Here is a 72,089-nt window from a genome sequence, read left to right on the forward strand (position 1 = left end):
TTTTTGCCATATTTTTTTGCTAAAAAAATACATGACTATTTTAATAAAATAAACTAATGAATAAAAGAAATCCAAAAAACAGTGATTTTAGATGCAATTCCAGCAATTGAAGTCCAGTTTAGCCAAACGTTTGAGCAAAGCATAAAAAGAAGAGAAAGAAAAACAGAACGAATATGTTTACTTAGAGCAAAGCATAAAGAAAAAGAGAGATAAAGTAAAAGAGAATGCAACAGTTGGGTCATGATGTAAATTGCAGATGTTCGCATCTATCGGCAAAAGTTTTATCCCATTTTTCAGTTTGGTATAGAGCTGTGAAGTAATGAGAATAGAAAACTTCAGTCTAAAACAAAAACCAAAAAAAAACTTTAACGGAATAATGTTGGTAGAATTGAACCTATATATAGCTTTGCTTTAGTATTATTATTTAATTGGTGCTTCCAGTTTCTACCAGACTTGAATAACATCCTTACAACTAAAACTTTTTCTGACGATAATAATAATAAATTAATATGGATGCACTAAAATATCGACTATTTTGTGTTTCATTTTATTGAGTTGTTTAGTGCGTATTTTTTTATCTATATTATACTTTTTGTTTTCATAACTTTGATTTAAATTTAGTGCTCTAATCAATTAAAACTAGGTCAATGACAGTCAAATTCATTTTAAAAGATCATCTCAAGTAAATAATAAAAGAACTATAAATTAATTATTTTTCTTATGAAAACCACTTTACATCTTTTAGATGCCTTCTGTAAAAATAAACATGTAACTTTTGGCTTGTAGTTCACTTAACAACTATTATCTAGATAACCTTGATAATCACAAAAAATTATGTTTAATTTTTTATAATCATTAAAAAATTATAAGATTTTGAGCATATGTATTTTACAATTCATCAGGTTAATTTAGTTTTTCAGCGATTCAAAATGAACAGTCTATTGATGCACAACCAAACAATTAAATTGCATTAGATTTTGTTGATACTGTGATAACTAATATTTTTAATAATAATTAATTAGTTATTAATTAAAATTACATTTTTGTAGAGAAGTTAAGTTTTTGCAATTGAGTGACTCTTTTAGTTTAAATTAAAAAAAAAACGAAACAAACAATTAATATAAATCCATATAAATTAAATTATGTTTGCACATCATATAAACTAATACAATTAAGTCCTTAGTAATGCAACCATGAAATGAGGAAATTTAAATTAGAAATATTGATTGTGGGTCTGCATGTCAGAACCCTAATTCAAGACAGGTCACATGCCCTATTTCATTCAGGAGAAATATTGCTTGGGATTATTTTAAGCGCTTAAATTGCATCATAAAGTGCAAGGAGAAACTTTTGTCTGATAATACCATATTTACTCTTATTTAATGCATGTTTTTTTTTTTGTCTTTTGTTGCTATTTTATATTTTCAACACTTGTGGGAGTTATTTCAAAAAAAGTTTTTATGGAAAACACAACAAAAATATTGGTTTATATTAATTGTTTCAATTATGGTTATTTGTTACTATTGCTTCTTCCGGTATGCATTGTTAACTGTTTCTTATCAACAGGTAACAATTGTTGTAGTTGCTGTGCCAGAAGGGCTGCCACTTGCTGTCACGTAACGTAACCAAAATAGTAGATGGATATACCTACATATTGCGCTGGAAGCTGTGACAAAGATCAGGCTCGATAACGGGCTCATCATATCATCATAACCCGAACCCAATTTCTTTGCAGATTTCATAGCGGGCACATGCATGATGCATGGTGGGGTCGGATCCGATGGGTCCATTAGCATATATAGAGAGAGAACCTTTGTAGAGAGATCGAATAGAAAGTAGACGGGAGAGGAGACAGAAACTACGCTTTATGATCTGCACCGATCTTAACTCCGATCTTACGTTTCACAGATTTGTATATATAACTTGGATTGGAATCCTAACATTATCACATTAGCTGTTTAGGAGATCATTTTTTGTTAGCATGTTTCTCAATCATAGACTTCATTTTTTTTTTTTTTTTGATGAGTAATTCTAAATTCACTTGCAATTTTATTTCTGAAAATCGGTAGTTTCAAGACCCCAAAACATATAAAGTGATTAATTATTTTTCAACATCGGATTAACTATTCAATTTTATCAAATTTAATTGTATGACAGATAAATATTTATTTTTTTACCAACAAAAATGTTTAAACAGTTGACCATACGTTCAAACTCTCCCTCACTGACCTTATTTATTTTTTATTTTTTATAATTGTACAACATCAATCATTGAATTTTTAAGGCTTTACTTTTATTTAAAATTTAAACGTGTAATGTTTGATGATGAAGTAAAAGTGAAGAAAAGTTTATCATAGAAGAAGTAAAATTTATAGAAATAAATGGAGTACAAGGTAAATAAATTAATTTGGATTAATTAATGTTGACTCGTGGGAAGAATTCAAAAACTACAGTACAAATTAATCAAAATAAAAAAATAGCTGGATAATAATCCAATATGAGGAATTAGCACAATCTTTTTGTATCTCTAAGCTACAAGTTGCACATGGCAAAAGAAAAAGAAAAAGAAAAAGAAAAAGAAAAAAGAAAAATAAAAAGAAAAAGAAAAGAAAAAGACAAAGATAAAGAAAATAATTACCTGGTCCGTTACCCCCACAAGTGATCTCCTCGAAACTCGCGATGAAAAATACAACGGGGAATGATAAAAAATGTATACAATTTTCTTTCTGATAAACAGTTATTTCGTGCCTAGCTAATAAAATAGTAAAAAAATATATTAAAAATAAAAGTTTGTTTCTACAGGCACATTTTAAACATGGAAATCATGTTGAACAATTCGGATTAACTGTTTGGACTTTAAAAATGATGATAAGAATGTGAGACATTTGAACTCTACTTTAAACACTAGGGCTGAAGCCCAGCTGATAATTAATGCACGGTCAACTTCTTCATTAATTATAATAGTTTTAAATTGAAGGATATATACTTCAACACATCAAAATAGAAAAGCAAATATGAAAGAAAAATTAATTGGCGATCATGCAACTATGTACTGATGCACAGGCAAAGAATATGCATTTCCATCAAACAAGTTACAAGTAAGAGACAATACTTGCCTTTCCGCTACTATCTATCCTCATGTCTTTTCTTTATTCCTAATTTTAGATACTATCCAAAGTATCACTCTTTGCTAAAGCGTTCACTCTTTGAATCTTCATAGTTTTAGTTTATTCTAAATATTACTAGAGGATTGTTGTTTTGAATGATTTTGAGAACCTTATTTATAACTGTCAATCTACCCCTATATATACTTCCTCTTCCCTAGTTACCCTCTCCTTCATCTCTCTTCTCCGGTCGACAACATTAGAACAAACCACCTGTCATGATAGAGCAACAGTACTAGGTAAGTGGCTGCTGCCACTTTTCTCTAGATTTCGCAAAACTATATTATGATGTACATGCTCAATTTATTGTGATCTAGACTTGTTAGGTCAGAAATTCTCCTTTCTTGCACACGACAGTAGACTCATACCCTTGAAAATGAATGACTTCTAAAAAATCCAATGACTGTTCAACTACACCTTGCATAGCCCCTGTAATGTCACGTCAGGCAACTGCCCTTTATAAATCAATAACATCTACATAATTCGGTATCTTTCTTGCACAGCCCATCTATAAAGGTGTTGTAAGTCATGATGTTAGGCTCAATTCTAATTTTAGGCTTTATCATTTTTCTGCTTTTGCGAAAAAAAAAGTTGAATTCTAATGCTGAATTTTCTTTTCCTTTGTCAGTTTAGTACCAAAGTCGCCACTAGTAGACCTCTAATTTTCAGTTGTCTACTTGAGCCTGTCTCTGCCTGTCTTTATCTGCACAGAGGTATATTACTGTTTTTTTAATTACTACTTGAGTGATAAGATATTTGTTGTTTATTAATTCAATTACTCTCAACAACAGGAATCTAGGACAAGATTTCTGCTTACATATTTCTATTTCGTGCCTTACTCTTTCTACACTTGTCGAGGTATTCCGCTCATATTTTTTTTCTTTAAAACTATATTATGAAATCTGATGTGCATGCTCAATTTATATCGCAAATCTAATGTAGATGCTCAGTTTATTATATGGATATGTATATGTATTTACATACTTTTATACCAATTTTCTGCTAATCCTGTTATGTAGTATTATTTTATTTCCATAAGTTTATAGTTAGACATTAACATCACAAATTTGCTCGCCAAGTAAATTTACGCTGATATATTACAAAAAAATTTGAGATCTTTTTGAGATGAGTGGACAATCAATTTTTGAGATCTATCTTGTACCACAAATAATGTCTTATTTTCTTTATTCAAATATTTCCTGTCATATTGGATTACACTATAGGTTGCGTTCAAAATTGATATTTGAAATTGAAATTTGAGTAAAGTCTAAAATGCAACAAGTTGTTTTGACAGCTCTTTTGTAAAAATGAAAAGTTTTTGAAAAAACGAGAAAAAAAATTTAGAATAATGTTTATTATTATATTATCTTTTAATTGAAATATTTGAAATGTGACATTATATTTTACTTTACAAAGTTCAATTTATTTTATTTTTAGTGCAGCTGAGATGTCCAAATATTCTTATTTCAATAAGAAAACAGACTCAATCTGACATATGTTTAAACATACTTTAAAAATAACGTCCTTAAAAATTCACGTATACCCCTCAAAAATTAGGGCTGAAGTCCGGTTGAGAAGAGCATGACCAGCTTAAGCTTCTTCATTAAGTCTAGGGGGGAATTTTACGTATACCCCTCAAAAAATTCAACATTACGTATTAATTCCCCCTTTAAAATTTGAAATTACGTATTCCCCCCTCTAAACTTCAAAAACTCACATATTTACCCATTTTATTGTTTTTTATATTAAAACTCATTTGAAATTTAATTATAAAATACCTATTTTACCCTTCATTAAAAGTATAAAACGCCATATCGAACTCAAATTTGAATTTGAAGGATTCATCTACCGTCCGAACTCAAATTTTGCGTGTTCGCTTCAAGATTCGTGCTAATCTAGTGTGTTTTAATATAAAAGACAATAAAATTGGTAAATATGTGAGTTTTTGAAGTTTAGAGGGGGAATATGTAATTTCAAAATTTAGAGGAAAAATATGCAATTTTAAAGTTTTTGAGGGTATATGTGAAATTCCCCCTTAATTCTAATTTATAAATATTAATTATTGGGTATATTAATATAAAAAAACGGTGTATAAATTAAGGTTAACCTTTTTATGTATGGGGTTAGTAGTAAGGTGACGTACGGCTTTGGGAAGATATATAGTATGATGGCTCTAAGGTTTATATATAGTATTTTGAATTTTGAATAGTACGACTGCTCTAAGGTGATGAATTTTGAATTTTCACTCATCATTTATAGTATTTTATTTTAACTGTTTATTTTGCATTGCAGTTACTTGGTGGAGCTTGGAGGGTATATTCTGCCCGATCAAACTAACTGTTTTAATTAACCAACCAGCAGATGGATGCCTTACTTTACATGTCTGATATGCTATCAAACACGCCAGAACTAACTCTTCCTTTCCCAAAGATAGATTGCATACATCATCTAGAGGGCCTTTGTGTATTGATGAAGAGCACAAAATTCAGGGATCTCTCTGTGGACGACCAGCAGGCTGTAATTAAGAATTTCCGACGAACAGCTGTAGAAGTTGGAAAGTTAATAGGTGAGCTTGTTGGACATGCTTCTAGAAAGCACTCCTCCAGCTCCGTGAATCATTGGTACTTCCGATATCTGGAAGATCTAGAATATATCAATAAAATCCGTCATTTACTCTTTGATATGTGGAAACATGCCCTCTATGAGTCGTCCACAGAGAGAATATATGCGATTGTTACTTCCGATAATTGTCAAAGAGTCCTCAACCACATGGATGAAATAATCATGATAACTAAAGTTGAAAACATTGAAAACATGATTCTTGAGGGGGCAGATATAATAGCACTCATGTATTGGAACGAGATCTATTCACTCTTCCATAAGAAAGCATTTCCCACTTACAATAGCATGCAGAATGATCAAGAAAGGCGCATGTCGTTCGCATATCAGTATCTCAACGAACTATTTGCTCTCCCTGGTGAGATTCACGCGACATGGGTTCGACAGCCTTTGGCTGTTGCCCTTATAGGGGGTCTCCTTTCGTTTAAACCAATGACCTACACCATCTGGAACAGGGTGTGTCAAGATGTGAACAAGATCAAAGGGCGTCATGATAATGTTACGACCGATCATATGGGGCAAATTTTTACCTACTGCTATAATGATTTACCTTGCTCTCTTCAGCCATGCTTTCTTTATTTTGCATGTTACCCTGTTGGTTCCGAGATACCTGCAACCTCTCTAACTCAGATATGGATTGCTGAAGGATTTGTCGAAGAAGAGGATAAACAGATGCCTCTAGAGACAACGGCATATAAGTACCTCGACGAACTAGTCCAAAGGTATTCTCAATATTTCTTGAAATTGACATTCAGTCTTATAATTTATAAGTTATTATTAGTTCTATAGTTTTTCCTGTTGTGGCATAAATGACATCATAATTAGTAATAGGATGGTGGTTGTTTCAAACATTATGTCGTAGTTTCCTAAAAGGGGTCATAAAAAAAATTAATTTTGACTGTTTTATTACAATAAGAGTACATATTTTCTCTAGTCTACATGATGATAAACAAAAATATTATTATTATTATTATTATTTTAATTAAACTGAGATTTTTTTTCTTTTATAAACATGAATTTTATGTTTATTTATTTTTCTTGTTGCGTGCAGATCTTTGGTTTTCGTTTCAAAGAGATCATTCGTTGGCACAATAAAAAGTTGTCGATTACCTCATTCTATTCATGAATTTGCCATCCAACAATCATACATGGAAGGGTTTTCGGTTGTCAATCCAAATCAGAAAGAAGTTGAATCCGTGATCCGCTTAGCAGTCTATCAGGATGACAAGAAACAATGCACGGAGGTGAAAAACAATCATATATATTCCTTTTTAGCTTTTAATTTTGATAGAAATGTTCTGGGAAGTGTCATGCTCCTCAGAGTGTTGGCACTGAAGAACTCTGCAGTCCCGGTAACAACATTACCGAATATGATTTACCTACGATATCTGAGCTTGAGGGGTAGTAACATATCTAAGCTTCCCGAAAACATAGGAAACATGAAAAATCTCCAAACGTTGGATGTTAGAGATACAATCATAGATACCATACCTAAATCTCTATGGAACATCAAAACACTTCGCCATGTTTCTGTGAAACCAAGCCCCCAAATTAAAGGCCCACCCTCTGAAGCACATATAGACAACCTATATACCCTGAAAACAGTTGCAGCTCATGAGTCGTGGCTAAAAAAGTTTCCTCACTTCTTAATCCACCTTAGAAAATTAGCATTTTCAAATTGGGACAATTTGGACTCGAAATATATTTCTAACCTATTGAGTCACATGGATAAACTTATCTCGTTGGCAATTATGGGCAAGATTATACCGTCGGAGGTTCCCGATCTAAGGGCCTTTCCAAACCTTCAGACGGTGATGTCAATGAGATTAGAGGGAGAATGGACTTGTAGGAAACTTATCATAGATAATGTTAAATTTTCACCAAATCTTACAAAACTCATCCTAACGAAGTCCGGTTTGAAGCAAGACCCCATGCCGACCCTAGAAAGACTACAGATGCTGAAATTTCTGAGCTTACAAGATGAAGCATTCATAGGGAAGAAAATGGTTTGCTCCGCAAAGGGGTTTCCAAAGTTACAAATCTTAGAACTAAAGAAAATGAAAAACTTGGAGAATTGGGAGGTGGAACAGGGGGCTATGGAAGAGCTTTGCAAGCTGCGTGTTAACCAATGCCGAAACCACATCGGCAACCATCCTAATCTCAACCATGTTACTGATAAAGTTATAGATTGAAATCCTCCTTTTATTCAGTTCGACTTTTATTTTTTATTTTTATTTTTGTGTGGGTGTCCCTTGTGTTTTATGTTCCAATTTCAATGTGTGCTGTGTTTTATGCATCCGGTTGTTAATTATAATGTATGTTTGTGTTACATTGAGTAAACCAACGGAATGGTGTTTCCATTTAAATCAAACGGTCTCTTTTAGTCTTTTTATATTTATTATGTATGTCTTCTTTTGATTATAGAACAGTGTCATCACCAGTACACTGACCCTCAAACACTGACTATTATAAATGTAACATTCAGTTTTGAGACTGCGTGGCAAAATCATAAATAAGTAGAACTTTAACACTTACTGTTCACTTGTAAATGAACCAACACTGACTGTTTTATTATGCGAACTAACGGTGTTGCTTATAACCTAACCGTCAGTGCAAATATTTTCTTGCCTCGCTTATGAAATCATAATTTCTTCTTGTTTTGTCATACAATTCAGCAAACTTAACCCTCCATCTTTATTTGCACAACAGTCGCATAAATTTACTGCCCAACTACAACAACCCATCAAATCAAAAATACCTAAACTGAATCAAGTTATATTCCGGAGTCAAAAACTCGATCATACACTTCTATGTAGCTTGTTTTTGCCGGGGCGGTGGGGCCCACATCGCAGAGCCATCTATAGCAGATTGGTTAGGCCATACTATAGGCAACATCTGCTGCTGGTATAGACATGGGTTGTTACCACATGACCAGAGTTTAACAAAGAACAAAGCCGTGCAGCCTTTCCCAAGGCCTTCACTCTCCAACCATATATGCCTTTCCATTAGAGTCGCAAATCTAGTAAAAAAAATAAGTTAAACTACAAGTGTCAACAAATCTTTGATATATAAGATAAAAAAATGTTCATACCTCTTACAAATGGCAAGACCTAGACTGCTTCCACTACAGCCTCGGTTGCCTCCATTTTGCGTATGAGAAAATTTTGTGAAAACATGCGGTATATCTTGTGGGCTTATCCCACAACATGCATCCTTGACCTACATAACAAAAGGCAACAGAATTCATTCTCAAAAACTTATTTTAAGTCATATTATCATTTATCAACAAGTATACCAGTACATAGTACCTCAATCATACAGGTCCCAGTCAGTCGGTATAAACTGGGAACCAACAAATGTAGTAGTTCCCCATTTAAACCTGACACTTTGGTGGAGTGTTCACTGAAACTGGTAAATTTTAACCTGACCAGACTGCCCTCCACAAACTGCACAAATACTAACCAGAAATGAAGAGATCCCATAACTAGAGGAATTAATATCACCTGAGGTAACAGAAAGTTTGAGTTTAGAGCCCAAGCATTCCCCCTTGGGCCAGATTGGCCTGGATTCTGATCGAACGGTCTGGATCAAAACTAAAATATCATGTTACCTCAGAGGATGCAGGCTGTAACTACAAAGGTGAAATCATACACAAAAGAAAACCCAAAAAATGCCTGTCATTGTTACCAATATACATATCTGTACTCTGAGGTAGAAGTGCCCGTCAGGCATCAGTTGCAACTGAATAGAAGCTGGGGAATCTGAACTTTCTCAAAGGTTCAGATCGCACAATTGAGGCCATGATTGAGATGTGCCCCTCCCTTGTGAACTTCACTGCGTTGCCAGAGATGTTGAAAATAATTTGCATCAGTCTTTTCTCGTCCCCAACTGCGAACACAGGTAAGTCGGGTGCCAGCAAGACTGATACTGATACTTTCTTCACAGCGTTTGAAGGCGCCTGTAAATCTTTTGTCAGCGTTCAGGAAGCCTTTACTGGCGCTTGGCAAAGGCCGCCCGAAATGATCTCTGCCTGGCATTTGGGTATTTTACTGGCGTTTAGAGAGTTTTACCGGCATTTGGGAGCACCACCAAAAGGCTTAGCAGTTAAAAAAAAAAAAAAAAAATTAGCCTTTCCTGGCGTTTCTGAAACGCCACCAAAAGTCATGGGTAATTAAGAAAAAATTCAAAAATTCACTATAAATCATAGAAAATTCCAAAAATGAAAATTTTTGTTCTGGGATGCTCGCGGGAGTGTTGTCTATATGCATGTGCAATGGCTTCGCTTAGTTCAACTTGGGACCAGAATTTCTATCAGAAAATAGTTTACAACTCAAGCCACTTTACCCCAACTTACAAATTTTACACTAAATAAGTTAAATAATGGTAGACTATCAACATAAAATAGTTTATAAACCTCACGAGGATCAGAATATCTCATTGTGTCAGCATGCCTTTCATCCTTGATTTCATACAACCTGAAATATTTACATGTTACTAACCTGACAATGCAATGAGCACTAGAGACATGGTATGGTAACTGATCTAATATGGCCTTCGAAACTAGAACCAAAAATGATGGTTTCATAAGGTCTAAAGATACATGTAATGAAGTCACCACCCTGATAAGTGTATGTACTAGATGGTACAGTAACCATGGGATTTTTTCTGCAAAAATTGCACTGAATATTTAAAATTGTACATGCATAGGAGACAACCCTCATATCAACAGCAAGCCACCAACCACACCGAACAGTGGAGAGTATTCCCCTTAATCAAGCCAGTTCATAGTATTTTACAAGAACCAAATAAATATAAAATCAATAGATCTTCTTAAAATGTTGGGTTTTAAGTATCAATGGTCTAACTTCCAAACAATTCAGTACTAGGTGCAAAACAACTTACAAGCAGTCAAAACTTTTTTAACTTGAATTGACCTTATTGTAACACTCAGCAGTTATGCAAGTAAACCAATAACATGTCAGAATTATACAAATTGGGAAAACATGGATGTAAACATGTAATCCACAAAATAAAATGAAAAAAAAAAGAGAAAAATCACAACAGACACACCTGATAGGTTTAAATCTCTGTCTCAACCTCATCTGCTTCAGATGCATCAGAGCATCAGAGCTGCCTGGTTCATCATCCTCATCATCCATTGCAGGTTCAAAGTGTTCTTCAATAAGAGATGAAGGATCTCTCCTGGGCTTCTGAGGACGATATTGTAGATATTCTTGTGATAGTTCATCGATTTCAAAATCCTGCTATTAGTACAAGACAGGCCTGGTTAATGAACTGAGATGTGTGAAAATGAACCAAAGAATTATATAAATGAAGAAAAAGATTGAAACTCCAGATAAACCCAATTATGTCAATTAGTCCAAGATAGTTCTAATGTCTAACAAATTCAGACATCTTTCCTTCTAAAAAGAAACAATTCTACATCTTGAAATTTCCAACATAATGCATGCATTTATAATATACACTGATGAGTGATGATCATAAATCCATACAACATTGTTAATGAGTATATACTTCAGTTATGAGAGAGAGAGGACAGTACCGGATTCTCAAACATCAGCTTAAAACAATCATATTTCAAAATATCAGAGGTTAATCCCTTGTTTTTCTTTCTCTTCATCTTCCTTATCATGTAACTGAGCTGCTAGACCGCGGTTAACCTTTGGCAGCTTCTTGATTAGCTACATAGACAAAAAAAAAGCCTATTGAAAATTGAGATAAACCATGTAATGCTGCAAATTTGACAACTTCATATTCACCCCCTCCCCCCCGTGTCAAATGCAAGACTTACAGTAATGCGACCCTGTCTCTTGGCCTCCTCTTCCTGTTGTTTTTTCCATGTGATAATCTCTTCAGGGTTCAATGGCTGGGTCAAATTTTTCGCCTAAAATATAGATAACAGAGGGAAATTACCTAGTTGTTACTTTTGGGACCAACAGATATAATAAAGTGTGTAGTAAGCAAAATTTGACAGTTTACCTTCTTATACAGGCCATAATCTACGAAGTAACCGTGCATGTATGCTTTAAGCAGATTAGTGCCAATCAAATTGGTAAGATTAAGCCTCTCAAGATCTTCCTTTGTTAGGAATTTGTAATTTTCATAGATTACAGTTTCTGCATTTTCTTCCATCTCTTCCTGAAAAGTTTACAAACATTCACACGCCATGAATACAAAGAAAAGAACAAGGGAAGTTTTCATGCACATCTGACCTCCTTAGTAGACCATATAAATATCAAATATGAACCTGCCAAATAACAAGAATTCTGTTGGCGCAAAAAAATCAAGAAAAATCTCCAAAACTCTTCCCATTTTCTGACTTTTCAAAAAGAACAACCCTTCTTTCCAGGCATTTCGTGGTATATGTTGATGATTTGCACTATATGTGACTTTTTTGGTATCACTGACTAAGAGTAACAATGACAACCAAGGTGAAGCTGATATAACATTTACAGAAGAATTGAAGATAGCTCACGCACAGTTAGGTTTTCTAGGTAGAAGCACCACTTAGGAGCTGGACCAAGTGCAGGTAAATAGTGAGCAGGAATCTGACTGTTATCCAGAGCCAATAGCATCAATCTACTATTCCTAAAGATACAAATATCGTTCATCGAGCCACCACTAGACTACTTTTGCCGTGTCAGCTCCCTGTTATTAAAGAATATAAGTAAAATTTGATTGGTACTATACATTTTCTTTGGTGTCTGTGCTGGTGTGTGCATATGTGTATCTTGTGAAGTAGGGGTGTTGTAAGATGTAATAACATACCGTATTAGGATCCCAAATCCTGACAACATGACTATCAGCACTGATGAGTTTTGGTTCAGTTGAATTCAAAGTCTGGTGCCATTTGCCATTTTATAGTGTAGCTCCCCTCATGAAATGACAAATGTGTGCTTGTAGCCTAGCGGTTAGAGTTCTATTTAGTGTTTCCGAGGTTCTTGGGTTCAAATCCCAGTGACCACACTTTTAATTTTCGCATATTATGTATTTTATAGTTTAGCCCTATCTATTCATCTTTTCTAGTTTTGCCCCTGGTTTCACATAATAAAGCTAAATGTTGGACTTGGTACCATTTTTTTAAAAGAGAAGAATTACTTGTTCAAGATTAATTCTGTAGAGATCAGGAGATGAAGCAGCACATAGCAAATCGCAAGACCAGCAATCATATGCAATCTCTTCCCATCCTAAAATGGAAAGAAGCAAAATAAAATAAAATCTCAAAACCAACAAAAGAAGAGATTTGAATCTGAGTAATTGTTTAAATTTGAAAAAAGAAAAATTATCATAAACTGTCATTGTCAAAACTAACCTCGGTATTCTCAAGCTATAATGGCTACCATACTTGGCATGTAAAACAACCGAGCAATCAGAACATAGAAATGCAAGCTTTGAATAGTCATCAGATAAGACCTAATAAGAAAATGTGATATAACAATATAAAAGACAGTAATGATGCAAATCAAGAGCATAATCTAAAGCAAATAGAAACAGGATGTGGCTTGTTTATTAATCCAATGGTAAAAATAATTAAAAAAAATTTGCTTAGATCTACCCTTTTCTTTTTCTTTTTTGAAAATAGTGGGATACCCCCAGCGGTTTCCTTTATTGAAACCAAAGCATAAGGATACTGGTACCAGCTCCTAATGTAATTACAAAAGCTGATTAACATTGCCACCCTCATAAGCTACTTGCTAAGACCCACTAAATAACACTCATAGGACTACACAGATTACTGAGAGCTACCTCAAAATTTATGATTTCAGATATGAAATGCCTTCCAAACTTTTGCGACAACTCCTTCAGCTCAAAGACCTTGACATGAGGAGGATAAATCCCTAAAATTCAGAAACATTACAAAATTGAAAACATTGTTGTAATAAAAAAGCTACAAGAAAGAACACACAAAAAAAAAAAAGTACAACATGACTCAAACAAACAAACCTGAAGTAATAACATAATCCCCATCAGGAGTCACCTTGATTTTGCCTGCAGAAGTCTCGAACCTCAAATCCTGAATTAAATCCACCCTTTGAAGGTAATCTAATCAAATTTACAATTTGATAACTTTGTCAGTAAAACAAAATTTGGCATAGTCCTGGAATAAGTACATCTATATAGTGCAATATAAAATTCGGAGTCGTGGTACTGCTTATATGCCCCAAAAAAATTGCATATATCACAGCACAAAATGCACTTATAGTCCCATATTTGGTGAATGTTCCTTCTAATAGTTGCTAGAGTTCGAGAATAGAAACTGCACAGGGACCGAAGAGCGAAGAGAATCAGCTGATAAAGAGATGAAAAGACCTTTTAACTTTTCGTAAAGTTCTTTTTTTTCTTAGGATCGAGCAAGGAGGCGGTCGAACGCTGCCCAGAGAGACAGGAATATTACCTTCAAACATCCAAAATACAACCAATGTAAACAATGTCTCAGTATCACTGACAAAACATGTCATTTACCAGCAAATGAAATTTGTGGATAAAAAACAATTAATTGGCTCTGCAAAAGTTTCCATATCAACAAAAGATAGAATTTGCGGAGGAGATTAAATGGAGGAAAAGCGTGGTACCTGATTGCGTTGAAATTAAGCGGAGCATTGTCGAGATTGGGGATCTGAGCCATCAGATCCTTCTCCTAGGGTTTTAGAATGGGGATGTGATATCTGAGTCATCAGTGGCGTTAGTGGTGCTTGGGAGTGCTCGGGTTGAGAGGGAAAGGGGGGTTTTGGGCACGGTGCTCGGTAGAGAGAGAGAGCGCGAAGAAAAGCCGAGAGGGGCTGCGTCCTTGCTCGGCTGCCTGTACAGACGGGAGGAGGGGGTGAGCACACGAGCATTTAAAACGGTGAAGAGGGAGAGGCGGGAAGGTGGGGGTTTGGGTCAGAGAGAGGCAGGGAGAGGCGGGGAGGCGGGGAGGCGGGGAGGTGGGGGTTTGGGTCGGAAATTTTAGAAGTTGCGGCCAATTTTGTAGTCTCGCGGACTGACACTGTTGCCAAGATCGTTCCCTCCAGTCTTTGCGATCCTTCTTCCTCAATTTCTATCTTCCTGGGTCCCATGGTCAGTCACAGATATAACTAAGGTTTGATTTAGTTCACAGGACCACTGTCAGTTACACTCTTTGAAATAACGGTCTGACCTTCTTTGCTAACCGCTGCTCCTCCTCCTTCCCTTTCCAATTGCGAATTTCCAGCAATAATCTCCAATTCGATTGGGCCTCGCTGCAAAGAAATGCTGGCGTTTTCTTGTAGCACCAGTTGGATAGCGCCGCCAGATGCTTATTTTGTTTTATTATAATTATTGAGAATTCAAAAAATTTATTTTTATTTTAATTTTAAATTTAATCTAATTTACAAATTAGAACTCTAGAGAGGGATAAATAAAATTCTAGAGGAACAACAAAGTTGTCCAAACCTATAAATCTCCATAAATACTCAAAATTCAGTTATAAATATAAAAATCAGTTTATGACATACTTATAATAAAGGCTGGTTCTTGTGCATAGTTATAAACTTGTAATTGATAAAGGTCTAGAGTTTGATATATTAACATCAATTTATGACATATTCGTCCCATTTTTTTGGGGTAAATATTTCTCCCATTTTAATGTAATTATATATGTAGACTATATAATTTATATACACAAAAAATAATGACATCATAAAATAAAGAAGTAGAGAGGGGGAGGGGTGTGTATATGGAAGAATTAAATATATGTCATAAAATAAGTCACTAAACAGGCAATATATATTGTTCAAATTAAGGTCCTAAAGAGAGATTATTGCATCATCACGGAAAAAGCTAAGAAAAAAAAAAAAGCTATCATGAATAGCGCATAGTTATAGCGAAAGATATCTTACATATCGTTTCTTGTTTAAAAAAAAAAAGTTATATATTTCAATTAATTATCAACATTATCTAAAGTCTCGAGCGATAAGTAACACAAAATTGATTAAGGAGTTAGAATATTCATATTTAACTAATACAAAATCTAAATTGTTATATAAAATATCCCTAATAATATCATAAACTATCTATTTTTTTTCATTCAATATAACATAAGTGTCATGGCATAAATTATATATCTTTCTTTGTTAAAAAAAATAAAACTAATCATCATGACATAAACTATCTATATTTTTCTATTTAAAAGCAAAAACAATCTGAACCTTAAAAAAAATTGATCCTTAAAATAAATTTCAATTTGAATCCTTAAATAAAAACCTATGTAATATAGCATGCATCATAGCACTTAGTGTGTAGTGCAAATAACAGACCGTTATTACTGCTATAGCAATCGTAGTTGAAATAGCGTACTTTTATTCCATAACTTAGCATTTAAGGTCCAAAAACGCTATAGTGCCGCTATTGCGTTGCTGTAGCATGCTATTTAGAACACTGGATCAAATTATCAAGAAACAACAAATAAGTCATGTCCATTTTTTTTATAAACTTGAATAAGATTATAATAGAATAAATAAATAATAAGTTCCTTAACTTTGCTACAGTCTAATATGCAGCACTAAAATGAGAAAAGAAAATTGAAAAGAGAAGAGAGAGACAAAGCATCCATCCAGTTTTGGCACTATTGGCCAATATACTATAAACAAAGTACCAAGAAATAAAATTTCCCATTTCTCCTCTCTCAAATTAAAAGCGCACCAATTCTCCGACAAATTGAAGTGAGACATTTCTTCTCTTTTCTTTTGTGATTGTATTATTTTCAGATTGAAAGGTGGAATGAACGAATGGATAAATGATAATGGCACATTTCTCGGCCCTCTCTTATTTCATTGTTTAGAATCTTTGTTAATAATATATAAAATGTGTCATGATTTGAGCAGAGACTCATTTTATATGCTGGTCTTTTCAAGCAAGTTTTCATGAAACCAAATGGATTAATGACATCATATCAGTTTTCAAAAATTAATTGTGGGTTATTGATGAACCTGTTGAGCACATATATACTTGGATTTAGTCATCGTGTCGATTTGAACTTCTTTTGGACATTTGTAATCTTAATCTCTGTTCTCCATGAAAATCTTTGGGCCTTAATGTCCAGTGTAATCAATTATTTGGGCTATTTGAACTCTTTTTTTATCCTCCTACACAACGGAGCCCATTTTAGAAAGTTATTTTATTTATTCACTTGCTGAATCTTAACAATTTTTTAAGAAACATGGCATGCATGATTGTATCATTTTATTATAATATTGTCTGAACCATTGAATTGCATGTTTTTGACATCACAATTATACGGCAGCAGAACCCTACTTAATTCATAATAGGGGAAAATTTCATGTACACCCCTCAAAAACTATGAACTTACTTACTCTGTCCTCTAAAATTTATAATAATATATTTACCTTTCTAAATTTCAAAAACACACTAATTTACCTAATTTATTGTGTTTTCCATTAAAATTATTTTTTATTATCAAATTTGATTTTTACCCTTTGTTAAAAAAAATTTAAATATGTAGCTTGTTTGAGAGATATTTTTAGTTTTCATATTTCTTGATTGTCAGAACAAACTATTTATTTACTACTTGTGATGCACATACAAATGTATGTCTATATGACACTGTGTATGCGTCACATGTAGAGAAACGAACTGTTTGTTCTTGGAAACCGACATCAAATTAAAATGTTGAACATTTTTCTTATATATATACTATATATTTTTATTTTCTAATAAAGATTAAAATGGAAATTTTATAAATTTAAAATGAATAATTTATAGAAGAAGCAATAACTTTGTTAATTATATTAGTGAGTTTTTTTAGATTTTGTTGAGGGGGAAATATGCAGTTTTGAGGTTTTTGAGGGGTATACATCAAATTCTCCCTTCCTAATAGTACAATAATGTTACGGTAGGAACCAATAAATGGTTAAAAGATTTGACTTATAGAAGTCAGCGACTCGAGATCCTATGCTAGAATTTATTTTTTAAGTTATCACTTATCAGCATGAATTCATGATTTAAAAAAAGTAGAATAGAGAAGTCTAGCTAATCTACCCTACGGGCATCTTTCATATATAAAATAAAATAATTAACCCCGCACCTCCCACCCCGCAATTAACCCCGCACAAAATGTCAAAAAACTCCAGCTGTCATTTTTTTTTCATAAGGTATTAATACTTACGTACAGAAGTATTTATCTCTAAGAACGAAAGTATTTATCTCTAAGTACGAAAGTATTTAGGGGATCATGCAAGTTTTTTTCATGGAGGGTGGGAGGAATCTCAAATCACATGGGGGACCATGCACGTTTTTAGAGGTGGGTTTTTTTTATCTCATTTCAATCTCGTCCACATTTCTCACAATCTATGAGAAATTTTGCGAATCTAAAACCACGAACGTTTTCTACGTAATTTTCTCTTTCAAATGAGATCCATGATGACATACTTTCGAGCAAGTCGTTACAAAAGTATTTATCTCTCATAGTGCAAGTATTTATATCTATACTTGAAAGTATTTTTTTGCATATAATACTTATAATACTTGATATTAATACTTTCATATGTCAGTATAAATACTTATAATACATGATATTAATACTTTCATATGTCAGTATAAATACTTATAATACTTGATATTAATACTTTCATATATCAGTATAAATACTTTTAATAATTGATAGTAATATTTTCATATGTCTGTATAGGTATAAATACTTCTGTAACGACTTGTCCGAAAGTATGTCATCATGGATCTCATTTGAAAGAGAAAATTACGTAGAAAACGTTCATGGTTTTAGATTCGCAAAATTTCTCATATATTGTGAGAAATGTGAACGAGATTGAAATGAGATAAAACTAATTTGGAGAGAGATAGAGTGGGGGGATGGTGGGGGGATGGAATGGGGGGGAGTAATATAATTGTTCAAAAAAATAATTATATGAATCCCCCACTCTCATCCCTCCATCTCTTAAACTCTTCATACACGTTTTAAAGGTGTTTTTTTTTTTCAATGTCGTTCACATTTCTCATGATCTATGAGGAATTTTGCGAATCTAAAATAACGAACGTATTCTATGCAATTTTATCTTTCAAATGATATCCATGATGAGATACTTTTGGGCTCATTGTCACACAAGTATTTATACCTCATCGTGCAAGTATTTATACCTATACTTGTAAGTATATATCTTCCCCAATCGTGTTTAACTTCCATAAACTAATTTAACTAACTAGTTTAATTAAATTTATTCAAAACAATGTGGTCTTCCAAGTTTAATTAAATTAATAGGTATAAATACTTGGAAGATAATAAATTAATACTTGCAAACTAAGATATTAATACTTACATTTCTAACTTGATGACTATATGGGGGGACCACTCAAACTACATGGGGAGAAAAATCATAGACGTTTTTAGAGATTTTTTTTTTTTTCAATGTCGTTCACATTTCTTACGATATATGAGAAATTTTGCGAATCTAAAACCACAAACGTATTCTATGCAATTTTATCTTTTAAATGAGATCCATAATGACATACTTTTGGACTCATTGTCACACAAGTATTTATATCTCATCGTACAAGTATTTATACATATACTTATAAGTATTTATCTTCCCAAATCGTGGACCCCGCATCTCCGCATCAACCTTCCCCAATTGTCCATGCGTCAACCTTTCTTTAACAAAAATAGTTGATCACATAGGTATAAATACTTCAGTGCATAGGTATAAATACTTGTAATACTTGTGTGTCGACGAGCTCGAAAGTATGTCATCATGGATCTTATTTGAAAGATAAAATTGCGTAGAAGACGTTTGTGATTTTAGATTCGCAAAATTCCTTATAGATCGGGAAAAATGTGGATGAGATTGAACAAATAAAATTGGGGAATAATGGGAGGATGAGAGTGGGGGGACAATTATCATGGCCCTTTAGAAATAGAGTTCATTGAATAGTAGTTAATACTACTACAGCCAATGGTAAATACTTTTATTCTTCAGAATAAATATTTAACGATTATTATTTTATTCACTGGTCTCCCCATAATTGTTTTTGGCAGTATGTGCGGGAATATTACGGGGATAAGCCTGCGGGGACAATTATCAACTCCCAAAATAAAAATAGAATAGAGAAATATACTTCAGTCAAGATCTCCAGAATTTTCTATTCAAGTCAACAATGAAATGCGCAAGAGGCACAAAAATCGGATCTCCATATATATATATATAGCACAGGATACTAGAGGACTTTTATATAAATTGAAGACTTTTATATAGATAAGGATCAACTTCATATAAATTGAAGACTTTTAAGTCTAATTAAATTAATTTAAAACTTTTTAAGGACCGGAAATGGTTTTAGTTGGATGATATTTGTGTAATTTACACTTGCAATAACCCATCTAGAAATAAAGAAAAAGGTGATTAACTCGTATAGTATACAACGAAACATCTAAATTTGAAACCTATGCATTGCCGCAACGTCCATTTATAACTTTTTCTTCAAAAAAAGGTATTAATTAATTAACCATATCCATTGCCCTGTGAGCTCATAATTAATTAAATGTATATACTCTACCAGCCTGATTGTGTTCATCAGGTCGGGTTGGTTTTAAACCGAACTGAGAGAGTTACTATTAAATTGTTTGATTTTTTTGATTAAATGGATCGGTTCGGTTCAGTTTAATTGCTCGGATCGGTTTAGTTTAGAAATTATTAAACTGGTTAAACTGAACATATCAAAGTTTTACAACCAATGTAATTTTCTTCCTTATAACATATATTGTCATCTAATTGAAAACAATACTATACCGGTATCATAATTTATCAGACTACCACTATCTTGATTTATGAGGTGATCTAAGCGATTACTTGGATAGAATAATTACATTAACTTGAAGTGATTACACTGAGTTTGAGAGCTTCTCAAAGTGGTTTGGAGTGACACAATGAGAACTACAGTCTCAAATTTGAGTTGTTCCCATTTTTTGAAAGATAGTTTTGTCTTTGCACTATGGTTAAATTCAGAATTATTGTCAAATAGGTAAATAAAAAAGAGAAGACAAAGTTAAAGGACATATTGAATATAGTAAAGAGTACACTTGGCAGCCTCTGCCAAGAATTTCAAAAAAAAGAATATAGTAAAGAGTAAAGGAGTAAATAAGAAATTGAAGAAATCTTGAAGGTACATGAGAAATTAACCCTTTAATTAAAGTTATAATCAATGCTTAAATTTGGTCATAACATCACTCCATACACCATGATCTGACCTCCTGTAAGTATATATACATGCAAGCACCACATGTAGAACTCGATCAGAGACTTCACCTCAACCCAATAAGAAAAAATCAAGAAAGAAACATAACATGAACAAAAGCCTATTTTCTCTTCTTCTTATTCTTCATGTTTTTTTCTTATCCTCTAGTATGGCTCGGCCATCCCCTCGCAAGTTAGTCTCCTCCTTTGGCCCATGGTTACCGATATATAATGTCTCAAATCCGGGAATCCAAGCATATGGCTCGTATGTCTCTCTCTCTATCTCTCTCTACATGCTCACATATGTTTCGTAATTCGGTAATTGTAATGGTCATTTTATCCAAAAGATAACAATTGGAGTTGTGATTTTTTTGACAAAAAATAAGGATTAAGCCCTCAATTGATATGAAATATATGATTTTTTTACACCATTTCTCTCTCTAAGAGTCAGTTACCAGTCACCACATTGTTTAAAACTGAATTATCCCCCTTAACGCTGTAATAACCTTCTATGAAAATAAATTAGGATTCAAAATTTCTCATCTTATTAGTCACTAATCATTACTTCTATTGTTGTGTGATAAAAATAATATGAACCAGAGTAACCAGTAGCTGAAACTTTTGTCATATACCCAATTAAGGGAAAATCCATTAGTTTCTTCTTTTAATTAAAAGAGTTGTTATGTCATAGTTATGTAATTTGATTATAGCTAGTATCTCTTGCAGCTATGGTGTTTCAGAGTACAACAAGAACACAACAGCACACCTCGAGTTCATAAAGGTCGTCAATGGATCATATTATTTTTCATATTACACTTATCAAAATCAAGTAAAATTGTTACTCTCGGTGGAGGCGAAGAACTGCACCAACCCCAACAGTTCTCATATGTACGAAACTCTGGTTTACGAGGATTGTATAACTCCACTTCAGGGGGATCCTAGACCCGGCTATTGCTACAAAACTTTTGTTTATCTCAAAAGCTTGGGGTAGGTTTTTGTGTTTTTCAAATAAGATGATCGACAATAATTGATTTGTTATAGTTAGTTTCTTCAGTAGCTCGAATTGTTATGTTTTGGATCACAGACTTGTTTCATGTGATGTTGCTTTGTTTCTCTATATGCAGTTGGTAAAGCTTTAGACTTTAGTTTCCAAGATTCGATCATTATTAAGGTTGGTTGCTTGATGCATCCCACACACATGCCATGGCAATTTCTTTGAAAAAGTGTATTTACAAGTTTGTAATTTCCTGGCACCTCAGATTCCTTTATATTCATATATTGCTTCTTCTGCTGTTGTGATCGCGGTATCCTCTTTTCTGTTTCTATCCTTCCATCTCCACTCTCCAGTCCTGCATAACGGAGATGACACAGTAATAATGTGGGTGGTCCCCATCCATATCCATGGTATCTGACAGGTTGGGTCCCTTTCGTCAGTATCTCTACTTCTGTTTCCATCTCTCATTCGCTCCAGACAGAAAGCCCATTTGTGATAATTAATTTGCTGTGTTTTGCTCCAAATCATAATAAAGCCCAGGGCAAAGAGCCCATATATCTCATTCGATTGGGCTTTTTCAATTCGATCATTAGAAAATGAAACCTCAACTTAGTATTTTTTTTTCATTAATTAAAAAGTTACATTAGATATGATGGATTCTTATAATGATTGAAAATCATTAAAGTAAATTTATTTAAATCACCTAGAAATTGTTAATTTCCAGTTTATTTATCTGATTGATAATTGCTTTTTACACTTGAAAAAATTATGGCAGTCCTTCGGTGCTTTAACAATTTATTTTTCTTAAAAATTGTTTGCTATGTCGAAATTGTTTAATTTGGTGTTTTGGACCAATTTAAAAAAGAGATTATATGAATGTATAAGTGTTATTTAATTCTCTATTGTTAAATAAACAAACTCGATACCCAGAAGAACAAAAAAAAAAGATTAACCTGATTATTATTTTAAGGTCAATTAATTAGATTTATATATTTATTTTTTTGGAAAATAAGAACAAATTTGGTGGTAATTATTAAGAACTTGGACTATTATTTCATAATGATAAGTTGAAGATTATTTGTAAATAAACTCTAGGTGCATCGATCGATGAAAAACTTATGATCAATCATATCGTATATCACTTTCGCTTATTCGTACCTATTTGAGCGGCAAGAGATATTCTTTTATTAAATATATATATTCAAATTTTGAACGCTTGTATATACTTAAATATTTTTAAGTATATTAGATAGATATAATTAATACTGCTGGTATGAAAACTAGTTAATTAGAGGGATTTTTTTATAAACCATAAATAGAAAAAAAAAATTTAACAAACCAATTTGATGGTTTAATTTTTTACAAAAAAGCATAAATACAGAACAAAAATTTCTTTTTTGTGCCCAACTAAGATATCGGCTCTTCGTCAAAATGTCATAGAAAATCAAAAAATTTCTTTGTACCGAGATGGGAAGTCGGCCCTCTATTTTCTCTCTTGTGCCGAAATGACAAGTCAGCCCTCTCTATCCATTTCAGCTGGTATTTCATCTCATTTTTTATTTGTGCCGAAATAGAATTTCGTCCCAACTAATGTATAAGCAAACTATGACCAATTAGAAATTTATTCATAACTCTCTCCCAAAAAAAAAAGATAATCCTATGTGCCAAATTGGGAATTCGGCACACAGGTGAAAAGCAATGAAAATGTTTTCGGCCGAGTCCCCAATTTGACACAAAGAAAAAGATAATAGAATTTAGAGGTTTCAATAAACGATTTCAATGAATGTACCGAAATGGCGAAATTTTAACAAAATACAAAAAAAAAAAAAAAAACTCTATGCCGAATTGCCAATTCGGCAGAGAGAGAGGAAAATAGTAAAACAAAAATGATTGTGCCGAATCCCCATCTTGACACAGTAAAAATAAAGTACTTACACCAAATTTAGATTACACAGTATGTTAAAAAACTGAAAACATTACTAGGCCGAGATAATATTTTGGTACACAAAAAAAAAAAAAAAAAAAGTTCAGGCCGCATTCTAATCTCGGTATTTTTTTTTTTTTTTTTAAAACGATAACCATCCATTTAGTTTGTTAATTTTATTTTTTCTATTTATGGTTCATAAAAAAATCCTAATTAGATCAAATCATGAGTTCAATACAAGTTTGCCTTTAAGTCCTCAAGAGATATAATTGGGTTCTCTGTTTCTATTGGATTGGGGCTAGGTGCGGGGTTTACCTTTGTAATTTAGGCTACAATATCATGGGAGAATGGAAGAAAATGGTTTCATTTCATTATAGATAGGTTTTATTCCATTGTCCTAAGTGCTTACGGGGTCATATCTTACTATTTGATGTTCAAACAACAAATCTAAACCGTTAGATATTCAATCTATATTAAAATGTGCCTGAAGACCAAATTTTATATTTTTTGAAATTTTTTTACTATTTATTAAGCTGGTTCGAAAACCACTGTTTTTCAATGCTGCAGAAATTTAATAAAAATAGCGGTTTTCAAACCAGCTTAATAAATAGTAAAAAATTCCAAAAAATGTAAAATTTGGTCTCCAGGCACATTTTAATATCGATTGAATATCTAATGGTTTGAATTTGTTGTTTGAATATCAAATAGTAAGATATGACCCCGTAAGCACTTAGGTTGAAGTGCTACCGGTAGCAATTTAGCCATACTCTATATATATAGAGAGAGAAGTTGGTTATTCTACTTACATAAGCATATGTGAGGATATGCTTATAAGTCATTTTTTCATTTTCAAAATTCAAAAAGTCGATTTGAACCGTTAGATGTGATCTCTATATTGAAATGTGCTTGGAGATCAAATTTTAAATTATTTTGAATAATTTTTTTACTATTTATTAAGCCACTTTGAAAATCGCTGATCTAATGATGACTTAACCGAAATAGTTGTTGAGTCAAGATTTTTTCTTTCTTTTCTAATAAGACCCTACGAGGAAAAACAGAATTTGTCAATGTTTTAAGCATAGTTAACCAAAATGAAAAGTCAACACGCGAGTAGCAGATCATCAAATTCTTAACTAATTTTGCAGAATATCTGGGCAAAACATACCTGATTTACCAGAAATCAGAACTATTACATTGAAATTTCAAAATTAAATGAAAAACAGACTTCTGATCAAATAAATTACCAGAAATTAGAACTGAAATTGTCAAAATTCCAAGGCTATTCCTGACTATTACTGACTCAAACACGGATCTCACTAAATGAAGATGACAATAGATTGGTCAGATCAACACTGTTACAATGGAGTAAGAGTAAGCGAGAGAGATGGTACCTTATGAACATAACCGTACTCGCTCTCCTTCTCAGAATTATCAAAGGTGGTCATGTGATTGCCGTATTCCATGGTTGGAAAGCAGCTTAGATGAGAACCCTAGATTAGATCTGCTACGAGAGGAGTAAGGAGAGAAGAGGAGAGTAAATGAAGAGAATGACAGAAAGAGAGAGAGGAGGAGATATTAAGGGTGCCATGAAACAAATTAAATGATAAACAGACTTCCAATCAAATCAATTACCAGAAAGCAGATTGTGTATATGCCAAGATGAAATGAAATTGTCAAAATTACAACCTACTCAGCCTAGAAGAAATTAAAAAGGAACAATAAAAAGGAAGAGATTAAATTCAAACCTTCTTCGACAATTAATGAGTCCTCCTATACAACAATGCACTGCTCTACAGTATCGTTAAGAATTGTCAGGTGGAATTGTCACTACAACAAAGTAGACACTTTTTGCGAGGGAAATAGCGCATTTATGACGGTCGTCCGTCGCAAAAATAAAAAGCTGAACAATGAGAGTAGTCCGTCGCAAAAAGTTATTTTTTTATATTTGCGAAAAGTGTTTCATTCTTGTTGTGTGTCGAGAGACTATTCTATGGTAACAGTATAGCACAATATGCACGGCAATACTTACATTCCTGTGAACTATTCAATGGTAAAAGTATAACACAATCCACTGACTGCAAACATCGCCACGCGGCAAACACATTTTTCCTGAGAAACTAACATCGCAGATACTTTCGCCTTTAACCTCGCTAAAACTATTCATTAGGGGTCCTCGTGAATAGTATCAACCACGACAGCTGATTTTCAGATGATACTTTTCTCAAGAAGCTATCATCGCAAATAGTTTTCTGAGAAGAATTAGCCTCACGGTTGCCAAATTTGTAGCCTCGAGAATACCCCTCATCTTCTTGTTGTGAATTCATTAGTGCATGCGACTATACTTGGTAATTAATAAACTAGATACAATTGAAAATCTAAATAATTTTGTACTTGTATTAGGAAATTTGGTTTGGGTTTTACTTTAGCTGGGAAATAGTAGGCAATAATATATTAAGAACATTATTAGACAAAGAGAAATACTCTAACAATTTTTTGGGTATTTAATTTTTATATAGATTGTTGGGGGCGATGTATGGTCTTTTATTAATCAAGCCTCCCTTGTGCATATGGATATGTCAAATTCAAACTAAAAAATTCATTATTTATATTATGTATTGTTTTCTTTTGTATTAATTTAATTTTTTGTACAAATAATCTTGGCCATAATATGATAAAAATACTAATATATCACTTGGCCTTGAGATGATAATTGTTAAGTTTCTTTCTAAATCAGATACACTATTCCACATAAATTATTTTCTCACCATTATTTGAAAGTTTGCTAATATGTACATGATGGGCCTGTATAAATCTTTATATACTAAGATTATATATATCCTTTCAACTTTGTTGTCGAAAGTTGAGAATTTTATAATGATAATTCGATACAAAAAAAGTCTTTGACTAGTCAAGTTAATTTTGAAAATAAATAAAACATTTGTTTTTTCAAACTCTAACAATCTCTATATAATAAAGAATACACAAGTTAGCCAGATGGAAGCTCTAGACACTAGTGGAAAAACATGAATCAGGATCGGTCTATCTGGATCGGTTATATGAAACAACCGATACTAATACCTATCTGGATCGGTTTTCTGAACAAAATCGATCCTAAAAACTAGTTAGATCGGGTTTTTTAGTCAACCGATCCTAATTTGTGAACTATTAGGATCGGTTGTTTAGAAAAACCGATCCTGATAGCTGATCCTGATACTATCAGTTGTTCTAAAAAACCGATTCCGATACAATTTTTTTTTTCAAAATTGGTTCTGCAAAAAAAAAAAAAAAAAAAAAATCAGGGTCGGTTTTTTATAAAAAACTGATCCTGATACTATGAGGATCGGTTTTTTATAAAAAAACCGACCCTGATTTTTTTTTTTTTTTTTTTTTTTGCAGAACCAACTTTGAAAAAAAAATTGTATCAGGATCGGTTTTATTGCTAAAAACCGATCCTGATGGTATCTGGATCGGTTTTTAGCAATAAAACCGATCCAGATAGTTTTTTTCTTTTATTTGGAAAATCTTTTCATATGGTTATGTTTAAATAAATATAAAAAATTACATATTAGAAATATAAGTTAATTATTTAATAGAAATTTTATTTAATTTTGAAATTCTACTTAAATAATATTAAACAGCAGATACGTACTATTTGACATTGATATTTCATTAATGTAATTTTGATGAAAATTAATGTAATTTATATTATTAAAATTTATGTGATAATATAATTAATTATTTGACATTGATATTTCATTTTGAAGTCATTTTGACTATTGAATTTTTTTATACAATCATGCATGATGCATCAATGACTTGTGCCATATAATAATATACATAGGACTTGAACCCTTGTTGTGTGGGGTTGTGAAGGAACGAATACGAACATTAGCATTTGGTCGATCGGAACCGTTAAAATGAAAGAATGTCATATTAATTTCACCATTATAAAATTTGATACAATTCGGGATTCGTTTACTAGTTCATCAAAGCAAAACAATATAGCAACATCGCACGGCAGTAAATAGTTTACGTTGGATCAAAACTTACAGTTGTCGGGCTTTCGGCACTTTTACGTTATTAACGTTCCATGTTATATCTTGATCATTTTAAAATTTAATTACAGATCCACCGTTGGATAATCATGCAGAAATGAACGGTCTGCATTCCATTTAACAATTTGATGCCATTAATAATAATAAAATTGTACAAAATTGATCATAATAAAGTTGATTTGGCCATACAAACACAAATAAATAATTTTTATATTTTTCACATTTTTCTTAATATTTATCCGTGTACATGCATTACCAAACAGAAAAGAAAATAAATGGTAGCCGTTTGATGGTTGATAGACCATCAATATGAGTGGGGTTTACCTCAGTGATTTTTCTTATATATAGTATCAGGATCGGTTTTTTATAAAAACTGATCCTGATACTAATTTTTTTTTTTCAAAATTGGTTCTGCAAAAAAAAAAAAAAAATCAGGGTCGGTTTTTTATAAAAAACCGATCCTCAAACTATTAGGATCGGTTTTTTATAAAAAACCGACCCTGATTTTTTTTTTTTTTTTTTTTTTTTTGCAGAACCAACTTTGAAAAAAAAATTGTATTAGGATCGGTTTTTTATAAAAAACTGATCCTGATACTATTTTTTTTCAAAAAAATTAGTATCAGGATTGATTTTTTTATAAAAAACCGATCCTGATACTATTAGGATCGATTTTTTATAAACAACCGATCCTGATACTATTTTTTTCAAAGTTGTAAAAAAAATAGTATCAGGATCGGTTTTTTATAAACAACCGATCCTAATGATAACTTCCTATATAACCAGCTTAGCTAGGGTTCTTCTTATTTTCATTTCGCGCCTCTCATTTTCAATTTAGCGTCTCTGTCTCTGTCTCCGTATCTCCCTCTCAAATCCTCAGTACTCTTTGTCTCTCTCTCTCTGTCTCCGTCTCTCCCTCTCCTCCGTGTCTCTCTCTCTCTTTTTCTCCGTCTCTTCCTCTCAAGCCGAGCCTCTCGCACCTCCGGCTCAAATGTGTAAGTTTTTAATTTTTTTTTGTTTCAAAAATTAATTAATGGTGTTTGTATATTGTTTTACAGTTTTGAGGACATCTCTCTCAAGTTACTTAATCATCCGGCCGATCAACTATCATGGTATTAGCTTTATCTAATTTTCTCATTATTATATTTTTAAAACATATTTTTTTGTATTTTTTATTGGAAAATGTTTTTCCATCTAATTGTTACCTTTGTTTTTGTTTTTAGGGTCTTTTTTAATCTCAAGTGATGTGATTGCAAAAGAGATAATTATTGATTTTTTTATTGTTGTGCTTTGCATTAATTGCATAAATGTGTATATTGTATAAATGTGTGTTAATTGAAGAAATAGCCCAATTAGTCACTTGTATGTTTGTTAATTAATTTTTTTTTGGATTTAAATTTTTTGTTATAATATGTAATGCTTCACAAAACTTTGTATGAAGTACATGAATTTTTTGTAATAGTTTAAGATGTGTATGATAATTAATTTAGAATGTCTATATGATATTTAATTGATTATTGCTTCTTACTGTGCAAAAAAAAAAATTTAGGATGCTGGCCAGCAAAATATATATGGAAGCTGGTCAAATAAATAAAAATATTTTTTTAGCTTCAATAAAACATCAGGATCGGTTATTTTAAACAACCGATCCAGATTACTACTATTAGGATCAGTTGTTTAAAATAACCGATCCTAATTCTAAAAAAAAAAAAAAAAAACTTTTAGGATCGGTTTTTAAATAAAAACCGATCCTAAAAGTTTTTTTTTTTTATCAGATCATAATTCCAAAAAAAAAAAAATTTTAGGATTGGTTTTTAAATAAAAACCGATCCTAAATTTTTTTTTTTTTTTTGGAATTATGATTTTTTTGAAAAAAAAAAAATTTTAGGATCGGTTTGTAAATAAAAACCGATCCTAAAAGTTTTTTTTTTTTTATTTATGATCTGAAATACTATCAAGATCAGTTTTATATAAAAACCGATCTTGATAGTACGTATCAGGATCGGTTGTTATGTAATTTAAAAAAAAAAATCGAAAATACTATCAAGATCGGTTCTTATATAAAAGCCGATCTTGATAGTACGTATCGGGATCGGTTCTTAGTCAAAAACCGATCTAGATAACAACTATTAAGATCGGTTTTATTAAAAAACCGATCCTAATAGTTTCTATTTGGATCGGTTCTTTAAAAATATAAAACCGATCTTGATAGTATCAGTATCGCCTTCATCAGGATCGGTTGGATTCCGATACTGATATGTGTATATAACCGATCCTGATTCATGTTTTTCCACTAGTGAGAATAATATAAACGTATATTCTTTCTCAAATGATGAGAGAGCACAAAAAAATATGAGCTATTCGATTATGATAAATAATGAGAAAAAAAAAAAAAATTGGATAGATGAGGATATTGATGATGTAGCATGAATGAAGAGTCTATTGATTTTCATCATGTCAGTTTCCAATTTTCAAATAAGAGGATGTAAAAGATTATATCAATATCTTCATTTCACCGAGGGAATATATGTGGATAGGAATGGATGATTGAGCACATCACCGGTATGTAATAGGCAAGTCTCTAGAGTTCAACAGTTAGGCAATAACCTATTAAACTTTTAAATTGGTGAAAATAAATTTGTAATTGAAGCTATAATTCTCACCGAATTATTGTTTGTCCAGCTTTGGCTTGATTTTACAGCCACCATAATCATTGAAAGACAAATGCAGAACGGTAGATGCACATGTATTTAAGATTCGTGCCAGGCTATGTTGCATGAATAAGGGTACGGTATTATGTCGGATACGATACGGGTACGGTAATACGGCAATTCTCAAAAATTAAGGATACGATACGCCTATTATATATATATTTTATTTTTTATTATATTAATTATATTACTAATTCAAAACATGTATTATAATAAATTCTGAATATATACGGCGATTTTTATTAATATCCCTAAAACAAATCAAAATTTTAAAAATGCCCCTGCTCTCAATTTTTTTTTAAAAATGCCCTGACCGCCTGGGGTTCGGGCGGCCCAAAAAAGCCTGTGAGGCGCCACCCCCTGGGGCGGCCCAAAGCACAAGTGAGGCGCCACACAGCAGGGCGCCTCATGTGTGTGTGTTTTTTTTTTTTTTTTTTTTTTTAGAGAAATCTTAGTATTTTGATTTGAATAATTTTGTGAAAAAAGTTTAGGGTTTATGTATATGTGTATGTCAAAAAATAAAATATTATGAGTATGTCAAAAAATGTAAAATTTGGTCTCCAAGCATATTTTATAATAGATTGAACATCTAACGGTTTTAATTATATTGTTACGCTTTTAATTATATTGTTCAACTTTAATTGTATTATTAAACTGTGTTACAATAACGAAATGTAAAGTGCAAACAACATAAAATATGCGCGCCAATGTAATACAGCGGTCCCATAGTAAAAATACTACAATCAGAAATATATTACAATAAACAAAAAAGTTCACACAAGCAAAATAGCAAGTTTATCTGCCCCTACCACGACGTCTCAATAAACCTAACAAACGACTAGTTGTACTGGTATGAGCTGCAGGTGCGGCATTACTTATAGAGGCTTGGCTACTAGATGATTGGCTCGGAGGAGGGGGGGGGTTGTGTTCTACCAGTTGCTTCAGCAACAACTCTAGCATTTTCTCTTTCGTTGTGCGTGTTTATGGCATCTGAAAATAAGAATACAATTCAGTTAGTAATATAATAAAATCATAAATGAATTCTGAAAAATGCTACATACCTGTGTTGCGCCTGTCAGAAACGGAACGGCGAGCCTGATTTCCCGATGGCCTCCTACCACCCATCTCGTCCATGGTCATTATAGCACGTTTGTGTCTCCTCCTCCCCTTCCTTATCCATCCTTCTGAAGGCAGTATTCTATCACCGACATATGCAGGCCACTCGTGCTGATCGGGATAAGAATGGAAAGATCCACCCCAAGTGGAAGCAAGGTAATCGGTACGGTACATGTCAGCAATATAGTGATCCTCGCAGTAGTTCCTCACTCGGCATACCGCCATCACGTGACTGCATGGTATGTGACTTAGTTGGGGTCCCTGGCATGTACAGGTTACCGCCCTGGCATCTCCGAATTTAACCACGTACTTGCAAGCCCTCTTGACAAACGCCATAGTGCCGTCTGGTTTACGGCTGGTAGGAACGTACTCATTTGGATTTTGCACTTCGAATTCTGTTCCATCATTACCCATCGGGATCACGGTCATAGTTGCACCTTTGTCCCTGTGTCGTCTTAGTTTCTCCTCCACCCTTGTTGAAAATGACTGGTTCATCCTTATTAATTCTGCGGCCTTAGCACGTCGTTCCTGAAACCAGACATTTAACTTGTAGAATGTGTCATCTACAACTGCAGCCACAGGCAACATCTGGCTCTGCTTGAATACTGCATTCAGCGACTCGGACCCGTTGGTGGTCATAATTCCCCAACGCCAACCTCCATCACGGGATTGATATATTTTCTCGTATGCTGGATCTTCGTTGACATCTTGGGGATTATTTTTGCCCACCTTCATTAAGTAGAGATTTGCCTTTGGCATGTACTACATAAAAAATAAGGAAATAGAATAATGTAAGTAAACAATTGTACTAAAAAAAATTGTTTTCTTAAAGTACAATAATATATGTAAACAATTGAAATACATGTACCTTTGCAAAACTGCTAGTCATCTCTACCACCCTTCTCGGCTTTTTCTTTCTGCAATTCCATCTAAATGTATCAGTAACCCACTTGTCGCCCCCGGTTGCCTTGGAAAGGTTCTCCGCAACGTGTTGCATACACAACCTGTGCACACACTGGCCAGTACGTGTTGACCAACCGTAATCTTCACGATCAAAAACATATTTTATTCCTTTGTGCTGGTCTGATATCACGCAGAAAAACTTCCCTTCCCCAATCACCCGTCTTCTTAAAAACTGCATAAAGAATCCCCAGTTCTCGCCGTCCTCTTTATGAACAATTGCAAACGCCAAAGGCAACAGCTGGTTCTCAGCATCATATGCGCATGCTATCAGTAGCCTCCCCTCGTAACGGCCAGACATGAAGCATGCATCAATGCTGATAACGGGTCTGATGTATGGCACAGCCTGGATACAAGCACCGAAAGCCCATGCTATGCCCTTGAATTGTTGAGCTCCCTCTATTAGTACTCCGTCTTTATCAAAAAAAAGGCCATGCCATCGCTCATATACGGTGCCGACATTTGTACTTGCCATGGCCTGGAGCAATGGTGCCAGATAGCCATACGAATCCTTCCAACTACCGAATATCCTGCAGATAGCAAGTTCACGACCTCTCCACAGCCTGTTGTATTTTGGGATTACATATTTGTATTTGTGTCTGACGGTCATAGCCACCGCCTTGATGCTCATTGATGGATCCAACTTAATGTCCTCCTCAATTGCATCGGCAATTAGTGATGTCGTCAGCTGCGCATGGTCTGTCCTTGTGGATGCAGACTTGCATGTATGAGGTGGTTCACACTTCTTAATCATCCATGCTTCCCCTGAACCCACAGGGGTTGCAAAAAGGCGGAACTCGCAGCGCGGGTGAGTTTTACACAGCACAACTAACCTTGTTCGGTCCCTTTTGTGTAGTATACATTCCCAGTTGTCGTGAACATGAGTCTCATTTATTTTCTTTACAAGTTCGTCTATGTTGGTATAAACTTGCCCTGCGGCAAGTTCTTTATTGTATTCAACACGAGGACCGAAGAAACTAATGTCTGCCTCTTCGAAAGCTGTGGTGTCGTTGAATGTGGCGACCGGATGCTTACTTCCCCGACCTGTAATCGGGAATTTTTCTGCCCTGGATAAACCTGGTACATTTGCATCACCATCTGATAAGTCATCAGCTTCCCAAACCCCTTGGTATTCGTCCCCCGTTTCCATTTCCCTTTCTGGTATGGCATCAATAGCATCAACATCAATATCAATATCATTTCGATTAACGGGTACCGGTCCTGACTCTGGCATAGTTGGAAATCTAGGGATTATGGGTGTCTGTCTGGGTGGTGGTGGTAACTCTTCAGTATTTTCTGGGGAGTTGTGGTACCCCTGGTTGTCATAACCGGGGCTGTGGTACCTCTGGCTGTCATAAGGGGACTGCTGGTGATATTCCTGGTTGTCATAAGGGGATTGCTGGTGGTACTCCTGGTGGTCATAAGGGGAGTGCTGGTGGTACCTTTGGTTGTCATAAAGGGAGTGCTGGTGGTACCCCTGGTTGTCATAACCCGAATTGTCATAACCTGAAGGTCCCGCCCCAGCCGAACTTGAAGGTCCAGCCCTCGTCCGGGGAACCCTCTTCGAATATATGTCCATCACCGGGACCCCACAAGCCACAAATTGAGTATACACAACTCTCCACAAATTGGCATCTGTTATTGGAAACTTAACAAAGTAAGGTCTACCCCCCACACGTGAGTTGTCAATCCGTGTAGCCAATTCTATTTCATACCTGTTGGGGTTTACATATGTCTTTTCGTATATTAGCTCCTTCAGTTCCTCAAATGTGGTATTTTCATTAATCTCGAAGCCAAATGCGACTTCTTTCGTGTAATGCACGCCATCTTCATCCCTTTCTAGCTTGCCGCCGACATACAGTGCAACTAACATCTCTTCTTTAACAAACTACATTTTAAAAAAAAAATTACAAGTATTACATGACATAATAATGGGTACAATAATAAATGACTAATTGAAAAATAAATGACTAATTGAAAAATAATTAAAAAAAATTACAATGTTGCTACAGTACGTGTACAGCAATTGCTACAGTAAATATACGGTACGCTACAGTGCTTGTACAACTAAATTGCTACCCTAAACATACAGTACGCTACAGACAATGTACAGTAGGCAACAGTAAATGTACAGTAGGCAACAATAAATGTACAGTACACAACAGTAAATGTACAGTACGCAACAGTAATTACAACAGTAAAAAATAACTACAGTAATGACTAATTATTATAATTAAAAAACATACCTATTCACTCAGTTTCTCGCCTCGAGCGAAATTCTCAAATCGAGAAGTGACAGAGGCAGAAAACGGGGTTTAAATCAACACACACATGAGGCGCCCTGCTGTGTGGCGCCTCACTTGTGCTATGGGCCGCCCCATAGGGTGGCGCCTCACAGGGAATATTGGGCCGCCCTGGGCCCAGGCGGTCAGGACATTTTTAAAAAAAAATTGGGAACAGGGGCATTTTTAAAATTTTGATTTGTTTCAGGGATATTAATAAAAATCTTCAGAATATATATGACAGCTGAAGTTTATATTGAATACCTTAGCTACTCCCTTATAAAAACAAACTTAATGTAGAGCAGTGGTTGAGTTGCTTGCATTGATACCAAAGAACCTGGGTTCGATTCCGTGTTGGCGTTAAAAAAAAAAAAAAAAAAAAAAAAAAAAAAAAAAAAATTGGCTTGGTCATTAATATGGTAGGTGAAATACGTACAAGGGATTAAATAAGGAGCAGTGTGGATGGACCCACGTGATCAGTGGCACATTACTATGGTAGGTGAAAGATGTACGAGGGACTAAAAAAGGAGCAATGAAGACGGAACCTTGGCCTACAAGCAAACATTAATATTAACTCCATTTTATTTTGTCAATATCAATACACAAATTAAGGCGACTAGTAAACAATAGAGAAAAAAATACGTTGAGAATTTAATTTAACAACTAAATGTAAAATCTTGAAAGTATATTATAGATCAGTTACCCGCAGCTAAATGTAAAATTTTGAAAGTATATCATAAATCAGTTATCGCTTCATGCAATCTTTTTCAGCACAAAATTGTCCTTCTATGTCCATTATGGTACAAATTTGAGAATAAGCAAAAAAAACAACTTAAAGGATCCAAATTTGAGATTTTATATATTTGAAACAAATTTATTAATTTTTGATAATTTTTCATTTACTGATTATTCTTTAAAGTTGATTTCCTCTATTATTTCACGGAGCTAAATTATGCTGGGAAATTTATTTTAAAATGATATCTCTAAATTTAATTTAATTGGTCTGTATATTACAATAAAAGAACTTTTATTTGATTTCAAGAATATGTTCGTCGGCTGAGAAAATGGTTATTAAAAACATTATATACATGAATTTATTCTTATATCATCTATAAAATATATATTAATTGCTATGAAACGCATATCACAGGTAAGAAATACAATTCATAATTTCATATGAACTACTTGAGTATCATATCATGCGTTTGTTGTGCAAATTTGCATTCAATAAATGTGAAAGATAACAAGTAAAAAAAAATAAAATACTAACAAATACAAAAGTTTCATAATGACAAATACAAAAGTTTCTTAATAATCTCATTATGTTTAATTATATAAGTATATTTTTTTTAAATTTCAATCGAATCTCATAATCTACTTGAAAAGACCTCATACGTACCGTGTGCACAGCTCTGGAAAATGTGATTAATTAATTAAATTGATCAAAAAGGAAGAATAAATTAATTTCCCAATTTTATTGTAAAGGAGCTATAATTTGGTTGACAGAATACATAATTTTCTAATTGGGTTGTAAATTATTATACTCTAATGTCTTATTTTAGTACAAATAATAAAATACATTTGATACATGCCCAAATTGCATATCAGCGTGCTATTAGAAAGCGAACTCTAGAAGATGTGAAATCAATCCACCACACTATTTAGGTCAATCATGCAACTTGAAAACAGAACCCGATTTTAATTAAGCCACCAAATATACTGTAGATGACTCTACACACTATTTAGGAGATGTGAGATAGGTCAATCATGCAACTTGAAAACATAATACGATATTAATTAAGCCACCAAATATACTATAGATGACTATATACAGTAAAAGTAAAATAAAATATAAAGGGGGAATTTCATGTATTTACCTAAAAAACTTCAATATTACATATTTTCCCTCAAAAGTTTTTAATATCATGTTTGCCCTCTAAAATTGCTAAAACTCACATATTAACCCATTCTAACTCTTCAATAAATTACATATATCTGAAACTAAGTAAATAACACTATAATAGTATTTAAGACTCTAACATTAACTTCAAACCATTATATTGGTAAATAACTGTATATATGTAAATTCAGATCAAGGGTTATTATTAAATGATTTTCATTTCCATTAGTTATAATGGTTGTAATGAATGAATTTATACTTTATTTGTCTAATGTATTTGTAAATGTTGTTTATATTAGTAAATGCAGTGTTTTGGTATGAATTCAGTCTAGAGTAACTATATAATCGCTGTTACAACTTAATCATTGAGCCTACATTCTTTTATAAAAAAAACACAGAACTTGATAATTAGAAAGAAATTGAAAACAGCGAACTTGATAATTGCTTTCTTGATTGTACTGCTGTTGTTTTTGTCGTGCCTAGTCATTGCAATTTATGTTAAACATTATAATATGTAATATGTAATCCTTTTTATGATACTGTCATTGTAGTTGAATTAATAAACGATAATCATCTTTGTCTGCTCCGAAGTACTGCTATCAGAAAGTACTGTACAAGAATGAAATCATTAAGCCACCAAATAGAGTTGGGCTTAATTAAAATTGGGTTTTCTTTTCATGTTGCTTGATTGATTTCTCATCTTCTACAGTTCGCTTTCTAATAGCACGCTTATATAAATGATCATTTATTAATTCAACCAAAATGACACAGGAACCCCGGCCCATCCTGTATTCGTGTTACTGGCTTGTATATATATATATATATATATATATGTATATGTATATGTATATGTATATGTATATGTATATGTATATGTACATGTACATGTACATGTATGTGTATGTCAGGTGAAGTTTCAACAATTCTTGTATAGTTTTTCACCGTTTGTTGCAATTTCGGTTAATTTTTGTTTAATTTAGAACATTAGACAGCACTGCATCTACACCCACAGACCCACATCGTTTTCTTTTCCTCAAAAGTTTCATACGGTACTTCATTGTTTGATTACATAATGCTAATTATTTGACTAACTTTTGTTTAATTTAGATGGGCTATGGTGAGTTACAAAGTAAGGATCTTGTTTTAGTTGACGCTCATATCTCCGCTTTCAAAGATCAAATAGTCGATTCAAACCGCTCAATCACGCAACTTGAAAACATAATCTGATTTTAAGCCACCAAAAACACAATAAAAGTAAACTAAAAAATGAAGGAGGAATTTCATGTATTCACACAAGAAACTTCAATATTATGTATTTTCCCTTCAAAAGTTTTCACTGTCATGTTTGCCCTCCAAAATTGTGAAAACTCACATATTAACCCATTATAACTCTACAATATATTATATAGAGGAGGGTTCAAAAGCCTCCATTTTTTGTGCCTCTATTTTTAAAAACTTTCATAGTTCAAAATCTAATACTTAAAAAGTCAAAATAAAACCGTTGGATATGGTCTATGTTATTTATTTCTCTGTGTGGTCATAAAAAATTAACACATTTCAATTTTGTTGTTATGTGAATCAATAAGTTGAAAAATCAATATCTCTAAATTATCCATATTAGTACATTTTTACAAACTCTTGATGACAACTAAAATAAAGTTGGAATGACATAATTATTTACACGTGCATAGATAAAATGATGTAGATCATATTTAATGGTTTTATTTGGACTCTTAAGTTTTAGATTTTGAGTTATTAAAGCTTTTAAAATTGAAGGCATGATAGAGGCACTAAGAATGGAGGTATTTGAACCCTCCTCTATTAAATATATCGAAACCTAAATAAATAACAGATTTAAGACTCTAACATTCACTTCAGGCCATTATATTGGCAAAATAACTCTATATATGTAATGTCCGATATAGGTTTTTTTATTGGATTTCTATTTCTTTTACTTAGAATGGTTGTAATGAATGAATTTATACTTTATTTGTGTAGTTTAACTGTGAATGTTGTTTATATTGGTAAATGTGGTGTTTTTGGTATGTGTTCAGTTCAAATTTATAAATTTTTAAAATATAGAATATAGTGTTTTGATATAATTGCAAATGTGGTGCTTTTGTATGAACTAAGATCGAGGGTAACCATATTTAAAAAAAAAAATATGAATTACACATGGTTTTTTAAATTAAAACTGTGCTTGAATGTTATTTTCGTACACGGTTTTAATTTGGAGAAATGTATATGATTCTGAACCGTGTATGAATGTATGTGGTTTTCATACATGGTGGCATTGTACACTTTCATAATCGCCTATTCTTTAGTAGTGTATATATTATACGTTCTTTGGGTGGGCCTTAATATATATATATATATATATATTTTTAATATGGCGCATAACAGTACAGGCTTAAAGTTTGCATGATTCATGACCCAAGTAGTTGGTGAGTTCACATCATCTACAGTATTCTCAAATAACAGTACTTCGGAGCATATCTACAGTAAATGATCTTTATTAATTCAACTACCATAACAAGAACTGAACATGTTACTGGCGTGTACGACGTGGCCAGAGCACACCAGCTTTATTCATACATACACATGCAAATATGTATATTTAAACATACACATGCGCATGCATATTTATTAAAAAAATATTTAAATTTAATACATGAAACTAACTTATAAAATAACTTATGAAACTTCATCTTTTTGACTGCTTGGGTTGATATTAAATAAATTATAAATTTTCAAAATTTTGTATATACACGCATCACTCATGAAGTATACTTACCAAAAGTTCTTGGTGAGCACATCATATGCTAGATTTACTCTATGTATATGTATATTATATGTATATGCATATGTATATCATGAGGGGAGCTAGAAAATCTCGATAGAGAGGCTGAAATTTAAAATACACAATGTGGTAGGTGGAAGTGAAGCCAAGTCACCTCAACCACAAAATAGAGCTCTAACCAATAGACTACAAGTAAACGTTTGATATTTTACGAGGGACTAGACTATATAAAATGTTCTAAAAAAATAAAATTTAATTAAATTTCAATATATATGATTAAAATTTTAAAATCATTAATGTGGCTTAGCCACCCAAACAATGAACCCAGATCTACCTTGTGTGTATATATAAATAATCGGCCCGAGTAGTATATATATAGCTAAGTGCAGTTCAGGGCCTCCCATATATTGGCAAGCACTACGCCTAATTAATCTATTGTCCGAGGAGCGATCCTCTTTAACAAGGTTAGACAATATTAGCTTAGTTAAATCTTTCATTTTTTTTAAGAATTAGTTAATAATGGACTATCTCCAATAACAGATCCAGAGAAGTCAACAACAGATATTTTAGCCAAACCGAATTAGTTACCTAAGATAGTTTGTTAGGCAAGATAGTTAGAGTAACCATATCTGTAACAAACTCTATTAGCTGTGATTAGATTAGTGAGCTATCACTGCCCTGTCTATATAAAGGATACAGTATCCATTGTAAACGTTGATCAAGAAATAAATGAAAATTCTTGCATACAAAATCCTTTTTACCTTTGTTTCATGGTATCAGAGCAACGATGGTATTTGATCCCTCTTCTTCTTCTCAAATTAATCCCCTCCCCAATTCAGCTTCCGCAACTCTTTCTTCTTCCTCCACCCCTGATCGACTGGTGGTTCTCAACATCCCGATTTCCACCAAGTTGACTCGCAGCAACTTCTTGACTTGGCGCTGTCAGGTTGAGCCTGCCTTACATGGCTATGGTCTGTTCCGTTTTCTTACTGAGGATCCTCCTTCCATCACTCTCACTACTGACGGTGTTCAGTCCACCAACCCAGCATACTCTCACTGGTACCAGCAAGATCAATTACTCCTTACCTGGCTTCGTTCTTCTCTCTCTGAGATGATCCTCAACCAGACTGTATCTTCTGCTACCTCTGCTCAGCTTTGGCGCCTGCTTCAGCAGTCATTCTCCGCCACCTCTCGAGCTAGACGCACTGAGCTCCGTCGAGCCTTGCAAACCACCACCAAAGGCGGGTCCACTTGCTTAGAATTCTGTCAGCGATTGAGGTCGATTGCTGATGAATTGGCCTTCATTGGGTCCCCTGTGTCAGACGATGATCTCGTCATTCAAGTTCTCACCGGTCTTGGATCGGATTTCAACTCCGTCATTGCAGCGGCCAATGCCAAGGAGCACCTCGGTTTTGCTGAACTTCAGGCTATGCTGCTCAGCCATGAAGCTCTTCTCTCCTCTCAGCTCGGCGGTAGCACTGCCGGAGCCTCCTTCTCTCTCTCCTCTGATTCCGGTCCTGCCGCTCTCTATTCCCACGCCAGACCTAACTCGCGTGGCTCACGCTCTGGGAGAGGATACCGCTCACGGGGCGGGTCTAGTGGATCTGTTTCTCAGACCCGACAACAACCCCTTTTACCTACTCCTTCCCCTAGGCCTGTTTATTATGGGCCGAATTCTTCTAGCAGATCCTCCTCTTCTCAGGTTAGACCTGTTCACATTCGGACTGACCCAGGATTTAACCCTGATAAAGACACTGTATGCCAGATTTGTTCCAAGAGAGGTCACAGTGCCAGAATCTGCTGGTACCGCACTGATTTTGCCAATTATTCCGATCAGTCCCAACCTAGTATGCAGGCAAATCTGATCCAGTCCAGCTTTCAAGCTAACAATGCCCAAACCGTCCCCTCCTCTACCGGTCCCGAGTGGTATTTAGACTCGGGTGCCACCCACCACGTCACCAATGATCTCAACAACCTTGCCGCCTATTTGCCATACGAGGGAATGGATTGTCTCCACATTGGTGACGGTCATGGTATGAATATTTCTCATATAGGCTCTTCCACCTTATTCTTCTCTTCTTTCCATCTTTCTTTAAAGGATGTTTTACATGTACCTTCCTTCACCAAAAATCTTTTGAGCTTGTCTAAGCTTTCTCTTGACAATTCAATTCTAATTGAATTTTGTTCTTCTCATTGTGTCATTAAGGATCGGCACACGTTGAAGGAGCTACTCCAAGTCAAGCTCATTAGTGGCCTTTATATTCTTCCTCCACAAATAAAATCTTCTCCCCAAGCCCTTTATGGTGCAAGAGTCTCCGCTAACATGTGGCATCTTCGACTTGGACATCCCTCATCCGTTACCACACAAAAACTTTTAGATTTGCTAGATTTACCTTGTTCTAATAAAAGAATGGATTTATGTTATGCACTTATGCTTGTTGTATGGCTAAATCGCATAGACTACCCTTTACTTCTAGCACTTCTTGTACTTCTTTCCCTCTTGAAATAATTCATTCGGACTTATGAAGTCAACCCGACTTCGAATGGCCTTCATCTTTCTCAAACCAAGTATGTGCGTGAGATTCTAACCCGTGCCAACATGCACCACTCCAACCCTCTCCCTTCCCCTATGGCTCACAACACTTCTCTCTCTCGCTATGAAGGGGATCCTTTCGATGACCCTCATCTTTACCGGTCCATAGTGGGTGCCCTTCAATATGCCACCCTTACACGTCCCGATATCTCGTTTGCGGTTAATCGAGTGTCACAATTCATGCAATCACCCACTACTCTTCACTGGGCAGCCGTCAAGAGAATCCTTCGTTATCTCAATGGCACTTTGTCTCATGGTCTCTCTTTTCAACCGGCCTCTTCTCTTTCCCTCAATGCATATTGTGATGCGGATTGGGCCGGTTCTCTTGACGACCGTAAATCCACCTCCGGCTTTTGTATATTTCTTGGCAATAATCTCATATCTTGGAGTTCCAAAAAACAACCTACGGTGGCCCGCTCTAGCACGGAGGCCGAATACAAATCTCTTGCCATTGCAAGCTCCGAACTCGTTTGGTTGCAATATCTCTTGACCGAACTACACACCTCTCTCTCTTCTCCCCCTATCTTGTGGTGTGACAATATTGGAGCAACCTTCTTGGCCTCCAATCCGATCATTCATGCCCGCACGAAACATGTAGAGATTGACTACCATTTTGTGAGGGAAAAAGTGGCCGCTAAAACTCTCCAAATTCGCTATATCTCTACTCATGATCAGCTGGCCGATATCTTTACCAAGCCCCTTACTTCTCCTCGCTATCTTCTTCTCTCTTCCAAGCTCACCGTTCCTTCCCCCGGCTTCGCTTGCGGGGCTAATGGACTATCTCCAATAACAGATCCAGAGAAGTCAACAACAGATATTTTAGCCAAACCGAATTAGTTACCTAAGATAGTTTGTTAGGCAAGATAGTTAGAGTAACCATATCTGTAACAAACTCTATTAGCTGTGATTAGATTAGTGAGCTATCACTGCCCTGTCTATATAAAGGATACAGTATCCATTGTAAACGTTGATCAAGAAATAAATGAAAATTCTTGCATACAAAATCCTTTTTACCTTTGTTTCAGTTAAGATGCAATTAAGGGTGATGCAACCCAAATACGCTTTTAAATATGTCTTGGTCTTTGGGTTTGGAAAGGGAACTATTCCAAAATGGCAATATATATATGAAGTATATATGCATGCACTTTTTTTACTCCTTGAACGACATCTAGAAAACAGCATGAAATTTGGTTTGTTGATTGTTTGATTGCTTAAGTTATTTAACTAGTATATATCTTGAAAATCAAATTTCATTAAAGGAGAGATCTACTGCCAAAACCTCTACTGCAAAATTGATATATATATATATATATATATATATATATATATATATATATATAGATAAATAAAATCTTAAATAACAATATTTTTAACTTTTCAACAAGCTAAAATAATTGGTTCATTATTATCTACATATAATATACACAATATATATATTGTATACGCACACAAAAATATTCCATCATGTTTTATATATGGATTTACAAAGATGGTCCTTGGTGCAGAATAGGTACGTACGTACAAGATGTGGAAGCTTAAAATTGGAGAAGGTGGGCCCTGGGTGAAAACTTGTAGCAGATATCTTGGAAGAGCAATATGGGAGTTTGATGAACGACTCGGCTCCAGTGAAGATCGAGCTGTAGTAGAAAGGGAACGAAGAGAGTTTCACATAAATAGGCATTACAAGAAGACAAATTCTGATCAACTTGTGAGGATGCAGGTTTGAATTCATCTATATATATCATTGGCAAAATATTTCAAATCTATGATTCACTCAAACATTTCGTTTGAGTAGTATATCAGAAATCTGAAAAATTAATTCATCTTATTTACTTAATTTGCTTTACTTTCTTTTATAAACAATCCTCATCTTAAACACCTGCTAACCCGTTCAGTATGTTATAATAATTCGGGTGAGGCTATGGCAATATGCATACTACATATCAATTTTTATTTTCAAAATCTTAACAGTTGATCTGAACCGTACAACATGGTGATCATATGAATATATATATACTTGTAAATTTTCAGTTGATTTTCTACCCATCTAAAAAAATAGTAAAAAAAGTTCTAAAAAATGTAAAAATTTAGTTTACAAGGACATATTCATATAGTGAACATGTTTGAGGAAAATACGTAATATTTGAGAGAAGTAATAATTAAATTATTTCAAAGTTAATTACAGTCAAACAAATAATCTAAAAATCAATTTGACTGAAATAAAATGTATAATTTCATTTTGTAATTTCTGAAATATTTAGAAACCTCTCAAATTGATGATTGTAGTAGTCACGGCACGGCACGTCACGTCACGGGATGTCACTTGTAAAACTTATAATATTGTAGTAGTCATGGGACAGTATGTGACCCAAGACACGGTGTAACTAGTCATGGCACGTCACGTTTTTTGTACTCTAATGGGAGTTGACTCAAAATTTTGAGTTTAGATCTGAACTGTTAATGGGAGTTGACTCAAAATTTTGAGTTTAGATCTGAACTGTGCATTTTACTTTGGTTCAGATTGATCCAGATTCTACAGACGGTTATGATCTAAACTTAAATTTGAGTTCCATTCTCACAAGTGACAACCAAAGTAAAATGAAAATAATATTCTTTATTTATTCCACCTGCAGCTAGCAAAAGAGAATAACTTTGATTATTTCAAAAGAGCATGCCCTGAAGAAAAAACAGCTTCAGCAGCTGTGCATAGAGCAATTTGTTTTTTCTCAGCGATTCAGGCAAAGGATGGGCATTGTTGGAATTTTCTGGAAGAACAAAAACAGAGACAAAGAATTTCTGTTGAAATTCACTACTTCATTACTTCTTTTTCTGCATAACGTGATTACAAGATTTCAGAATTTAAAGTATTACAACATCTAAATTTAGAACCAACTACTCCCACTACAGACAGCTATATTTAGAACCTACTAATCCCAAAATAACGCTGCTATAACTAGCCTATAACCAACCCACTACATGACAAACTAAATATAGAAATTAACTACCCTTTCCTGCACACGTCTAAACAGAGAACGTGGCTGCCTATAATTAACAACCTGGTTACAACTGATTCTTAACAGAAATAGACCTATAACTAAAAACGTAGCTTCTAGAAACTGCAGTTCTTATGCACCTTGCTGACTTGGCTGCTGACTTGGATTACATTCAACACTCCCCCTTAATCCAAAGTCATCTACATCCATCATTCTTCGACACCAAACAAACTTCTCTCTTGCAAGAGCCTTGGTCATGATATTTGTATTAACATACTCCAATTCGATTTCCTTTTGTTCAGACTTGCCTAGTGATAATGCCTTGGTAAATATGCATGCGTTCTGCTCTTCAGAATTTTTCCGCTTGAGCTTCACTGTTTTTGCTGCGATCAATTCTTCTCTCTTTGCTTGATGCCATTCTTCATTTTCTGCTGCTTCTTCATTGGTTGCTGTGTCTACAAAAAATAATGCTTGTGTTGTTTCGTACAATTCCTGCACAGATTTCATCTTTCTTACAGGTGTTTCTGGAACAATGTGACGCCTGCTGTACACTCTTATTGTTGGTGTATTTGGGTCAGGGTTTCGGCTTCTGTCAGGACTGTCTGGAGATAAATCAGCATCAGAACTGCTGCTGTTCAGATCTGAACTTCGTGAGTTGCTTGGCTGTTGAAGTATTTCATCTTCCACATCATCTAAATCTGCAAATTCAACAATCTCCACTCCTTGCTTTTCTTCATTCCATTTCCAATTTGAATTTTCTTCAAACATTACATTTCTGCTCACCATGACTTTACCACTTTCTGGACTATATAGCCGATACCCTTTTGATTGTGTACAATACCCGATGAAAATACATTTTTCAGATTTTTCATCAAGTTTGGTTCTCTTTTGTGGATTGACAAATGCATAGGCTATACATCCAAATACTCTTAGATGACTTACCCCTGGTTTCCTCTCAAACCATGCCTCAAATGGAGTTTTATTCATCACGGCTTTTGTTGGTGAAATGTTCAGCACATACACCGCAGTTGCAACTGCCTCAGCCCAGAATTTGTTTGGTAATCCTTTTGCTTTCAACATGCTTCTTGCTAATTCTACCACAGTTCTATTCTTTCTCTCAGCAACCCCATTTTGCTCAGGTGTATAGGGTGTGGTTAGCTCACGGTGTATCCCTTCATTTTCACAGAAATTAATGAATTCTTTTGAGAGGAACTCACCACCTCGGTCTGTTCTTAATGTCTTCAACTTCTTTTCAGATTGCTTCTCTACAAAAGCTTTAAACACCTTGAAACTTCTGAATGCCTCTCCTTTGCTTTGTAGGAAATACACCCAACTCATCCTACTATAATCATCTGTGAAAAGCAGAAAATATTTGCTGCCTCCAAGAGATTCGGTTTGCATTGGACCACACAAATCCGCATGAACCAACTCAAGCACTTGAGTTGCTCTCTTGGCTTGGCCTTTTGGGAATGGAAACTTGGCTTGTTTACCGAATATACACCCTTCACAAACACCTATTTGGTTGATTTCGGGTAGGCCATAAACAATTTGTTTTTGGTTCAACAATTTCAGACCATTGATATTCAAATGACCATATCTAAGATGCCATAACTCAGATTGGTTCAAATCTTTTGCAACCATTGCTTTTTCCTTTACATTTGAAACCTCCAAGGGAAACAATTTATTGGTTTCCATGTTCACTTCTACCAATACCTGGTTTTTGGATTTTATTACACAAGTTTTTCTTTCAAACACAATTGAATAACCACAATCCATCAACTGCCCGACACTCAACAGATTTTGAGTCAAGTCCGGAATGTAATACACATTATGCAAGATTTTCTTACCGTTTTCTTTGGTGTGCACTGCAATTGTGCCCTTGCCTTCTACCTGAATATGCTTGTCATCGCCAAGTTTAACCTTCAATTTGTATGTTTCATCCAAATCTTCAAACAACTGCTTGAATCCGGGCATGTGATTTGAACATCCGCTATCGAGAAACCAGATGCTGCTTGCCTCAATTTTGTCAATCGCGCTGCTGGCCATGAAGAGAATGGTTTCGGTGCCTTTCTCCTCTACAACATTGGCTTGATCTTCCTCACGCTTCTTCTTGTAGCAATCAGCCTGCACATGGCCGATTCTGTGACAATAGTGGCATTCAATGCCTTGCTTACCTTGTCCGTCTTCCCTCTTCTTCTTGTAGCAATCTGCCTTGACATGACCAAACTTGTGGCAATAATAGCACTCGATATCCTTTTTTGTTGTTTGTTGTTGTTGACGGTTGTCTCCGCTGCTCGTGCCTCTTCCACAACCTCTACCGTTGCGACCTCTTCCTCTACTTGAGTTGCCTCTGGTGAGGAACGCCTTAGAATCGTCCTTCTCTTCAGATCTGAGAAGTCGTACTTCATGGACTTGCAGCGAACCCATCAACTCGTCGAAAGAGTATGTGGACAGGTCCTTGGACTCTTCGATTGCTGCCACGACATGGTCGAATTTTGAGGTAAGGCTGCGGAGCACCTTCATAACCACGATCTTTTCAGCAAGATCTTCGCCACAACTCTTGATTTGGTTGACGGTGGATGTGACTCTTGTGAGAAATGCTTGAACAGATTCGCCTTGATTCATGTTCAGCGTCTCAAACTCTCTTCTCAAGCCTTGTAGTTTTATCTCGCAGACTTTCGAACATCCCTGGAATGCAGTTTTCAGGGTTGTCCATGCCTCCTTTGCTGATGCCGCTGCTGCGATTTTTATGAACACCGTGTCAACAACGGCTTGTTGAATGAAGAACAACGCCTTCGCATCTCGCTTTGCTCTTTCTGCTGGTGTGGGATCTGCGGTCGGTGCTCCCGTCTCCACCAATTCCCATAGACCTTGCGACTTGAGCAAAGTTCGTATCTTGATGCTCCAGAACTCGTAGTTGTCTCCCTTGAACAGCGGAATCGACGGATTCGAAATGCTCATGTTCTCTGCCATGGTCGGATCTGCCCTGATCTCTAACCTTCGGCTCTGATACCAATTTGTTGGAATTTTCTGGAAGAACAAAAACAGAGACAAAGAATTTCTGTTGAAATTCACTACTTCATTACTTCTTTTTCTGCATAACGTGATTACAAGATTTCAGAATTTAAAGTATTACAACATCTAAATTTAGAACCAACTACTCCCACTACAGACAGCTATATTTAGAACCTACTAATCCCAAAATAACGCTGCTATAACTAGCCTATAACCAACCCACTACATGACAAACTAAATATAGAAATTAACTACCCTTTCCTGCACACGTCTAAACAGAGAACGTGGCTGCCTATAATTAACAACATGGTTACAACTGATTCTTAACAGAAATAGACCTATAACTAAAAACGTAGCTTCTAGAAACTGCAGTTCTTATGCACCTTGCTGACTTGGCTGCTGACTTGGATTACATTCAACAGGCATTGGCCTGGAGATTTTGACGGAGTCATATCCGTGACACCAATTCTGGTACTAATTTATTAGTTTAATTCTAGTTTCTAATTTTTTCGTATAATGTAGTGAATGCTCTTCTAATTTTGTGTTTATTTTTGACATATTTTTTTGTCACTTTATCAGATTATTGTCCTTTATGTAATGGGAATGTTACATATACTATCATATGAGCATCAAAAGGAATTGCGCCGTTACATGTACAACCATCAAGTAAGAACAGTACCTATATATTACACTATTTTTGTCTGATGCACTGCACCATCCAAGACTTGATACTAGAGAACTTATTTAATACAAAATTAATTTTATAAAAACAAAATACATCCGTATGCATGCAGAATTGTAAAAGAAGCTGATCGACATATCTAATCTTAGACGGTAGCTCTGGCAAATTTCCAGCAAAACTCTGGTTAATGATTTGAACCGAATAATAAAGTATGCAAACTAAATGCTGTAACATTTTAACTGAATAATAAAACACCCATACTGAATAATAAAACATCTCAACTGATCATAATAAAGCACGTTGATTGGACACTATAACATTTAAACTAAATAATAAAGCAAACATGCTGAGTAAGTGTGGAGCTTTGACATAGGTCTGTATTTGCCAATTTAAAGTAATTAAATTGAAAAATAAAGCATTAAAGTCATGATTATAAACCTGATCTAACCTGATCCAATTAGATCCAAATTTTATCCCGATTAAGTTACTAAATTAGAGTTAATTCACATTCGATTAGATTGGAATCTGAATTAATTTTTGACATTATAGTTGATCTGCTAAGCACAACTATAACTTAATTTGATGTGAAATATATTCAAATGCTATAAAAAAATATAGACAAAATTCTCAAATGACAGAATGAAGACGGAGGTTGGGGTTTACATGATGAGGCACCCAGTTGCATGCTTTGCACTGCTCTATTCTACACTGCTTTAAGGCTACTCGGAGAAGAGGCCAGTAGTAAAGAAGATTATGAGGCAATGTATCTCGCAAGAAAATGGATCCATCACCATGGCGGAATTACCATGATGCCATCATGGGGAAAGCTTATTCTATCGGTAAAAAATATATAGTATCTTGATTTGTTTCATTAGATGCCTGAACCAAAACTTGTATTATTTAATGCAATACAAATATGATAGAATAAAATTTATGAATTACTAAATTTACTGACAGGTCCTTGGAGTATATGAATGGTCGGGTTTAAACCCGATGCCGCCGGAGCTTTTTCTTCTCCCTTCCTGTTTACCTATTCATCCAGGTAATCTTTATTATATATTATTGGATATATATGTACTGACTAGTATTTTAATGTGTCATTTGTTTGAAATTCAGGTAAATTTTGGTGCATTATAAGATTGAACTTTTTGGCCATGTCATATTTATATGGAAAGAGGTTCGTCGGTCCGATTACAGACACGATACTATCATTGAGAGAGGAGTTGCACATTCAAAAGTACGATACAATTGATTGGAATCAAGCACGCAAAACATTCTCTGAGGTACTAGCGCTCTAGTACTAAACAATCAATCTTTTATAAGAACAAATTCAAAAATCGTTTCTGATTATCTGATCAATTAAGGATATATTGAATATATAGAGTAAGGCTTGGGTGCTATGGATAGCATAGAGGGCTACAGTGCTACGGCACAATATTCAAGTTTTCAAAATTCTAACAGTCGATCCAAACTGTTCATCTTGTTTTCCATATTAATATGTGTTTGGAGACCAAATTTTTCATTTTTTGAAAATTTTATACTATTTTTTTAGCTAGGTAGAAAATCACTTGATCTAAAAAATTCTGCACCATTCAGATATTTGATTTTCTACCTAGCTAAAAAAATAGTATAAAATTTCCAAAAAATGTAAAATTTGGTCTCCAAACACATATTAATATGGAGAACAAGATGAACGGTTCGGATTGACCGTTAGAATTTTGAAAACTCGAATATTGAGCCGTAGCACCGTAGCCCTCTATGCTATCCATAGCACCCAAGCCTTACTCGAATATATATATACTATTGTGGTTCATGAAGTAAATGATGTGTTTTATTTCACATTTATATCTTCATTCCTAAAGGCCAAAAAGTCGATCCGGAGCATTTAACATGATCTCCTTAATAAAATGTACTTGGAGACCAAATTTTACATTTTTTGAAATTTTTTTTATTTTTTTAATTAAATAACAAACCTGAATCAATGTAGGAAAATTGTGGAACTACAAAATCGAGATTTCGTGAATTCCTGAAGGATTGCCTATATAAATTTGAATATCCTCTTACAATTTGGCCGTGTTCATTCTTGAGAAAAATAGCACTAGATAGAGTGGAGAAGTATATCAAATATGAAGATGCAAGTGTGAGATACATACATCTGGGAGCACAGGAAAAGGCAAGTATATATTGCTTCAAGAATTGTACTAATATCTTATTAGTTAATTTGAGGTAATTAAGCTGATTTCTAAAATCCAGCAGTACAATCTTCTTATGTGATCTTGATTGACAAATCCAATACTCCATGCTAGCGGTAGTTCACATCATGTAAACCATGCATTGAAATGAGCTTAAACCACAATGGAAAAATGAAATTCAATTGAGCAAATGCAACCAAAATATACTGGGCAGAGGCAGAATATTATTGTTGGAATGTTAAATATTAGTAATTTGGGCAAGAGGCATATCCTTATCCTAGTAATAGTAATTTTGATTACGCGGTAGATATCATAAAATATAAGAGCTTTGGAAGTATTTCCATGAATAAGTAAACTGAATTAAAAGTTAATCTAACAGTCGACGCGAATGCTCTGTTCTTTCGTGAGGGATCCAAATTGCGAGGACTTGAAGTGCCATCTTGGAAGAATACCTGATTTTCTTTGGATCAGTGAAGATGGCATGAGAATGAAGGTGAATATCTTCAAATTTATAATTTTTCCTAAAGAATTTGATTCACACACACACAAAGAAAAACCTTTTGGAATCCATCCTTACAATGTACATAGGTATGTTTCTTTGGATCTATCATGAAAGTTATGAAAACCAAAGCATCAAGGGTGGAATAAAATCAACAAGAGCTTTCTTGTCATTTTTCTTGTCCAATTCACGAGGCATGACATGATGAAGTACATAGCACTGTTTCTGTATTAAATATCCACCATTAGGGTCATGTTAAATAGGAAGCAAGGGGCAGAGTATAAATTTGGTGCTACATTACACAAGTTAGGCTAGCATTTTCTAGGTGTTCATGAGCTCCAAAATTATTATAGAAGCACCAAATTGGTGTTCTTAGTGTTTAATTACATAGTACTTGCCAAATTGGTGTTCTCAGTACTAGAATACAATGTAAACAATTTTTTTTTCCTTTTTTATGGTTAGACATATATATGTAGTATGGCGTGGGATACAGCTTTAGCTATCCAAGCCATTTTGGCCTGTGATTTTGCAAAGGAGCATGCAAGTACACTAAGAAAAGCACATGACTTTCTGAAAGCCTCACAGGTAACTAATTATATTCTTCTATTGAAGTATTGGCCTTGATTTTGGTCAATATCATTTGTTTTTTTGAGGAAAATGGAGGTCTAGCCTCTATTTGATTCAAGAATGAAGAGTTACATGAGTCATGTTACAATCATTTCTTGAGAGATAAATAACAGAAAAGTAAAAACAAACGGATTGCTCAAGATGAGCTCTCCCTATCATCAAATCATTGATGTAAAGCAGTAATCATTTGTTATTAGATTAAATTTGCAAGCCCTAGCAACAAAAACTTTAATCAGTATTAGCATTAAAAAGTTGACCACTAAGCACTTGAAAAAGCTAAGTAATCAAGTGACCCATACAATGTATATACTTCAAATTTCAAGGAGTTGGTAAATGAAATTTCTAAAATTGAAAAGGAAACTTACAAATGAAAAGTTCCTTGCTATTTCTAATACCTTGTTTAATTTCTTCAGATCATGGACAATCCTCCGGGTGACTTTAAATCACATTTTCGTAGTTTCACCAAAGGTGGTTGGGGCTTCTCAACTGCTGATGAGGGATGGTGTGTGTCAGACTGCACAGCAGAGGCTCTGAAGGTCACTTCATATACATATAAAGAAAACCATTGCTTGTTCAAGCTGTGACAATTATGTAGATAGGTCATATTAGGTGGTGGAAGTAAATGTTATCCTATTGATTTTTCTTTATTGTAGGCATTGCTACTTTTGTCAAGCATATCACCGGATATTGTTGGTGATCATGCACCGAGCGGAAGAATTTATGAAGCTGTTAATTTCATGCTATCTTTACAGGTTTTTTATTTATATTTTATTCTTTATTTTTTTATTTTTCTTCCATTCAACTCCCAAACTAGTGTGAGAAATTATTTTGCTGAGACGGAAACCAATGAGTAATTTGTGGTGCAGAATCCTGATGGTGGTTTCTCAGGTTGGGAATTGACACGATCATATCCATGGGTTGAGGTATATTTTTCAGAAACACTTCTCTTTCTTTTATTGTTTCTGCAGGGATGCTTGCAAGTTTATGTTAGCTATTTGAGAAATCAAAAGAAAATAATTAAATCTAAGCAATTCAAGGGATTTGATATCTATCATGTTTATAACTCAAAGCTTATATGAATTTGTTTCCATTATATGAAAATCATATTATTATTTTTGCTTCATAATTTTATTACTATTATTTTGTATCCCCTTGAAGTTGTGAATTCATTTCTCTTCTTAATTTAATGTTAGGTCTTTAACATAACAGAGGTGTATGAGGACGTCATGCTGGATTACTCGTAAGAAGTCCAAACTCCATATCAAGTTTGTGATAACATTAATTATTCAAAACAATGTGAATAATAAATAAAAATACATAATTGCAGGTGCGTCGAATGCACATCATCTGTAATCCAGGCATTGATGCTGTTTAAAGAGAGATATGATAGGCATCGCACGAAAGACATAAAGCAACGCATCATAGCGGGTAAAGAATACATCAAGAAAACACAAAATGATGATGGCTCATGGTCAGAATATATTCTTCCATTCCGTTGTATTAAATATGTTTAGAATCCCATTGTGTTCATATATAGTTTGTTTATTATCATTTTATCCCATTTCTTTGCCGTTTAGCTGGAGGTGATGGTTTATGCTGCTTGTATTAATTCAAGCAGAAGTGAATTATAATAATATTTCAATATAATTTGTAACATTGCACTTAATTTATGAATGCACAGGTTTGGGTCATGGGGAATATGTTACATATATGGCACATTTTTTGGCATTCAAGGTCTCTTAGCGACTGGAGAAACATATGCAAACTGCGAGGCCATTCGTAAAGCTTGTGCTTTCCTCCTTTCAAAACAGCTCAGTGATGGTGGCTGGGGAGAAAGTTACCTTTCTTCCACCACAAAGGCTAGCAAGATTCTACTTATATTGAATTAACATTATATTAATAGAGTTTGATCGGCTCTAAGCTAGTTAAAGCATTTTTTAATCATGATATTTTTGGTTTTCCACTTCTTCAACAGATTTCTGAACTTGTGCCAGTCATGGCCAATTAATTAGAGAACATCCATGATACTTAAATATGGCATAATTTTACTCTAATTAAGAACTCTGATAAAAGCTGTGAGTATTTATCTGGCCAATATTGAGTTATATATATATATTCATTTTCCAACAGGTATATACAAATCTACCAGGAAATAAATCGAATGTTGTACAAACAGCATGGTCAATGCTTGCACTTCTTAAGGCTGGCCAGGTAACTTCTTAGTGCAATGGATGACCGATTTATCCCATGTATCTTTTTTTCTTAAATTAACATCAAACATTGTACTTGCCTAAATCTCCAGATTGAAAGGGATCCAGCTCCTGTGGATCGTGCGGCTAGAAACCTAATTGACATGCAGTTAGACAATGGAGATTTCCCACAACAGGTACTGAGTTGAAACCAACACCCTTCTAGTACATATAGGTCAACATAGTAGTTAAGAGATACAGAACAGTTGGGCATTCAAAACTAACACAACCTGAAATGAATTTAATTTAGGAAATGACCGGGAGCTTTCGGACAAGTGGATTACTCAACTATGTGATGTATCGTAATATCTTCCCGATTTGGGCTCTTGGAGAATATCAGAAAAGAGAAGCCTTCTTCAAAACAAATATTTGAATGATTGCATGCATTACATTACCACTATATATAATGTTTTCAAAATTAAGTAAATTCAGCTGTATAAGGTTGTAAAAAGAACTGAAACAGAGGATTCTCTGTGTAAGTAATTATTATAATAGGAATAAATTTGTTATCGCTAGAGAAATTTCATCTTATGTGTAACATTATAGTTTTGAAAAACGTGGAGAATTATTTAATTTGAAAGGAAGTATTTTTTTTTAATAGCAATTTTGATTTCCATGTCAAGAAATTGTAGCATCCTAGTTTTTGAATACTTACAAAATTTAATTTTACTCGAAGTAAAGCTCATAATTGGAGAAATATTTGAAACGTAGCCATAATATTATTATATTGAGATTATCTTGAATTTTTGTTAATTAATATGAACAATTATTTTGCAGTTATTTGATTGTACAGTTACAAGTAAATAGATAGGTTTCATTTTAGTCTAGAAATGTCTTAAAATTTATATAACAATATATTCATTGGTAACTTTGTAATTTATAAGTCAAAGTTATATTCTTTAAACAAATATAATTTTCGGCATGTCACTAGTCAATATATAAATTAACATCATTTTGTATCAAATTCTCATGGTAACACCTGTCTAGCACTTTTCTACCTAACTCCACTATTAATTCCATGGCTGAAATTTCTCTTAAAAGAAGGGGAAATAAAATATAAAAATCACAATGAAATAAATACAACCGCTCTTCTATTATTTTGGGGACTCTCTCCTTCATCCAACAGAGGGCCATAGCTAGAAAAGAAAAGAAAAAAAAAAAAACAAACAAACAAGGGAAGTGGTGAGGGAAATAAATGAATTAAGGGGGAAGAAAAGGAACGGAGATGGTGAGAAGTTGTTGCCGTCAGAACTACGTACATGGCCTGACACGGCCCGTGAGATGCAGAAGATTGATTTGCTTGGTTGATTGTTTACGTCTGAGGGGCTGTTTTTTGAACATCTCGATCGACTTGATTCTGGACTGTGAACCGACTTTGAGCCTTGTCATGCCCAACGTTAACAAGTGTGGGTTTCGAGTTATTCCTAGCTCCTTCCAACTAATTTTGTTGATTTTTGATTGCTAGATTATAATTGTTGATTTAGTTTACTTGATTGTCAATTGCTTGCTTATAATGATTGAATTGGTTTGCCTGATTGTTATAGAGTGAGTATTGATCAATTTTTGGGTAATGGTTCATGTTTGCAAGGCATGCATATAAAGGGAATGCACTGAAATTGATATAAATGCCAAAATTAGTAGACCTCATAATAACATCCCCGCTACTATATATGTTAACCAAATCGGTTGGTATGGTGACAAACTATAGAGATGAAAGCAGTGTAAGTTTAAATGAGCATGCATGAATCTCAAGTCCGGTATTGTAAGATTTCTCTATGTACTCTTCAGACCATGGCATGTCATGAATTTAATTGTTTGGTTTAACAATAGTTGAAAAATGACTTGGCTTGCTTGATTGCTATTTTTCTTGAATATTGCTTGTTGTTCATATGTTTGTTTGTCATATTATATTTGAATGCTTGTTATGGATTTGAAACTGCATGTTTTGAATGCTTATTTGTTTTTGGGACATGATTATATTTTTCATAAGCTGGGTATAACATGGTACAAAGAAACTTAGCTGAAGCATGAGTTTGATTTAAATGAACCTTAGGAAGATATGGATGCATAGTAATTATCATAAATGCATGACATGAATGCATAACTTTACATGTTAGGCATATTCTATTTTCCGAAAATAAGAATGACTTGATCTGAAGTACTTGGTCTGCAACATAAGTTAGAGTTAAATTATATTATGCATTGTATTTATTAGTTGAGTCAAAAGCATGCATGCATGAGCATATTTTTATAAAGCATATTTTGAAACTAAAAGATGACATGAATTGGAAAAAAATGATTTGTAACATGATACTGTGAACTGTGCTAAATAACCAGATGTCTGAAACCTAACGATCATGTAGGTGCTCTATTCGGGGTAACCATGTAATTTATGTTATGTAGGCGCTAAACTTGTAGCGCATAACATAAATTGCATAGGCGCCATATTCGGGGTAAGCGTGTAATTTCTGTTATGTAGATGCTGAACTTGTAGCGCATAACAGAAATTGCATAGGCGCCATATTCGAGGTAAGCGTATAATTTCTGTTATGTAGGTGCTGAACTTGTAGCACATAACTTTAGTCATGTAGGCACCCTATTCAGGGTAAGCACATAATTTCAAAGTATGGCCATAACAAAAATTGTATAGGAACATATTCGTGGTAGCACAAGATCGGAGTCTTGTATGAATCTTGACAGTCATGTAGGCGCTAAACTTGTAGTGTATGACCAGAGTCATATAGGCGCTGTACTTGTAACGCATGACCGAGTACTGTTAATACCAAAATGATTACCTAATATAATGATAATTTATTCTATGATAAATAGTTGTGAATAAAGCATGACATATTGAAGTTTTATTTGAGAACTGAGATGAATTTCTTAACAATTCTGCACATGAACATTTGAGCATTTGATATGATACTTGAGCATTTCATGTTGTAACGTAATGATGGTACTCGAATTTTCAATTTAGGACATTTGTTCACTAGCCATATTACATGGAAGTTTTATATATGAACTTATTTTTAGGTTAGTTGGCTGGTTAGTCATTTGATATATTTATACTAGTTGATAATTATAGTGCTGAATTGTTTATTGGGAACATTGATTCTTTCATTGTCTTCATTGTTTGTGCTTGGTGCTATTTTAGAATTTATGATCATGTTAAGACAATGTGACAATTGCATTTTTCTTTACGATCAATTTATTTGCGTCTTGGTCAATTTCAGTTTTCTTAAGTTGTTCCTGAATTTCAATTATCGATGTTGTCTTTTTATATTTGAACTCAGTGTGGTTTGATTTAGTTGGTTGAATCTAAGAATAACTCGATTGGAACTGAATACCGCACTGGGAGATTTTCAATCTCTCACATATTTCCACTTCGGTGGGTTCCAGGTACAAAGCGCAACACACGAAAGCGAGATGTTGAACTACCTAGAGGACTACGAGACATGCCACAAAGTTTTTACAGGTATCGTGGCTCTTGTTTATGTCATTGGTAGTGTATGTATATATTTATAAGATTGTGCATGATAATAAAATCGCCTTGCGCTGACAGCGCGGTGGGTTGTCGGCCCCATTGTCGGGGTGTGACATTATGCTCACCAACCCGAAGTTTTATTGATAACATATAAGAAAAAGGAATTAAAAACACACCCTCTGCCTAGTGGTGAGGCTAGAATTTGAGCTAGGGGTAGGCAAAAATCAGATTCGGATTCGAATAAATTAATGGGTCCAGATTCAAGACACAATTCAAAAAAATAACTTAAAATATATTAATGCAAGAAATCCAAACCTATTCGGCTATTCAATCAATTTATCGAAGTCCCCTAAAGTTTCAAGTTTCAATCAATCTGGGCAGGTTGGTAACAAGCAGGCACAGACTGACAGACGCACAGTGGTGGGCACCGTTCAAACAACTTTCTTCTTCTCATGACTGGCGGGACCGGGGCGGGCACAGACCCACAGTTCAAACCATAGTAGGAATTATCGGCCGATACCGATCCGGATCAGCCGATATGGATCGGTATCAGCTTACCCCGATCTTCACGTAGCAAATCATAAAAAAAGGAAAAAACTCTGATCCTGAGCTGATCCCGATACCAATCCCGATCCCGATACCGATAATTCCTACTATTTTTCAAACCCCTTTCTTCTTCTAGCGACTCGTGTAAAATCCTCTGGCTCTAGTGTACCTTTTTTATTTTGATTCAATGCCATGCGCATCACGTAGAGAAGAATCAACTAGAGGCTGGGGCTTGGGCTTTGGGTTATGGGCTTCGGTAACCACTTCCAATGTGGGCTAGCGGCGTCATTGTTTTTAGTTCATAATATAAGCCCAGTACAATTTGAGCTCTGGCTGGGGTAGGCAAGCAAATATCACAGGGGTAGGCAACCAGTCAAATAAGTCCGGTCCTATTACAAAAAAAAAAAAAAAAATTCAGGGGTAGGTACTTGCCTACCCCCGTGATAACGCCAATTTATATAGCAAAAATCAAGTACTTATACATAGCATATCAAATATTTATACATAATATATCAAACATTTATATCTAACAAGTATTTATACATAGCAAATTGAGTCTACAAATACTTAAATATGGATCTCATTTGATAAAAAAAATAGCATACAAGACATTCGTAGTTTCAGATTTATAAATTTTTCCACCGATCGTCAGAAATATTCATGGGTCACATTTAACGAAGGAAAAAAAATCATTAGAAAATGTATAAAAGGTGGATGGATGATAAGAGCGAAAACATAATAAATTTTATATTTCAAATTTAAGTGTTGAGAGCTAGGCATGCAATTGTTAATATTTAATCTATTAAGTATTTATACGTAACATAATAAGTGGCTCGGGAAAAAAATAATAAGTTGGAATTGATTAAAAAAAACATATAAATTCAAAAATGGAAAATAAATTGGGAGATTTTTCGGGAACTTAAACTGGCACTAGATAATTCATTAAGAATTTTTGTTTTTTAAAATAATGTTGATTTGATAGAAACAGAACCCCCAATATCAATTCACATAATTTACTCATCAAGATATATCAAGGTTCTAAATAGCGTTTATCGCGTCATAGCGGGAAGCCGAAAAAAAAAACTATAGCGAATAGCGTCGCTATAGCGAAAGCTATGCCACATAGCGTTTTTTTATTTTTATAAAAATTATATCATATATTTGTACTAAATATCAACATTATCTAAGTCTCATAGAATAATAAATAACATCAAATTGATTAAAAAATTATAGTATTCATATTGAACCAATACAAAGTCCAAATTGCGACTCAAAATATCCATAGTATTACTAATATCACAAACTATCGATCTTTTTCTATTCAAAATATATTCAGCATCATGACATAATATATATTTTTTCTATTTAAATTTCAAAATGACATAGACATCATGGCATAATTAATTATCTTAATCTATTCAAAATATTCAAACTACCATATAGTAAGTATCATTTTGTTACTTCAAGAAATATCTTAATATATTTAATATGAGCCTTTATTTAAAGCCCATATAAATTAAAAAAAGAAAAAAAAAACAGCTCATGTTGCATAGCGCGCTGTAGCTTCCTTATTTGATCTCATTTAATAATTAATAATTTTTTTATCAAAATAATAATTAATAATTTAATATAAAGCTTAGTACGTCAATTATAAAAAAATCACGGTTAAAATCCAATATGAGCCTTTATTTAAAGCCCATATAAATTGAAAAGAAAAAAAAAAACAGCATGTTGCATAGCGGGCGCTATTTGCGCTACACGCTACACGCTATGCGCTATAGCGGACCGCTATTACCGCTATAGCGTATGTAGCTCAAATAGCGTGTTTTAATTGTATAGCTTAGCGTTTAGGGTCCAAAACGCTATAGCGCCGCTATAGCGCACTATTTAGAACACTGAGATATATAATTGAAAGCATTTTGCGTATTCTTATTCTTTATTTTACAAAAAGGATCAGAAAATGGTAAAACAAAAAAAAAAATACATTAACCTGGTGCGATTTGACAAGAATTAATACAAAAGCTGTGTAACAACTGCCAAGTTGAACTCTACTTTGTGGGACCCACCTAAAATTATAACCCATCAATATAAATTATTTCAGAAAGTAATCCGCTCCGTTTACACACACTCCCATTTGTCAATTTAACCAAATTTTTTTTTTTATTTCATATTTTCAACAGTTAATTAATTATTCAATTTTATTATATGATTCATACTTAATATATAATAAATTTAAATTAATACATGTGAAATAACTAATTACTATAATTGGTACGTTCTTTCAAAATTATTATTATCGAATTGTTCTCAGCGGAAGGCATTAATTGCATTATAGGTTAACAAGTCGAAGTGTTACCAAGCTTGCTGCATATTCAGTTTAGTTTAAGGCTATGTAGGAGTCTATGTTGCCTGGTTGGACAGCTGCAGAAAACATTCTGCATTTTAATGAACTTTAGTTAATTAACATGTGAAAAATTTATTATCGACAATAAACCTGAAAATTTTGATTATCAGTAACTAATTCTGACATGTGAAAAGAACTAACTACACTAATATATTTAAAAAAAATAAAAAGGAAAATGTACCTAATTAAATTGATAAATGACGATTTTATGTAGTTATTAATTATTTTTGGTTTCCTCAAAATTTTATTTTCATGATGAAAATTTTAATAAAAATCTTAAGCAAAACAATATTTGTTCATAAATATTTGCAACTGACATAATTCACTTGTAAACTATTGTATTGAGCATTAATTTTATATATGAGTCGATCACGTCTATGCCTATATGGTATTTTGTACTAGATATTGGTTAATACTAGACAATCAGCAATGAAGGAGACTTAATCTAACCAGTACTAGATATTACTTTGAGTATTTGGATTCTGACGGCCCAATAAGAAAATTTTAGACCACAAAAAAAAAAAAAAACTACATTAAATATTTAGCACGCATTGCATGGTAAAACAAACCTTCAAACTAATATCAAGCATAGTGTTTCCTACCTACTACTTAATAGCATGCAAAAAAACATTTTTAATTGTAAATCATCTAAATTGTTTCTATATATAAATGCAATGAATTTAATGAAACATAAAATATACTAAACTCAAAACTGTTTCTTGCTAATTTGCAGACATATTAAAAAAAATTTAGAAACCTATTGCATATGTTTACTTAGAATAATATTTTCTTCTTTATAAGCCACTGGAAGGAACCAAATTAAAGAGCATATACACTATTTCAAGAAACCAGCCAAAGATCAATCCAAAATTAATTAGGTAGCTTGCTACCTCTTAACTTCATAATATCTAGTACTGGTTAGATTAAGTCTCCTTTATTACTGATTGTCTATGTTATATACAAATGTCGAAAGCAAATGTTGCCATTCATATAAGTTCAAGTGATATTGGCCCTTACCGGTAATAAAAGATTTACCGCTCAAGTTGTATCTGGATTTCTATTGGCGTAGAACTTGTTTCTGACGCTTCAAAATTCTCATATTTTATCATTTTTCAGGATGCAGCTAAAATGGTGCAGCCTACTTTAAGAAGGGAAGAATTTTCTTCAATACGTAATGAGACATGGGATGATGTGGTCGGCCTTAGTTTAATAAGAAATGTGTTTGATGAATAGATTGTTCAAAGAATAAAAAAACCTGAATTTTATGAGGTAGACTACTTTCTTCTTGTAAGAATTAATTCTGGGTTTTTCTTTGAACTGTTCTGACCATGCATTATTCCATTTATTTTTCAAGAAAATGCTATTAAAATTTGGAGGAGTTTTGCTTTTTGGCCCTCCTGGCTGTGGCAAAACCCTGATTGCTATAGCAGTTGCAAATGAGGCAGGTGCTAATTTTATACACATAAAGATACTATTATTAGTGTTTCATTTCTTATATTGAGGTTATGTTTCTTCAGACATTTTTTGTACTGGGTTTTACTTAATTTTGTGTTTGTGTGTGTGGGGGGGGGGGGGGGGGGGGGGGCATGATATCCTCTGCGGAGCTTTTAATCTGGTTCGTTCGTTTCGGATCAGACGGACTGAATTAAAAGTTCTGCAAATTTTTAGTTTTTTTTAAATTCAGGCAAGATCTGATCTGGTCCGTCCGATTTGAAACGAACGGACCAGATTAAAAGCTCCGCACAGAAAAACTCCGCAGAGGATACGCTTCCGGGGGTGGGGGGGTTTGTTGTGGTTGGTTGAATTAGAGCTTTCATTTTTCCCATTAGTTTTGGATATGTTTTAACTCTTTCTTTCTCAGGTGTACACATCAAAAGGCGCATACTTGCACTAAATATCTTATATTTTATTGTCATTTAAAAGCCGAACAGTACATTCTGATGCTTGCTAACAATTCATATATTGGGATATGTTTCACTTTCATCATTTCTTGAAGAACACCGGAAGGATGTATAATTTTGTGCTTCTTTTCAAATATATTAGGATTCATTATTTTTTCTTTGTTTCAGGGGCCAGCAGAACTATTGAATAAATATGTAGGTGGAAGTGAATCAGAAGTCAGAAAGTTATTTGCGCGTGCACGTACCAACTCCCCTTGCATTATCTTCTTTGATGAGGTAATGTGTTACTATAGCACAGGCTACAGGCCAGGGGTACCGTCAGACTTTAGTGATGGAACCTTTCATCCTCCAATGGATTTCACCAACAATTTTTTTTCTTACCGTAAGACTCTAGTGAGAAGTAATATATTTTTAAAATATAGATTCTTCTTATCTATGACCATGAAATATACGTCCTTGAAATGTGTTTGAAATATACGTCCTTAAAATGTGTTTGGAAAATCACTACTTTCGAGCGATCAAGAATGTATAGGTCAATGATTTTATACCAATCTATCTATCTATAAAATTAGTAAAAACATTCTAAATTTAGTATGCATGTAAATGAATTCGTAAATTTCGAAATTTTGCCTGTAAGGACATCACTACTGAATTAGATAGATTTGAATGGCTTAAATTCGTGGTTTAAAGCTAACATTAACATGGTAGCTAGAGCCATAGTGTAACTCCTAGGAAGCTCCGCTAGTTCCGTAGGAAACTCCACAGGCAACTCAAAATATGATTTTCAGATTCGCAAACAACAACCTCAGTTCCTCTGCCCCATTCCGCCCCGCTCTTCTCTTCCACCTCGTCCAGCCAATTCCGCTTCACTCCATCCGAGCAAATGTTTCAGTCAAACAGATATGGCACTACTCCTCGCTCTGTCTCACTCTATCTGAGCAGCTGTTTCCGTCAAATGGATCTGGCTACCGCTCTCCGGTCCACCCTATCTCACTCCATTTGAACAGGTGTTTCCTGTCTCATGCAGGTGGCCATCGCTCTTTGCTCAATCTCGACTCTCCAGGTTAGGATGGGACTGCTGTGAATTTCCTCCACCTCTGTCGTAGTTTGTATAATAGCTACATATAAATAAGGTACAAATTTATGTTTGATGACGACGATGATAATAATGCACTATTGTTGTCTCCTTCTGCTTCTCCTACCTCCGTTCTGCTTGTTCTTTCTTCCTATTTCATTCCTCTATGTTTTCATCTAAATAATTCAGGCGCAAACCCCATTTGATCACGAAGGCTCTCCTGAATACCTTTGGGTCGCCTTCCTTACAACAACATTGTTTGTGCTAATGACAAGAAATAATAAATGCTCACAATCTACCATTTATAGCACAAGCATAGAAAATCCTGCGAGCTCAATATCTACCGATGTGAGCGCATTAACCCCTTGTTCTGCTTTTTTCTAATTTTTCTTCTCTACTTTTGTAAAAAGAGATTCAACTATAATGTTTATATATAACTGGTTTGTTTTCAAATTCAAAAGAAGTTTAACCTACATGTTTTTAACCCAAAAAAATGGTAACTAGAGCGTATTTATTTATATCCAATAGGAGGGGAAAATGGAATTACTTCTCGTTGGCATGTGAATATGGGTATTGCTGGCATGAATGGGTACATCCATAAAGCAATTGTATGATTGCTTGGTAATTAGTGACCACTATAAATGTACTATTTCAGCAATGCACATTAAGAATTTGTACGTTGGTTGGCAATTATTGACCATTACAAATTTACTATTTCAGCAATACACATGCCAATGTACCATCTTTTTTTTGAATGAGATTTAGTCAGTGGAACAACTTGGATAAGATCAAAGATTAATTACTCCACCATAATTGTCAGATTCTCGTACTAGTGGTGGCCTCCTCCATTACAGGCTCTTTAATAGTATATGAAAGCTATGGGTTCAGATCAGTGTTATCAGAACCGGACCGGACCGGTGGTTTAACCGGAAAAAACCGGACCCGGTCACCTGTCCGGTTTGGTTCTTTAAAAGAATTGCTTAAGTTAATGAACCGGGCACAACAGGTTAAACCGTCCAGTTCTTATTAGATATCGCTCATTTAAACCGATATAAAAACCGGGTTCAAAACAGATTCTCCTTCTCGTCCGATATCTTACTAGTCTCCTTTCTCAAATCTCTTCTCTCTTGTCGATGTGCTTCTCCCTTCCACTCGCTCCTTGTCGTCTCCCTCTCGCGTGCACATGCGTTCTCTCGATTTCGGATTAGATCTTTGATTTATTTGTGACCATATGTCAAAAGAATATGAAATAAGAAATAAGAAGATAAAGGGTCAAAAGCATTGGTTGCCCCATGCTTCTTCGAAATTTAGTGTAGATCGGGAAAAGTTGACGCAATCAATCTTCTGTCTACAATTTTTTTTTTATTCTTTACAAACTTGATTTTGTTGTTTTCTCTTCTCGCCAATTTCTTTGTTTTATTTCCGTTACAAAATTAGGATCAGTAATTTATTTTTTTTCTATGTGGCTTGCTTTAAATATTCCTTGATATTCCTGTAATACACTTTCTATTGATTATGTTCCTCTTTTTGGAGAGCAATTCTATTGATTATGATTAGGGAGGGCAAACTCAGGGGCCAAGATGCTAAAGTTCCTTCTACTGGCATTGCTCCTTGCCAAAGACTGTCATAGGTATAGGTACAGCTTGTTGGAAATTATAATCGGATTGTGGAAGGTATTGGAAGAGAGGAGTTTATAATATAATTTCTATTATTACTCAAGTGTACAAAGCCTTTGATATATTTCTTACTAGCACTCACGCCTCACTCTTTTCCTTATTCTCTATTTCACTTACACACCTATGACCTCTATTTATAGCAGCATATGGCGGTGTTAGAATATTCTACATATCTCATTTTATTTCTACCGAAGCTCTAGAATCCAGTAATCTACAAAAGTCTAGAACTTTTATACTACCGACTCCAATTTACAAAATCTCTTGAATTATCTAGAAGTATCATTTGGGCCTTAGGCCTTGGGCCTTCGGTACTGTGAACTTCAACACTCCCCCTCAGTACCGACTTGATTCTCTCGGAATTTTGATTTGTTGATCGATTTTTGTATCTTCTATTCACTCCCCCTTGAGCTAAAATTCCATGTAGCTCCTTCATGTAAATTTCTTTATCAAGGTAGTTATTTTGTAATACCGATTTAACGTCAAGCTGATATGATCGCCACTTCTCTAGCCTTTTCATCGGAGCATATGTCTTCCAATAGTTGATGCGGGATTCTTGTTTGAAGCCTTTTGTCATTAATCTTGCTTTATTATTTTTAACTTCACCGCCAATATTTAGCTTTGTCTTGTAGATGCATTTATCACCCATGACTTCATAATCTTTTTGTCGATTTGAAAGCTCCCGAGTGTTGTTCTTCTCAATCTTGTCGATTTTGTCCTTCGTGGCCTTCTTCAAATTTTCATGTTTTGCGGCCTCTTCATAGATTTGAGGTTCAACTATAGAGAAATTGGACGACTCGTAAATTTCGGATAAAGATCTTACTTGCTTGGGAGAAGACTTTGATATTGCAGACCCTTCTTTAGTTCTTCGAGTATCACTTGGTTTTGATCGTTCATTTCTTAGCGCCATATGAGGAGCGTAGCTTATGCGGAGTGGGAAGCTTCTGGACTTCTCCATTTGTATTCTTGCTATTATTTGATTTTTATTTCTTCGGTCGAAAATTTTGCAGCCTCCATCTTCAAAATGAACTGCATATCCATTTTGCACTAATTTCCCCACGCTTAGTAGATTTTGTTTTAGGTCCGGAACCAACAATACATCTCGGATAAATTTCAGACCCATCTTAGTCTGTACAGCAATACTTCCCTTGCCTTTTGCTTGAACAATTGAGCCATTTCCCATACGTACCTTTGTCTCATACGACGTGTCGATGTGATGAAATAATTCACGGTTTCCGGTCATATGGTTCGTGCAACCACTATCAATGAACCATATATCGCCCTTCTCTTCCTTGGCTGAGTGGCACGCATAGAAAATACTTTCATGACTCTCACTTTCTTCTAGGAAGTCTGCTCGATCGTTAATTCTTGATCTGCACATTCGTGCTATGTGGCCGATCTTCTTGCATTTGTTGCATCTCTTTGTCGACCAACATTCAGATGTACTGTGGTTCGACCTTTTGTGTATATCGCACCATAAATTTAAATAACTCGAACCTGGTGCTTTCTCCTTTTGCGTCGACTGCTTCTCTGCATCTAGTCGCGGACCGCCTCCTTCTTGGTTATTTAGTTGACTCGTGGGGTTGTATCGAGGTTTAAATCTCAACTTGGAGTGAAATGCATCTTCCACCAAATTTCCTTCGCGTTGGAGCTTTCTTTCTTCATGGGACTCCAAGGAGCTCTTAAGTTGTTGAATCGAAAGCGTCGATATATCTTTTGATTCTTCAATTGCCGTAACGATGTAGTCATACTTGTCAGTGAGGCTAATTAAAATTTTCTCGACTACTTTCTGATCGGAGATGTCTTCTCCATAAGTCCGCATCTGGTTCACAACTTCGACGACTCGCGAGAAGTATTCCTTAATCTTCTCCGACTCCTTCATTTGAAGGTTTTGAAATTGTCTTCTTAGCGTCTGCAGTTTCACTGCTTTCACCTTCTCGGAGCCTTCAAACTCCTCCTTCAAAGTCTCCCATGCCTTTTTGGATGTAGTTGCTCCACTGATTCGTGGAAATAGACTTTCAACAACACCCTGTTGAATTAGAAACAGGGCCTTGGCATCCTTCATTTGTTGTTGTTGCTGAACTGGCGTCAATGCTCCTGTTGGCGCCGTAAAACCTTGTTCGACGACATCCCACAATCCCTGCGAGAGTAGCAGCGTCCGCATCTTGATCTTCCACATGGCATAATTTTCTCCCGTAAATATGGGAACCATTGACTGCGCCATAGTTACGTCAATACCTGAAGACATCGTCTTGAGATGCTTCTTATGTTACACGAACGCCCTTGTCTACTTCGCTAACTCGAACCTGAAGCTCTGATACCAAATGTTGGAAATTATAATCGGATTGTGGAAGGTATTGGAAGAGAGGAGTTTATAATATAATTTCTATTATTACTCAAGTGTACAAAGCCTTTGATATATTTCTTACTAGCACTCACGCCTCACTCTTTTCCTTATTCTCTATTTCACTTACACACCTATGACCTCTATTTATAGCAGCATATGGCGGTGTTAGAATATTCTACATATCTCATTTTATTTCTACCGAAGCTCTAGAATCCAGTAATCTACAAAAGTCTAGAACTTTTATACTACCGACTCCAATTTACAAAATCTCTTGAATTATCTAGAAGTATCATTTGGGCCTTAGGCCTTGGGCCTTCGGTACTGTGAACTTCAACACAGCTTACTAGGGATACTACTCTTGTAACACATACGAACTCACAAGCTTTTAGTTAAGAAGGAACACAAAAGTAAATAGAAACTCAAAAACTTGACGAAAGTAGGTGCTTAACTTGCCGGTACCGATTCTAGTCACAGCTCATCAGTACCTGAACCCCAACTGGTACAGTATCCCATGTCAATAACTACTACCTCATACCCATTATTTCCATGTATTAGATTGGTTGTGCATTTTGCTGCTTCATCCACAATTTTTGAATGATTTGAAATGCATACCAGTTGCTACCTATAACAGTTTTGATATATCATGAAGTTTTTTATCTGTTTTACAAACCATAATGAAAAGAGTACTTCGACTCAATATTATGCCAAGCTGTTTTACCCATCAGTAAATGACACTTCTATGGATAAGCAGAAACATGTTTTTTTTTAATTATTTTTACAATTTCTAGTGGCAATTCGAAGTTCAAATTTTAAAATTCAAAGGATAGCACTGTGACTGGTACAAAATTGCACCTTATTTGGATAATAAGTTATATATATATTTTAAAAAACCAACAATTAAACCGGTAAAACCATTGGTTCAACCAGTGAACCGTTGAACCGAAGCTTTAGCGGTTCGATGTCCGGTCCGGTTCTCATAACATTGGTTCAGATTCTCGTACTAGTGGTGGCCTCCTCCATTAATGCTGGGGACAGGCTCTTTAGTAGTATATGAAATCTTCAGATTCTCGTACTAGTGGTGGCCTCCTCCATTAATGCTGTCAGATTCTCGTACTAGTGGTCACCATGTGATTCACTCTCCCAAAAAAAAAAAAAAAATGTGAAACGCATGTGAAGATAATAAGATTTAATTTAACATACATTTATTCCATTGCCAAGATCTGGTGTTGTTGCAAGTTCCCTTATTTATAACCCAACCGATTGGGGTTTGATTGGATTAACCGCCCATCGGTTCAAATGATACCGCATTAACCGCCCATCGGGCCATTGATTTTTAACGGGTAGGCCAGGTCTGGGCTTCACAAAATACCTGTGGGCTCGGCCCATTGCCATCACATTATGTGTATATAGTTCTTATATTATGGCTATACCATAAAGACACATGCACTGGACTGGTGCAAAACTGAGCATAGTAATTTGCTATTCCTTGGCAACACAACACGCCTGTCGCAAGAGAAAGTTAAAGCCATAGAATGCATGGAAGTATTTTCTTTCTATATAAAGCAATAGAATAGTAAGTACATTATTTTTTCCTTGATATTTCCCAACAAATTGAAATTACATCTTTTGTAAATTTGTTTAGGTAGATGCTCTTACTACAAGGAGAGGCGAAGAGGGAGGATTGGTAGTAGATCGTCTAGTGAACCAGATATGCTATACAAAACCTAAAATACACTTTTCACCCTCTCTCTTGGTAATTTTGATTCGTTATTTATTTATTTGTTTAATTTGGTTAGAATCTTCTGATAGAGCTTCACGGGGCTGATAAGGCATAGTTCAAAAAATCGGCCGATTCAACTCGGAATCGGACGGGACCGGGCCGATTTTTGCCCGATTCTCGAGTTTGTGCGATTTTTTCAAAAAAATCGGATGAACAGTGATGGAATCGGCCGATTTTCCGATTTTCCGGCCGAGTCAAGCCGAGTTATACCGAGTCAAGCCAAGTTTACTCCGAATTGAGCCGATTCAAAGCAAAAATTTCCGATTTCTCACTAACCTGAACTATGCTGTGCCATTCGAGTTTCATAGGGGGGAGTCTCAATCGCAAAAATTTCATTTGGGGGTCTCAAATCTTAATTGGCGCAAGCGCAGGCGCAGGAGAAGGAATCTCAATCGGCGCAGTCCCATTCGATTTGAGTGAAAAGGCGGAGCCGCGGAGGAGAAGAAATGAGAAAGGGGAAGAATTAGAAAGTGCGTACTGCGCAGGAAGGAGAAGAGAAATAAATCTGCTGTGATTTCAAAGAATCGCAGGGAGACAGCGATTCAAAATCCCTCCCTTCATTTTATGCTATACACGGATCTCAAGACAAGCTATTATTTATACACTAATCTTAAGAAAAATGAAAGGAGAGATTTGGAATCACAGGTTCCTACAATTCTTTGGAATCGCAGCAGATTTATTTCCAGGAGAAGAGATGGGTCGGCATGTATTAATTTTACTATCTTAAAAAATTACAATCCAGTCCTTCTTAATTTTACAATTTTTCAACTTTACATTTTGTTTTAGTGAAAGGCCCTTAGTTATGTATTAATTTATCACAAAAAAGTTCAAATTTTGAGAGGTTACATCTAAGCTATTAATTTTACTATTATTTGAATGTAATATTATCTTAATTAACATAGTTTTTTTTATAAATTATTTTTATCAATTTTTTCCTACTTTTTGGCTACAAAACAAGGCTTCTGTCAAAAAAAATCCGATTTACCGATCCAATTTTCTGATTCCGGCCGATTCATCCGATTCTAACTAGGCGGTCAAAAATCTAATTCCGATTCCGATTCCGATTTTTTGAACTATGGATACAACAATGGTATCAAACAACAAATATTTGCAGCACTGAATCTGCCATCAAGCCAACAATCGCAATCAAACCAGCATGGTCATACAAATACTGAAACTCAACCTACACTCACAAAAATAAAAATAAAACAATCAGAATTGAAAAAAAAACACCTTATATGTGTGGAACAGCATAAACTTTATCAGTGATGATTCCTTGCATGCATGGACCTTTTCTTAGCAACTTAGTCATTATTCATTAAAAATGCCAGTACTGTTGTTCTTCCCGACAAGCTTTTCTTATAAAATCACAAGCTTAAAGATATATAAAATGTCACATCGTACAATTAAACAATATAAATGGTCAAAAAATTTCTTCATACCTTTTCAAATCTTTGGTTTGGTACTACCATGCTGAATATACATTTAAATTTAAACTACAAAAGCTCATTTAGTTTTACGTTTATTACAAGCTTCCAGTGATCTATTAATATGAAAGTTCATTTAGTTTTACATTTAGTCAACCTCATTTGAAGATTAACCCAGTAATCACTAGGTGAAACACACGTATTATATGAGAAAATCCAGGGAACTTTGACAAACACAATTGGGCAAACATGTTAAACTACAAAAGGTTCCTAGTGAAAAGTCGTCTTCCCTCTTGATTAAATCCAAGCAACACCCTATAATTTATGAGCGCTCAACACTAAATTGTTAAGTACTTGAGTATGTGGTATATAAGTATTCAAAAAGTGAGTCAGTAAATAAATGGAAAACAGAAACCGAAAAATAAAGACAATGAACTATTATACTTTGCTAATTAGCAGCAAATTTTTACATTGATGTTTTAAGAGCACTGGAACGTTTCAAATATTAATGATTACCTAGTGGTGAGTGGCATCTATTATCAACAAATATCATTTATTGGTGTACCATGGAATAACAGAATAGCAGTGAATAGTATGGATTTCACAAAAAATGGTGTACCAGGAAGACTGATACTGGTACAGTCTTAGTACATTTCAATAGGAAGGTCTAACGAATCTCCACTGAACAAACAACAAATTAACCCAAATTCAAATCCATAATTCCTCATATCAAATTTATTTTGTTTACTAAAAAAAATCAAGTTTATTTTGTGGTCATTTTAAAAAATTCTGAAATGTAACTACACATACCCTTTGACATGCACTATTATTTTGAATACAA

General features: G+C 34.4%; 3 protein-coding genes, 1 long non-coding RNA gene and 2 pseudogenes across 9 annotated transcripts in view; 3 read left to right on the top strand and 3 right to left on the bottom strand.

Annotated features, from left to right (window-relative positions):
* Positions 1–3,680: 3,680 nt before the first annotated feature.
* LOC144546371 (inactive disease susceptibility protein LOV1-like) lies at positions 3,681–8,125 on the top strand. Of its 2 annotated transcripts, XM_078294914.1 has the most exons (3): positions 3,681–3,877; positions 6,414–6,505; positions 6,835–8,125. In XM_078294914.1, exons 2-3 carry the CDS (start codon positions 6,456–6,458, stop codon positions 7,973–7,975), a joined length of 1,191 nt encoding a protein of 396 aa, XP_078151040.1. In that variant the 5' UTR covers positions 3,681–3,877; positions 6,414–6,455; the 3' UTR covers positions 7,976–8,125. The 2 variants fall into 2 exon arrangements, with proteins under 2 accessions (XP_078151040.1, XP_078151039.1); XM_078294913.1 differs by lacking the exon at positions 3,681–3,877 and having other exon boundaries at positions 6,163–6,505.
* Positions 8,126–8,341: 216 nt separating this feature from the next.
* Positions 8,342–9,762, bottom strand: LOC144546238 (putative ethylene response sensor 1 pseudogene; annotated as a pseudogene). Its single transcript, XR_013508727.1, has 3 exons — positions 9,471–9,762; positions 8,875–9,002; positions 8,342–8,802 (listed from the first exon to the last, which is right to left on the bottom strand). The product of XR_013508727.1 is annotated as a putative ethylene response sensor 1 pseudogene (transcript).
* Positions 9,763–10,066: 304 nt separating this feature from the next.
* Positions 10,067–14,750, bottom strand: LOC144546239 (uncharacterized; annotated as a pseudogene). The gene is made up of 12 exons (XR_013508728.1): positions 14,378–14,750; positions 13,749–13,847; positions 13,551–13,642; positions 13,112–13,217; positions 12,903–12,988; positions 12,573–12,770; positions 12,284–12,430; positions 11,784–11,942; positions 11,596–11,688; positions 11,347–11,485; positions 10,854–11,044; positions 10,067–10,258 (listed from the first exon to the last, which is right to left on the bottom strand). The product of XR_013508728.1 is annotated as an uncharacterized LOC144546239 (transcript).
* A 6,311-nt stretch (positions 14,751–21,061) lies between these two features.
* On the top strand, positions 21,062–22,177 carry LOC144546529 (uncharacterized). The gene is made up of 2 exons (XR_013508820.1): positions 21,062–21,287; positions 21,749–22,177. It is a non-coding gene; the product is annotated as an uncharacterized LOC144546529 (long non-coding RNA).
* Positions 22,178–40,156: 17,979 nt separating this feature from the next.
* LOC144546240 (cycloartenol synthase-like) lies at positions 40,157–55,118 on the top strand. Its single transcript, XM_078294781.1, has 20 exons — positions 40,157–40,225; positions 43,860–44,074; positions 44,988–45,103; positions 48,785–48,833; positions 48,942–49,028; positions 49,683–49,883; positions 50,002–50,086; positions 50,161–50,327; positions 51,032–51,217; positions 51,616–51,729; positions 52,198–52,320; positions 52,776–52,898; positions 53,016–53,114; positions 53,229–53,285; positions 53,556–53,602; positions 53,690–53,833; positions 54,044–54,221; positions 54,493–54,573; positions 54,665–54,748; positions 54,862–55,118. The coding sequence occupies exons 2-20, from the start codon at positions 43,880–43,882 to the stop codon at positions 54,982–54,984; spliced, it is 2,259 nt and encodes a 752-aa protein (XP_078150907.1). The 5' UTR covers positions 40,157–40,225; positions 43,860–43,879; the 3' UTR covers positions 54,985–55,118.
* A 16,885-nt stretch (positions 55,119–72,003) lies between these two features.
* The window catches only part of LOC144546305 (4-hydroxybenzoate polyprenyltransferase, mitochondrial-like), a 3,244-nt gene continuing 3,158 nt past the window's right edge, over positions 72,004–72,089 (bottom strand). For all 3 annotated transcript variants that reach the window (XR_013508736.1, XM_078294865.1, XM_078294864.1), the window contains exon 8: positions 72,004–72,089. This exon is cut by the window's right edge and continues 149 nt beyond it. The gene's annotated coding sequence lies outside the window, so the exon portion shown is untranslated.

This window comes from Carex rostrata, chromosome 29 (genome assembly GCF_964058835.1).
Source record: "Carex rostrata chromosome 29, lpCarRost1.2, whole genome shotgun sequence".
NCBI lineage: Eukaryota > Viridiplantae > Streptophyta > Magnoliopsida > Poales > Cyperaceae > Carex > Carex rostrata.

Excerpts from the sequence above, each read along its gene's own strand:
- LOC144546371 (XM_078294913.1), top strand. The coding sequence starts at position 6,216 with ATGACCTACACCATCTGGAACAGGGTGTGTCAAGATGTGAACAAGATC. Across the intron at positions 6,506-6,834 it reads CTCGACGAACTAGTCCAAAG|ATCTTTGGTTTTCGTTTCAA; the intron begins GTATTCTCAATA and ends TGTTGCGTGCAG.
- LOC144546240 (XM_078294781.1), top strand. The coding sequence starts at position 43,880 with ATGTGGAAGCTTAAAATTGGAGAAGGTGGGCCCTGGGTGAAAACTTGT. Across the intron at positions 52,899-53,015 it reads GCACAGCAGAGGCTCTGAAG|GCATTGCTACTTTTGTCAAG; the intron begins GTCACTTCATAT and ends TCTTTATTGTAG. Across the intron at positions 54,222-54,492 it reads ACCTTTCTTCCACCACAAAG|GTATATACAAATCTACCAGG; the intron begins GCTAGCAAGATT and ends ATTTTCCAACAG.